We start from the raw sequence: 72089 nt of genomic DNA, 5'->3' as shown, positions 1-72089 counted from the left end.
AAGCTGACGTTTCGAGCGTTAGCCCTTCGTCGGAGCGAAAAGAGGAATTGTGGGTAGTGTGTACTTTTAAAGGTAGAAAATGGAGCTACGTTATTGGTGGGAACATGGCAACGAGAAAAACATGAATAAATTAGTGGAATGAAAAGCGTTCGTTGATCCCTGTGGGATTTAGACTGCCGGTTTGAAAGATGAGCTTTTGTTCAAGATTTTTACGGCTTTCCGTGCTACCCAAGTGTAAGGAAAGACCGCAGATTGCCATATGTTGCTTAGAATGATTAGGTAAATTAAAATGTCTAGCGACTGGTTTCGATGCGTCCTTGTCATTCTTCTCCACGTCTCGAAGGTGTTCTCGGAATCGGTCACCTAGTCTTCTGCCTGTTTCGCCGATGTATATCTTTTTGCAATAAGTGGAAGTTATGCAATAGATTACATTGGCGGAGGTGCACGTGAAGTGATCGGTGATCTTAATGGATCGTTTAGGTCCCGATATTTTATCAGTGTTGTGAATGAAAGGACACGTTTTGCATCGTGCACGAGCGCATTTAAAAGTGCCTGGTTGGTCATTAGTCTGAAAAGAACTTCTGACCAAAAAATTGCATATGTTTTTGTCGCGTTTGAATGAAACGAGCGGAGGCTGCGAAAAGATAGTGCTTGTCTCTGGATCGTTTTAAGGTAATTTAAAGTTTTTAAGAATGATGGATTTAATTGAGTGGTTGTGAGGATGAAACGTGAGAGTGAATGGAATGCGGTCGGAATCTTCCTTATGCGACGTTTGTAGTGCTGAATGTCGATCAATAAGTTGGGCGCGGTGGTAACCCGCTTGAACGACAGAAACAGGGTAACTCTTGAACAAAAGCTCATCTTTCAAACCGGCAGTCTAAATCCCACAGGGATCAACGAACGCTTTTCATTCCACTAATTTATTTGTGTTTTTCTCGTTGCCATGTTCCCACCAATAACGTAGCTCCATTTTCTGCATTTAAAAGCACACACAACCCACAATTCCTCTATTCGCTCCGACGAAGGGCTAACGCTCGAAACGTCAGCTTTTGTAATCGTTACGGTGGCCAATTTACCATTTCAACTTTGTTGATATATCCAATATATTTTATCTGAGGTTGCTTTCAAGCTACTTAAAAATTTCAATTAATTGTTGTTTACCATGGTTAATATTGTACCCAATACGGTTGCTGACATAGAGTGAAGACAGGAACTCATAAAGTGGTTTCATAATATTGTTTGAAAGTAGAGCATTCCAATTTTATTACAATTGCTTAAAAAAAAATAGGTTTTTCCCTGTATCATGGTGTCTTCACTCTGTTTATTTACTATATTTAAAGCAGGATATTTATCAAACATGTCATAGAAGTATATTATATCATTGCAGTAAATGGTTTGAACCCGGGGGTAACATGTGAAGGTGTAGTCTGATCGTCCGGGTGAGTGTAGGGGAACGATTTATAAGATCAATTGTTCCGACTGCCAAGCCTCCTACATCGGTGAGACTGGCAGAAACCTCACAACAAGACTGACTGAACACAGACGGGCGACGAGGAAAGGTGATGTCAGCAATCACATTGCTGAACACCATCGACTTACCAACCACAACATTGACTGGGACTCTGCGCAATGCCTAACCTACAGCACTGACTATTTTCAACGACTGACTCTGGAAAGCTGGTTTACTAACTTAGAACAGACTCCCCTAAACAGATGTCAACAACTACCCGCCCCATACAAACGACTCATTCACGACATAAACATCACAAACGACCGAAAAAGAACAACCTAGCTTTACCGACAGACCGAAACAGACCAATCACGAACGACTTACGTCACTTGAGTCTTACAGCCAATAACATCACGGCAAAACCAACCGATCATTTCACACGAACTGGAATAAGAACATTCTACTGACAACAATCACTCACTTGACTCTGATGATGACTTCCGCACAGGTTGTCGAAACGTCAGTCACTGCCACCGACAACAGTCCTTCTCAGGACTACACTCACCCGGACGATCAGACTACACCTTCACATATTATACCATTGTTTGTATCTGTCTATGGGGAATATACTCTGTGTATTTGTGGGGATTAAGTGCTCCCATGCTGGTCACACTTTCACCCATAGACTCATGGCAGCTATTTATTTTGGGCATCTGTACCACTAGCCACTACATGTTGCCATGGGAACTTGGGGGATCCCGGAGGATTATATTAGGAAGCTTAAGCAGGTGGACTTTTGAAGACGACGCCGCCGTCAATGAGCAGTTGAGACTGGGACTAGGTCCATTGCGCATGACATACCCCCGACAAACGATGTCCTCCTTCCGGCGACGACGTGAGTTTTAGGTATTTGACGGCGTCGTGAAATGTGAGTGATTTATGAGATTTCATGGCTTTTGTACTTTTTTTCTACTTTTCTATGTGGTTCACACGATTTCAATCGATGTTCAATTATATTTTTAGTTTAGTTTAAGAGCAGTTTGTGCCTTTTTTAGACAGTTTTCGGAAGATAGAAATGGCCACGGAGAAGGATGCAACGAACACCAAACCTCCCACCAAATCGTAAGTAAGCTTATTAGGAAATTATTTATCTGCGAAAGTTAAAATGACGGTGGAATCCTAAGAACTTGAGCCAGGGTTGGAAGATCCCTTTTCCTCACTCTAAATTCGGCTATGCATTCGTCGTCGTTCATGTGATCCAAGTCAAAGCGATCGTACGAATCATAAGCAAAGTCTGGATTTCGTGAGGAAAACGAGTCGTACAAGATTATAAAATCCTCATCACTAATTAGATCAGCATCGTAGTAGAGAAGAAGGGTCTGACGAAACTCTTTAAAACTGGCCATAACCGAAGCAGAAACAAAAGATGGCCGCAGAAACAGAGGATGGCCGCGTCCTGACAAAGCAGCATCCGTGCTGCTTTTAACATTTGGCGGGAGAGCGACGACGTCAAACTCAGGCCGTCGAGAATCTGACGGCGGCGTCGTCCCCGAGGTCTCTCCTGCTTAAGCTGCCTATTATCACCTCCAAGAGGAGATTACTACCACTCTGGTGGCCAAGGGATTATCACCCTTGATAGAGAATTATCATCTCTTTTGTCGCACAATTAACTAGCTTCCGACCAGCATGTTATGTCAGCTATTTTGTGACTGGAGGGCTTAATCCCCTACCCCTTTACCCCACAAATGTGTTCTTATTCTTGTCTCTAGCTAGTAGGTTGAGAGCATTATCCTTTTGAAAACCACTATGCGTAAAATGCTACAGAATTAAAATCCTATCATATGTCAGATTACAATAATATGAAATAGCTACATTAAAAAGAAGATCTGAACTATTATAAATTCTAAGAACTGAATGAAAATGTTTGCATCATTATAGAAAAAAGCGCGCTTAGTGCATTCTAAGTTAACTTTTTCTAAAATAAGGTCATTATTTCTTGTTTTGTGGCGGTGAATGTCACGGCTTCTTATATTAAAATAATTAGAAGGTATCTGGGAACTCTAGTTTTCCCTATGAACATGACACGAAATTGCTGAATGAAGCATTAAGGTTGTAAAATTACTAGAGAGGATGATTAGTGCCATGGGAAGTGTACTGACAACATAATTTGAATATATCAACAGAGTTGAAATGGTAAATTGGCCACCGTAACGATTACAAAAGCTGACGTTTCGAGCGTTAGCCCTCCGTCGGAGAAGGGCCAACGCTCGAAACGTCAGCTTTTGTAATCGTTACATTGGCCAATTTACCATTTCAACTTTGTTGATATATCCAAATTATTTCGTTACCCCCACCGACGCAGCCCCAAACAGTTTCTTTCGAAACTATCAGCCTTTATTCGTTTGTACTGACAACAGTTTAGAGACTGGTTCTTGACATGTTCTCTTCGAACAAAGCCGTACGAAAATCATGTAAGTAAGGAGTTCTAACCATTGTTAAATTTACCTGTCTAGATTCGAAGAAAATCAATATTATCTTTAATCAACAAGCTTTCCTCGACAATCCTCTCATGTTGAAAATATTGTTTTCCCATCTATCAAAAATCATTGATTGAAAATCTGTCCAGAAAGACCTATGCTGATTTATTTAGACTACAGTGTTTTGCCGTAGCGTGCCAATTTTTACGGGAATAAAATCAGTACTTGCAAATATTTGAGTTGACAAAAATTTCTGCCAAGATCTATATTTGATCACCTTTTGGCTGGCATGACATAAACAGAAAAGAAGTGATATTCCCATCAGTTCGCATTGAATTTATTAGCTTAAATTTCAGGGCAACCGAAAACATCATAATTGAAAGCTATATTCATATGTGTTTGTGTGAAAAAGCTCGGAAAATGCAACGCTCTTGTCCTTACGAAAACTACAAAAAGCTACAGGAAAACAATGCAACCCGTTCACAAGTGTTTCCATAGAGCAGGAAAACAAGAGACGAACAACACATCTTTATTGCTTAATCACGACATTAGTAATTCTGTGAGAACAGCATCGCTCGCGTGCTCGGGAAAATTAGAGAAAAACTTTCGGTTGAACAAGCTATACACTAGCGTTTCCATTGAGCAGGAAAAAATCGACGAAGATCACGTTTTAATGCTGTTAGTAATTCTCTGGGAATATGCTTGGAAAATGTAGCAATCGCGCGCTCGGGAAAACTATAGAAAAACGTTAAGGAAAACAAGCTACCACTCGCGTTTTCGTGGAGTAGGAAAAAATCGACGAACTTCTTGTTTTTATGGCATTTACAGTTCGCAATTCTGCAGGAAACCGCACGACAAATGCAGCGTTCGCTAGACACCAGCGTTTTCGCGGAGCAGGAAAACAATTGATAAACATCATTTATGTTTTTCCCCTTTGTCCAGTCTACATATATAAATAAACCAGTGCTACATATCCTGAAGCTCGTTCGCTGGGCCCCAACACAAATGAAAACAATTTGGATATATCAACAAAGTTGAAATGGTAAATTGGCCACCGCAACGATTACAAAAGCTGACGTTTCGAGCGTTAGCCCTTCGTCGGAGCGAATAGAGGAATTGTGGGTAGTGTGTGCTTTTAAAGGCAGAAAATGGAGCTACGTTATTGGTGGGAGCATGGCAACGAGAAAAAACATGAATAAATTAGTGGAATGAAAAGCGTTCGTTGATCCCTGTGGGATTTAGACTGCCGGTTTGGACTGATCATCTTCATCTGCCGGTTAGACTGCTCATCTTTCTTTCCGTTGGTCATTCTGCGGGAAAACGCTTAGAAAATGCAGCGATCGCGCGCTCAGGAAAACTATAGTAAAATGTTCAGGAAAACAAGCTAAACAATAGCGTTTTCGTGGAGCAGGAAAACCGGCAATCGACAAGCATCATGTTTTTATGGCATTCACCGTTGGTTATTGTGTAGGAAAACGCTTGGAAAATGCTGCGTTCGCGCGCACGGGAGAACTGTAGAAAAACGTTTGGGAGAACAGGCTATTCATTGGTATTTTCCTGGTGTTGGATAACTTGCGATGAACTTCATGTTTTTCTTGAATTTACTGAGGGTAAGCAGTGAATTTGCCGTACATTTTCAGATATCGGAAAACGTTAGTTTAATGTTGAATTTCTCAGTCATTCACCATTTCTGAAAATTAACAGTGGGTCTACAGCTAATGAGATTGTTCTCACCAATGTGTTCAAACGCCTGAAAGCACATGCTAAGAAGTTCAGTACTTGGTTGTTTGCTGTAAACATCATGCTAAATATAACTAATTAAACGTTTTGTTGTGTAGTATAGCTGAGTATTTTTAAGAGTTGTACCGTATTTTGACGAGCCCGTAGGGTTCAGCGATACTACACATCAAAACGTTTAATGAGAGATTTATTATCCAACACGCCAAATTTTTATTTCAGTGCGGGCAAATTTAAACCGGTTCTTTGGAGTACAAATACCGCAGGATATTTGTAAACATTATGGGCGTTATTTGTACTCTAGGAAGCACAGTTGGATAATAAACCATTTTATTACACGACTCGGCCAGTCAGAGGGCCAATAACTAAAATCAACCAATCAAAATGCTCTATTGCCGGTCAATATTCTCTCAGTATTGGACCGGGCACTGTCCCGAATGGTCCCGAATGATACCGCACTTGTGTCCCTTTGAACTTCAGTCGTATAATAAATCTCTTATTAACCAAGCTTGCTCGGGACCGTACTAAAAGAATATCGGCCCTCGGTCTTTTTTGTACGGACCTCGCTGCGCTCGGTCCGTACTGTCAAGGCCTCGGGCCGATATACTCCCAGTGCGGCCCTCGCGCTTGGTTAATAAGAGATATCTATTCCCAGTTTAGTTACAGCATATACTATGTTAATGTAATCTTAAGAAATTGAATAAGTCAAATAAGTAAAATCTTAATAAATCTTGGAGGGTAATTAAAGTTACCAAGGACTTTGGAGTACTGACGTAATAAAAAAGTCAAATAAAAAGCAAACCCATGCGACTTCCTATTTCCTGGGAGTTTTTCTTGAACTTAACGGAGACGACTTTTCTACCGGAAGTTGTTTTCACAGATATAGGACAATTTGTAAACGTTGAAACCAGCAAAATTTTCATTTTACATGGTAAGCAGTAAATTCTTGTGTTTCAGTCAACGCTTAACGAGCATACCACCGACTCATGCAGCCGTTGTTTTTGTGTTTCATTTCAACATTGCGAAGAGAAGAAATTTCCTAGAAGAGAAGGAAGTCGGTCCTCGCGCTTACCTTTTGCGGTTTCAAATGTGTAAAAACTTGCATTTAGGGATCACTGATATTCTGGAATTATGACATTGGGAAAGGAAACCGAAAAGCCAAACGTAACGTTTGGAGTACAGTTGTCCTTTCAAATTCATTGCTTTTTAAGTTTTACTGGTTGCATATCCATCGCGGGGAAATATGAAATTCCCAAATATTGTCGTCTTTGTGTTAGTTGCTCTATTATGGTCGGTAATTCTCGGTTTTCAGCTGATGTCATTAGATTATGCAAATTAGGTTTCCGCCAAGTTGGTGCCCATGCGAGGTGTGAAATTGTAGATAAATCTATGCCATTTCTAAGCGCTCCCGTTCAAAGTCTTCAATAATTAATTGTTCTAATGGATATTTCCGAAGAAAGTGACCCAAAATCACACGATGAGGTACCAGTACTTTCATCCTACGCAGAAAACCTCGAAAGCCACGTTCGAGAGCGCTATTTGAAGTAAACTTCTGTGGTTGGCGTAGATTCAGCGGCCCTACCGAGCGAGCAGTTCAGCTCGGAATGTTTCCCTCGGAATGTTTGCTAACCGCCTTCCGGTTAGCTCAATTGGTTGAGCGCCGGACTGTTGTGCGGGAGGTTTAGGGTTCAAGCCCCTGCCGGACCAACACTCAAGGTCTTAAAATAACTGAGGAGAATGTGCTACCTTTCTATAACATCAAGAAATGGATAGACAGTCTAGTCTTCTCGGATAAGGACGAATAAACCGTAGGTCCCGTCTCCTGCATCTATTAGTTAATTTGGTTAGGCAGGGGACGTTAAAGAACCCACTCACGAGATTACTGTGATTTTGTCAGGCCTGTTTACTGGGAATTAGGGGGAGGGGGCATCTGTTAGATTCGCCTTTCATTGATTGTAAACTGCTTAGCAGTCTGGTAAAGTCCCCCGCACAGTGTTGTAAAGTGCCATGAGCTCAGGATATGAGCGCTATATAAATAAAAGTTATTATTATTATTATTATTATTATTATTATTATTATCATTATTATTATTATTATTATTATTAGAAGTCTCGGACTTGCTTTCCTATTTAGTTTTAGAGACAAGCTACTACACAAACAAGCAGTTTAAGGCCTTCAAAAGTTTGGAAGCGTACTACCAGATGGTTTCTGGTTTCGTTGCGTCCGTTCAAGGGTAGGAAATCGCGGGCAAGATTGTTGTTGTGGCCAATGTGAGACAATCACAGCGAATGAACGATCCTCTTGTGAACATTTGGGTCATTGCAGAAAAGGACGGTACCATTATATCTGCGCATTGCTTTAGGCTGCAAGGCAGGACTGATTCCTGTTCCCATGATGATCTCCTCCCGGTTAACTCACTGCTTGGAGCGCCAGATTGTGTTGTGCGGGAGGTCGAGGGTTCGAGCCCCGGCCGGACCGATACTCATGGTCTTAAAATAAGTGAGGAAAATTTGCTACCTTTCTATAATCAAAAAATGGATAAATATTTTAGTCTTCTCGGATAAGGACGAGATTACTGTGTAGTGGATGCCCTCCCCTGGGGTGGGTGGGATGGGTGGGAATTGGCCCTGAAAATACCCCATGTAGCGAGCGTAATGTTTTAGATCAAAGCTGTGACACAGATTCAAGGAAAGCTCGCCTGTACTCAAGCGAAATGCACATGGATTTTACCAACGTATGTCAACGAAGTACCATATACAAAGGTAGGGGACATAGACTTTTCATCAGCAAAAAAACTCAAAGGCGCGCTGGAACAGAAAATCCAGACTTTGCATGAAAATACTGGGGAAGGAAGTAAAACCTTAGAAGAACGGTGTGATCAAACATTTGCATCTAATGCGATTACATCAGATGGGGAAATGCAGGAGCTCTATGCCAAGCTAAACGCTTGCAAAATCAAGGCTGTAGCACTTAGCCTATTTGATACCTATGCCAACCAATTTCCGTAGCGCGAAATTTTCTCGTGTACAGGCGAGTAGAAAATATTGAGCGGCGAAGGGGCTCCAAACTAGGGAAGTCTTGGGGAATTCTCCCCCAGAAAAAAATGTAAATTTAGGGTCTTGGAAATGCCATTTCCTTTGTTTTGTGCGGGGAATTTTAAGTAAAGTTTACGAAAGAAAATGCATTAATAAGTTCCCACCGTCTTCTTCCACCGTATACCAAATCTGAAACTCATTAGCATTTTTGATGAAAAACGAAGACCAAATGGTGAAAAACAGAAAAACCGCAAACTGCAATGAACACCAAAACCGAGAAACCGAAGATCCCAATGCCCTACTCATCACAGTGCTCACTTCGATCACTAGCTTTGAAAATCGATCAGGAAAAGGAAATTTGAAATCATTTAGAGGAAATAGGATATTTTAGAGCCTGAATTGTGTTTACAGAATGGTGCGCTACCTTTGCCTACATCAGAATAACGGTGGCTTTCCTTACGCTTTGTTAAGAAACAACTTCGCCTCACGCCAACACTTTTGTACATTCATAAACCAACTTATCTCGATTTCTTACCTTTTTTTTAGAAACTCTGTAACTAAGGAAGCAAGGAGAACAGAGATAAATCCATAAAGAACTTTAAGGCTTCTTCCTTGTAACGAGAGAGATGTCTTAATTGAGCAGTAGCATTAAAAATTGGACGACAAGGCAAGTCATGATGCGTATTAAGTATATGTAATAATTATAGAATGATGTCACTTTTGCGTGTGACACTTGTGGCGTGTTTGGTGATATAACGGAAAACTAATTAACATGTCTGACAAAACACGAAACTTGACCAAAGTATCCTATGTAATGTTTTTGAGTTACCTTTCACTCGCGGTGAGACAAATTCAGAGATACATTTCTCTTAAATTTCATCTTGAAATCCCATGTTTTTTATGCACATTTTGAAACATTGTCACTGAGTTTTTATCTTAAGTAGAGCGTGACGAATTTATCATAGAGGGCACAGTGCTTCTCCTTTTACAAATCCTTTCTCCTCGCCTGATGAATGACACGAATAAAAATTCAAGCATTCGAAGGTCTTTGTCTCTTTGTAATGCGTCTAGACGTGAAGGGTCGATTCCCTATTGAACCTTTCGTACACTTTTGTGTGCAAGAATAGAATTTCTGAGTCTATTATTTCAGCTGGAGTATAATCTCTAGACATAATGTAGCTGTTTGCCCGTCTTACAAATTCTTCTATTTTGTGTTTGGTTCTGTTCCACAAACAGAAGACGTCATCAATATACCTCTTCTAAGGTAGCGATTTAGTTGTACACTAGGTAATAATACGCTATTTATGTTTTTGCCATGAAAATATTGGCAGAAGCTACTCCCATTGTGGTATTCTTTGCCTTTTCCGTTCGGTTCGTGAGAAAAGATATCGAATTCCTAAATTATCTTTCTATTTTGTTTTTGGTTCTGTTCCACACTCCTAAAACGTCTTCAATACATCTCCTCCACCATAGCGATTTACTTTTTCTCTGAGTGATAATAAGCTATTTCTATTTTTGCCATGAAAATATTGGCAAAAATTACTGCCGTTGCGGTATTCTTTGCCGTTTCCGTTCAGTTTGTGAGAAAAAGAATCGAGTTTCGGGACAACATCAATTACAATGGCGGGAAAAGCACACCGGTTGAGCGAGGCCCTTTACAGTGGAGCTCTAGTTAATTTACTTTCTAGCCTCCTTTACTTTATTCAACTCCTCAACACTGGCAGACGGAGAGGTTTTTCAACGGAATTTAGGGACTAGTCCAGCAGGGGGGACAAGGAAGGGGTCTGAAGCCTAGGGACGATGTTCTCATAACCTGAAAAGCGATCCACACGCATGCCAGTTAATCCCCACAAATACACAGAGTATATTCCCCATAGACAGATACAAACAATGGTATAATATACTTCTATGACATGTTTGATAAATATCCTGCTTTAAATACAGTAAATAAACAGAGTGAAGACACAATGATACAAGGAAAAACCTATTTTTTTTTAAGCAATTGTAATAAAATTGGAATGCTCTACTTTCAAACAATATTATGAAACCACTTTATGAGTTCCTGTCTTCACTCTATGTCAGCAACCGTATTGGGTACAATATTAACCATGGTAAACAAAAACTAATTGAAATTTTTAAATAGCTTGAAAGCAACCTCAGATAAAATATATTGGATATATCAACAAAGTTGAAATGGTAAATTGGCCACCGTAACGATTACAAAAGCTGACGTTTCGAGCGTTAGCCCTTCGTCGAGCGAATAGAGGAATTGTGGGTTGTGTGTGCTTTTAAATGCAGAAAATGGAGCTACGTTATTGGTGGGAACATGGCAACGAGAAAAACACGAATAAATTAGTGGAATGAAAAGCGTTCGTTGATCCCTGTGGGATTTAGACTGCCGGTTTGAAAGATGAGCTTTTGTTCAAGAGTTACCCTGTTTCTGTCGTTCAAGCGGGTTACCGCCACGCCCAACTTATTGATCGACATTCAGCACTACAAACGTCGCATAAGGAAGATTCCGACCGCATTCCATTCACTCTCAGTTAAATCCATCATTCTTAAAAACTTTAAATTACTTTAAAACGATCCAGAGACAAGCACTATCTTTTCGCAGCCTCCGCTCGTTTCATTCAAACGCGACAAAAACATAGGCAATTTTTTGGTCAGAAGTTCTTTTCAGACTAATGACCAACCAAGCACTTTTAAATGCGCTCGTGCACGATGCAAAACGTGTCCTTTCATTCACAATACTGATAAAATATCGGGACCTAAACGATCCATTAAGATCACCGATCACTTCACGTGCACCTCCGCCAATGTAATCTATTGCATAACTTGCACTTATTGCAAAAAGATATACATCGGCGAAACAGGCAGAAGACTAGGTGACCGATTCCGAGAACACCTTCGAGACGTGGAGAAGAATGACAAGGACGCATCGAAACCAGTCGCTAGACATTTTAATTTACCTAATCATTCTAAGCAACATATGGCAATCTGCGGTCTTTCCTTACACTTAGGTAGCACGGAAAGCCGTAAAAATCTTGAACAAAAGCTCATCTTTCAAACCGGCATTCTAAATCCCACAGGGATCAACGAACGCTTTTCATTCCACTAATTTATTCATGTTTTTCTCGTTGCCATGTTCCCACCAATAACTTAGCTCCATTTTCTGCCTTTAAAAGCACACACAACCCACAATTCCTCTATTCACTCCGACGAAGGGCTAACGCTCGAAACGTCAGCTTTTGTAATCGTTGCGGTGGCCAATTTACCATTTCAACTTTGTTGATATATCCATTTCGTCTCCCAGACGAAAAAAATTCATCAATTAAATTCGTGTCATTAAATGCGACGTATAAACCAGGCCTAATTTATAACATTCAAGCATTTATTATTACCAATGAAGCTCACAAACTGGAAATGATAAAGAAAGTCGGTCTTTTCTTTTATGTCGCCAACTTCGCCGAAGAGCCAAATTTCTATGAATTTAAAGCCCTCGTATGCATAGCAGCACCAAAACCCCAGAAAAAACTCTACAAACGGTACTTTTATCATTCAAACTTCTCATATTTCAGATATTAAGCGTTTATTTCTCTTAGCACATATACAAAGTGTTAAACTCAGTTGTTTACTTATTGCGTACTAAGTTTTATCAGATGAAATTAACTGTGACGCTACGTTTTATTGCTAAATTCCCATAAGTAGTAACAAGTTAAAAAATATATGAATTTTTATCTGAACACAAAACCTTTAACAAGTACAATCGCCTCCCGGTTAGCTCAATTGGTTAGAGCGCTGGACTGTTGTGCAGGGAGGTCGAAGTCGATGGTTCGAGCTCCGGCCGGACCAACACTCAAGGTCTTAAAATAACTGAGGAGAATGATATCTAGTCTTCTCGGATAAGGACGAATAAACCGTAAGTCCCGTCTCCTGCATAAATTAATTAGTTAGTTTGGTTAAGCAGGGGGCGTTAAAGAATCCACTCACAAGATTACCGTGATGTGGTCTGGCCTGTTTACTGGGAATTGAGGGGGAGGGGGCATCTTCAAATAAGTTTCCTTCGATTGTTTGTAAACTGCTGATGCAGTCCGGCCAAAGTCCCCCGTAAATTGTTGTGATGCGCATTTGTTCATATCCACATGTTAATTTGCGTAATATAAATATCAAATTATTATTATTATTAAAAACAATTTTTTGAAGCTACCCTACTTTTCACACAGCTCTTAAGTAAATAGATAGAAAGATCCGTATTTGATTTCAAATTTGACGACTCTACTTTTTTCTTGAAAACACAGGGGAGATGATTATTCCAAGAGTCTGTAGAACAAGTAAGTTTTTCACTGCTTTTACAAGTATAAACGAGGCCTTCAAAAATGGGCTAAATTCGACCTTCGATTGATGCTAATTATGCCTAAATGTAGTTTTCTAAATGTTCTCGAAAGCAAAATAGTTTTTCAGCAATCTATACATGTCTTGGTTTGTTTTACCAATAGGCCTACCTAATACTAGAATGAGCGAATTCGATTTTTTGACTGTTGCCGGTGATTTGTGAATTTGTGCGATTTTTAGTGACATTTTTTCTCAAATGTGTCCCAATATGCCAAGAAAAACAGACACCCCAGCTAGGTTACGAAATGTGATATTGTAAAAAATTTCGCCACGGGAAATGGAGGAGAATTTGAGACGAAAGCAGGGATAAAATCCAATCTGTCGTCGTTTGCTATGCAAAGCTAGCTTATTGTATTGATTTCCTGATCGAACATGGTGCTAACTGCCAATGCAAAATGTGCTTGAATTCCAGAGTTAACCACAGAGTGCCTAATTAGGTCGTGACGTAAACGCCGATGTTGCGATTTTCACAAAGGTCATCCTAGTTTTTCCGTGTGGAAATGAAAAGCCCCAAACTAATTTTGATATCCTTGAAAACACTATTTCCATTAATCATGAGCTTAACCTGAACCGATTCTGAGTTATACCGCATGGGAAAATTGATAATTGAAAATTTGCTACGAAATACGATATTTGGATTTTGAAATATTGGTGATTTTTAAAAGCGTTTCGCGAGCTTCAGATTAAGTGAAATAGTCCCGTTTTAGACTTAAACTATACCGAATCCTTCCTATACAAATTTATAAAATTGATAGGGGCTTGCTTTCTCTTGCGCTTTTCATGAGCAAAGTCCATTTGCCAGTTCAGGGCACTGATTCCCGCCATTTTACGGCTACCGACGCTAGTTCAGTTTTCGTGAATTTTCTAGGATAAAGAAGCAAGTTTGGGGAAAAAAAACCTTTACCGCATTTCTATGTTCACTATAAGGTGTCTTTGGGAAAAATATGAAGGTTTTAAATTTTTCGACCATGTGCCACATTTTACGATTTTCACTCGGTCAATTCACAAAGTCGCTCTTGACATGTTTTCTTTGACATGTTTTTCTTGACATGTTTTCGTTGAACAGGAACAGGAAATTTTCCTGTCCAGATTCCAAGAAAATCTAAATCATCTTTAATTAACAAGCTTCCAATAATAATTCTCTCATGTCGAAAATGTTTGTTTTCCATCTTTCAAAAATCATTGACTGAAAATCTGTCTAGAAAGACTTGTGCTGAAACATATTGATTTAGATTTAAATCTTAGAGGGTAATACTAAGGGCTGTAAAGTATAACGTAACAAAAAGATTAAAATAAAAAGCATACCACACGCCTTCCTACTTTCTATGAGTTTTTTTCTTGAAGTCAGTTTGAACGGATTTCACTACGAGAGTTCACTTTTGGACCGGAAGTTGTTTTCACAGATATAGAACAATTTGTAAACATTGAAACCAGCAGAATGTTTATTCTACAAGGTAATCAATAATTTCTTATGTTTTAGTCGATGCTTAACGATAATACCAGTGAGTCATCCAGCCGTTGTTTCCGTGTTTCATTTCAACATGACCAAGACAAAAAATTTTCTAGAAGGAAGTTGGTTCTCGCGCTCACGTTTGGTCGTGATTGGTGATTGAGCTGTTGATGAGTTAACGCTTATGTCTGTGTCACTGATGAAGAAAAACCAATTGAGTAGACAAGCTGTCCATACCCGGCTATCTCACGAATTGAAATTGAATGTGCGAAACAAAATTTTAAATCGTATAGAGGAAATCAGATATTTGTTTACAGAATGGTGTGCTGACTTTGTTTACACCAGAATAACGGTGGGTTTCCGTACCCTTTGTCAGAAAACAATTTTGACTCACACTTTTGTACAATTGTAAACCGCCTTATCTTGATCACTTACCATTAGTTAGAAATTTGTCACAACGGAAGCACCACACAGAGAAAATGGAAATAAATCAGCAACGAACTCAGAAGCTTCTTCCTTGTGACAAGAGCGATGTCTTAAGCAGTAGTATTAAAATTTCCACGACAAGTCGAGACATGATGCATATTATGTCAACAATGTACCAGATTCGATTTACTTCGTTGCCTTGTTGAAATATTAAACGCAGACAGAGCTCTCAGAAAGATCCACCAAAATGATTGGTCTTGTACGGCTTGATACTGATCGACTTACATGATATGTGTTGGTGTTCTTGCAGTTGCTAGTTTTGCGTGGTATTATCGCTTACATATCAAAGATTTGTAACTTTTTTTTCTAACTTTGGGCCTTGTTCTTTTCAAATTTCAGGGTGTGATAAGAGTTCGGAAGCGAGTCACCCTGATGGTGGTGATTATTAGTGGAATATTTAGAACCTGTTGGGGCACCATCCAAGTGTTGTACAGCTTACTTTACTTTACGTCCTACAAAATAAGCCCTGTCGTTGTGGCTATTTCTAACGCGATGGTTTTGTTCAAATCCGCCGTCACTACATCTGAAGAAGGCTGGTTTGGCCAGCCGAAATATAGTGCTCCGTCTTAAAACTTATCTACGTTGTATTGGTCTTGCCTCTATATTTATATTCCTTTTTTTTTACGCTCCATCCAGCCAAAACGTCAGGGAGAAAGTGAAGGGAATGATATCTACATGTAAAACCGTGGTTCATCCAACAAGGGAGGGTGAAAACATCGATCCTAACACGACCTCACAGTCGGTGTTCAATACCGTCAATGTCGACACCGTGCTTTAAAATCAGTTATTTCTTTAAGTCAAGCTGAAGTCTGTTTATTTGGCAAGTTACAAATTGCGACTTTATCTCACCTTTAAAAATACCTGAATCGGATAGTCATGGAGAACGTAAGCATGCTTCGTAGGACAATTCTCATAACATTCATTCTATAACTCCTCTTTATACCAGGCAATAAGATGGGACACAAATCAAGTATCAATAGCAGCAGTTTAAAGGGTATACCAAAAAAAAAAACAAACAAAAGCAAAAAAAATAACAAACAAAAGCCAAAACAAAAAAATTAAAAAAAAACAAACAAACAAACAAAAAAACCAAACAAACTATGAGCATTTAATCCGAAAACAAAAGCATATGCAGTGAATATTGCATTTATCACTGATGTTTAGTTCAAAGTCAGGCTAGTTCACAAGCCCCTTGTCGACGTACTATATGTCGAGTATTCTTTTTTGCAGATATTTATGAAAATTTGTATTAAAACAGTTACCCAATTCGGTTTTCGCATGATATCGTGAATTATCAAGCCTCGTGTCTGTGCTATCTGCCTCCTTATCCCTGCCATGAAACACTTATCATCAAGCAAGTGTTTTACCTGTTTTAATGGTTTAACGTCATCCCGAAACCAAAACATAGGCCAGTTTTTGTGAGAAGTTCATTACAAGTACCAGCACCAGTAGCGTAGCTTCATTTTCTGCAGAGAAACACACACACAACCCAGAATTCCTCCACTCGCTCTGACGAGCTGGTGATAGCTAATCACCTCCGAGAATTTTGTCATAGTTTTGATCAATCTAAAAAGAGCAGAAAGTTGAAATCGTGCTCGGGTACTAAAACATTGGTGTCCTTATAAAAAACTATATTCTGTACCGTCGGTGTTAGGAAAGAACTGGGCAGAACCTCTTTTCAAGTTTTCTCCTATAAAATAAAATAATTTCACCACCTTTCGTTCTCGTTAGGTTCTAGAACATTGCGTGGGTGTCACGCACATTATCTGCACATCACAACATGGCAAATTCCGCTGATCCCTTCTGCACGAGGTGGAGTCGCGTTCATTGAAAGTTTAGGGTGAAAGTCTCTGCTCTTCTTCTTGAATTTTTGCTGTTTTTTTACAAAGTCAACAAACTTACTGTTAACAATTGTTATATATATATATAAAACAAATCAAATCATGATGATCCTAATGAGAGAAACTATAATTTGTTACAGAAGCTGCTTCGGTTTTCGTCGAGAAAGTTATCAACTTTTTTGTTGTGATAATCTTGTGCCCCGAGTTTCAAATGATACAATTGGGAGAGTAGGGAAACGTTTGCCTTTAACATCAGCATGTGAACAAAGTTGTGATGTTAAAATCTAAAGCTGTGCGGACGCTAAGTATTTATGTGAAATAATAATAGAACGTTACCAGTCTGATATTATACAATTGTTTGTTTTAGAACACCTGTATTAACCAGAGATAACAGAGAGGCTATGATTTTGTGCAAATCTATCATCCGTGTGAACGTTTCTTTCGCTCTTTTTCTCTACAAAGCACTCATCAAACCATTCTAGCCCAGTAAACTCGGCGACCACTAACAAAATCTCTTCGCACGTCTTAGCGACAATTCAGTAACGCGGCTGGGGCAAGGCTTTTGACTTTCTTATGGCATTTTTGAGGCGAAAGACTGGAACTCTTAAATAAACATTTACTGAAAACTATTCTTGAAGTAAAACCACCTTATACGAGATGCTGTTCCATAGTCTAATAAGCCTTGTTATCTGGAAGGAATACTTTACATCTCAACTTCGTTCATAAGTCCTTCCAAGAGGCCACACCTCGTTTACCTGTTAAAATCATCAGTTTCCTCATTGAGCCTTCTGATATGCAGTTTAAGTTTTCTGTTTCAGTACTGCCCTATAAGGAAGTGACACCTGTGATAATATTCTTGCGCGGAATTTGTTTTGTCTCCTCTTCCGATTTTTTAAGAAAATCACCGTTATTCTGATGAGGTCAGACCCACACCATCCTGTTTTCAAATTCAGGCTTAAAAAATATTCAATTTCCCCAAAACTATTTCAAGTTTTTTTCATGATTTTCAAAGCCAAAAAGCCGCGGTCTCACTGGATATCTTTGTCCAAGCGATAGAAAAAAATTCGGCGTTGTTGGTGTAAAAATATATTATGGCAAATTTTTTTTTCAAAAAAGTACCTTTCTATAACATCAATGAAATGGATAGACATTCTAGTCTTCTCGGATAAGGACGAATAAATGGAGGTCCCGTCTCCTGCATGGTTAGGGGTAGGAGACGTTAATTTCCCACGCACGAGATTACTGTGTGATGGATATCCTCCCCTGGGTGAGATGTGTGGGGGGAAAAGGTGAGGTAGTTGCATGGACTAAAGCGGTTGCCAGAGGCGCCTGATAATGCTGACATCCGATCTCAACCTTAGTAACACTGTAGACTTTAGCAATTCAGCCTATGCTGCTATTAAGGTATCGAATCATTCACTTTCAGAAGTGAAAACGTTTTATTTGCAACTATACTTAGTGGCGTAGGTGTACACACGCAAGATTTTTTCTTATACTCCATTCACAGCAATTAAAGCTTAGAAATGTGCTAAACCTGCTTTGATAAACATGGTTCAATTTGTTCTCTTGATATAAGCTACTTAAAGAGGGGGGCTTTGGGATTTTCGCTTTTGACTGTTTTTTGGATCGGGTTTTCGGTTTTTGGGCCAAAAAGGTTCGGTTTTGATGTTCAGAGCAGTTTGCGGATTTTACGTGTTTTTGCATTCGGTTTTCACAAAAACTCTGATGTGGTTTTCGGTTTTTCCTTTTTGACCCCTTTAAAGGTGAAAATGTAGCGGTTTTGTCAGGTTTGCATGTGGTTTTAGGTTTTACTGCCTTTTTTCGTCAGTTTTTTCTCCGGTTTTGCGGTTTCCCAGAGGCCCCAATGCCCCCCTCCTTAAACTGAACTTTGTTGACTTCAAATCTAACGCCCTGAAAGGAAAAGTTAGTGATTTCTTGAATCTTATGAAATGTCTAGTTTTCTAGTTCTTCGTTTCTGATTTTCATTTAGTTAAACTTGGTTTTAACTAAACATGTGCTTCTGATGAAAATCGGGTCCTACTCTGCAGACGACGAAGCATTACATAAAAAAGACGATTTAATTCTCAATCATCAAAGCTACGTTTTCATTTTTTTTTTTACCTAAAAGACTTTTTAGGATAGTAACATCCTTCGAAAACTAACTGTTTGAGTATTGAACAACAACAAACATATGAAACATATGAGTGAACTGCGGTTATGAGACGTATATAAGAACGATCCTTCGCAGTAAAGCACTATTTGAGCAATAGTGGAAATCAGACCTGAAAAAAATTTCAGGCCTGTACGGGATTCGAACCACTGACCTCTGCGATACTAGTGCAGCGCTCTACCAATTGAGCTAACAAGCCAACTGGGAGCAGGCCATCAAATTAATTCGATATAAACCCGTAGATGATAAATCGAACAACAACAAACATATGACACTATTATATACGACACAAACACTATTGCTCAAATAGTGCTTTACTGCGAAGGATCGTTCTTATATACGTCTCATAACCGCAGTTCACTCATATGTTTCATATGTTTGTTGTTGTTCGATTTATCATCTACGGGTTTATATCGAATTAATTTGATGGCCTGCTCCCAGTTGGCTTGTTAGCTCAATTGGTAGAGCGCTGCACTAGTATCGCAGAGGTCAGTGGTTCGAATCCCGTACAGGCCTGAAATTTTTTTCAGGTCTGATTTCCACTATTGCTCAAATAGTGCTTTACTGCGAAGGATCGTTCTTATATATGTTTGAGTATTCTTTTGAATAATTTGCCATCATACTATTCTAAATGCTTTTATCTACTGCCATATCTTATTAAAAATATTTTTTGACTGGGATCAACACCAATTTTTTTCTTTTAACCACTTTGTGCAAAATTTTGCGAGTCTTCACTTTAAATGCCTACAAATGTACTTCGCTCGTTGCATTCGTGCAATGCACTGTTCCATTTTCGAGTTAAAAAGGGAAAGGAAAAAAAAATCAGTCAGGCTCTAGGGATGGGAGCGTGCTCCTCGTAAGAGTCCACAGGGCTGTAAACAACATCTTGATAACCAAACGCCACGGGGCCGCCAACTTCCAATCCCTGCGGGGTGGTCCACAATGAAGAGCAGGGCATGGCGACTACAGCCACACGGAGACCATAACGAACCTCCTCTGTTGTGATTGGCTGGCCTGTATCTTCATCAACTAAGGTGATCAGATCAGGAACTGTGGCCAGAATACTCTTAGTTCCGTCAGGTTTGGCGACGAACGCCACGTAGTTTTCATTCTGAAATTCTATGCTGAGGCTTTGATCGATAAATTTCCCTGAGCCCTCGATGTTTAACTTTCCTTTGTTAAAGGCGCCTTCAGTTACGCGGCTAACATCAGCTATCTATATACAAGAAAAAAAACCCCAAATGTCAAATTATCATTACTGCACAGGTTTTGAGAGGCTTTCAGGGGTTGTTTTACCCAACAAGTCGGTGGACAAAACAACATTATCAGTACAAAAGTCATAGAATCTGACCGAAAGCCTAACAAACACCAGACGGATCAAATTTAAGGGTGCACCTGTTCCTATTGTTAGGCATTACACTTCTTGACTGCTATGAGAAAATACTTGTCGATTCTAAGCAGTTAGCTTTGTATCCTTGTTTTCTTGACCTGAGGGAGGAGGAGGTGGGTGGGGGGGGGGGGGGGAGCGTGGAATGGCGAAAGGAAAGACACCTGAAATGCCAGCCTTCCATTCGCTTTGATCAACCTTACTGTTACTATCGAATTACTAATAAACGACGCTTCGAAAAAATAACAAAGAAACAAACAAAAACAAAGAACAAAAACGAAGGCAGGGGGAAAGATCGCACCTTGCCAACAATTAAGAGTTTCCCATTTTCGTGCTGAAGAATACTATCCACGGGGGACGCCTTATTGTGTCTTGCACGAAGCACAGTGTTCCCCAGGCGCCATGTTCTACTCAAGGTATGCAAAGCACATTTTTCTTGCACATCTTTCCAATCGAGGACAAATGTAAAGCCAACCATACAGCTGAGGAGTAAATGATGATAAAAATAATAACACTAGTAAGAATAATTATAAACATCATTTATAAAAAGCACAATTTATTTACAAAGAAAAGAGACAATGTTGTTGCGACGTAGATAGGAAGTAAAAGGTAGTAGTGCCCATCACACCTGTAATGACAACAGATTTAATTCTCTCTCTTATCATGCCTTTAACATCAGCAGGTGTTAAAGATGCTAATTTCACATTTTTGGGTATTCTTTCTAATTGTAAAGAGATCAACTGTCCTCTACAAGTTTCACAAAAAGCAATTTATCGTTTGGCCCAAGACACAAGATCACAACAGTCAAACGCCAGCGTATATGCGAACTTTGTAATGACTTGGTAGCGTGCTTTCTCAGAACCAAGAACGAATTACAAACAACCACTTAAGCCAAAAAGTCAAGTCGAGGTGTTTCAAAATCCTAAACTTTTTTGGTGAAGCTCAAAACAGATTGGTAAATCAAAGGTATCTCCGTATTTTAATGAGTTTTGTGTTCGAAAAGCTTCCAGTTTTCCAGTTTCCTTTAACAAATTTCTATTACCTGTGAGACAGCAGTTTTTCCTGTCTTCTTTTTAAGTATTTCGCGGTAAATTGGCGCGCAACCGGCCAAAAATGGATCCCCTAGCGCATGTCCGACGTTTCACCGCTGTGTTACGAGAAACTGATAATTCAAATCAGACAATGAACATTTAGCTTCCTAGCATGCTCCAGCCGCACAAAATACGCTGCACAAATCACGCGTGACTTTTTGAAGCTCATGTTAAACTACGGAATGAAGGAAAAGGAGTAAAGGAAAGCAGCACAGTAGCCTCTGAATTTCTACTATTAGCAAAACGGAAGTTCTTTATTTACCCCATCTCTACTGTTTTAATCCTTAGAAAGCCTTCCAAGTGCTTTGGCGTTTCTTCCTATCTCGGCACACACGACTGCGACGACTTTACTTTTCGATTCAAGCTGTTTGAAAGCAAATAAAAAATGAAAAAAGTGAACTGAAGACATGACTTTGCTGTAAAAAGTTGTGAAATAAAATACCAATACCTCTTAAAAAGAGTGCAAGGTGAAAGGTGAAGTTTATTAGTATTCCCCGAAAAGACCCGAAAATATTTGCAGATGTCAATCCGAAGGTAGCAAATTCTACTAATTCATTCAGAATTCAAGCGTTGGTCTAGTCTAATGATCATATCTTACCCTCGCACAAGACAGTTTTCACCTATAACACCTGAGCCAACAGGGCAGCAGGTAAGCTGTTCTTCAAGAGTACACCAACTGCACAATTTGTAAAAGGATCGTTTATTAGAGTTTGCATGGCGAACTGCTAAACTATCCAGGAAAAGTCTATGGCAGAAAGCTTTCTCCAGCCTGTACCTCACTTTTAGAAGACATCCAGTCTTGAACATCTTTCGCTTCCCTGATTCCATCCCCATTGTCATGTTCATTAATAGCACCACCAGCCCTTAAAATTGCTGAAGCTACCTCCACAGCTGAGATACTTTCTCGTCCACTAAAAAGCTTCTCAATCAAGATAACAGGGGCACCCATGAAGGCTGGAGTTATTACGTTACCCGTCAATTCAGGAGTTGATCCCAGTCTGAAACAAAGGAAGTGAAAAGAAATAAGACTTTCAAATCAGAACATAAACAATGGTTGCCAACATTTAATTTTCCTGCTCTTCCCTCGCCTCCCCCTTTCCCAAACTTACATTCCCCATGAAGTTATTAAGTAAACATTCACATTTTCTTCACCATCAACGCCAGCCTTATTCCTGTAATCATCATCCTCAACTCACCTGTTCGGATGCACTACACGAATCTCCTTCTTATTCTTAATGAGTTCCAGCGCTCTCAGTCTCCCAAGATAAGGACTGCCTCCTCCACCACATCCCATGATACCTGCTCCGATGGCGATACACTCGATATCAAATTTGTTCAGAATCCAGTCACCTGTTGCCGGGTCTACATACGGATCACTAAACACAATGGCGTCCTCGTCTTGTGCGCTCGACTGCTGTGCCTCTTCAGAGACTTCTTTGAAAGGTAAAAGTTTTTCACTCGATAAGATGCTAGATATCTTTAATCCTAAGAAAAGGGAAAAAATTAGTAATTAGAATAATAAATATATTAACTGCTCTCTGGCTACCATTAAAGACACTGATTGGTGATCCCAAGAAACGACGTCATCGCAGATGCCTTTTTGTGAGGCTAATTTTGTTTACTTACTCGGAATTATTTTTATTTTTATCTCACGACAAAAGCAGAAAAATCAAAGAATCGAAGGCTTTTATAAAAATTAAAATCGGGGAGTTCGCCCCATGTGGTGCCATTTGACAGGACGAGAAGTTTCAGGTTTCTATGGGTATGCAAGTACAAATGCAATAGATTTTTTACCAATCATAGCACTCGTTGTATCTAAGTTTTGTTATAATTATATATATTCTACTTTACAAGAAAGTTTTCTATATTTTTTTAGCAGACATATAGTGTGATGATTACCCATCTCCGATAATTCATCAATGCTGTTTGCTTTGCACTCAGCCAAATCTCCAACCACTTTCAGGTAAAATCGTACTACATTTCCTGACAGATAAGCCAGCGGAACCTCCTCTTTGTCGATAACTTCCAAGGTTTGTTCGTCAGCTCCAGCCTCCACTGCTCTTTTACGCGCCCCTCGCTCGGCCTCCTCCCATGCATTTTCACGGGTTGTGTTTTTCAAAGTGACTACATGATCAAATGTACCACTGACTTTACTTAAGGCAGCGCCAACGGCATTTGCAACCTATAGCATTAATGGTACACAAATGATCGCTCCTAACACACAAGATAGCAAACAGTGTGGGGAGAAAAGAGCTATGATAAGTAACTCAGTCGACATTTTTCATTGTGGATTCAAGATATGACTTTTTCATCATGAATGACATTTCTGCGTCTTTTGTTCATCCGTTTAGTGACGAAGGGCAAAGGCTCGAAACGTCAGCTTTTTAACTCTTTACGGTGGCCAATTTACAAATTCAACTTAGCTGATATTACCAAATAGGTAGAAAAGGGTTAAGTAACCCAGTTGACATTTTTCATTGTGGATTCAACATATATGCCTTTTTCATCGTGAATGAAGTTTCTGAGTCTTTTTTTCATTAATTCAGTGACTCATTCTCACATTCAAGCTCACAAGATAGCAAACAGCGTGGGGAGAAAAGAGCTATGATAAGTAACCCAGTTGACATTTTTCATTGTGGATTCAAGATATGACTTTTTCATCATGAATGACTTTAGAAGACGTGACCCAAGTCCAGGGAAAGGATGTAGAAGAGAGAGCGAATGATATGCCTGTTCTTATCAACGAAAACTGACTTTTACCTGATAGTTTGGAGGACAAAATACTTTTTTCATCGTGAATGACGTTTCTGAGTCTTTTTTTCATTAATTCAGTGACTCATTCTCACATTGATCCTCCGGTCATGATAGAACCCTTCCAGATGATTACCCATTCAGGCTCTCTTTAGAAGACGTGACCCAAGTCCAGGGAAAGGATGTAGAAGAGACAGCGAATTATATGCCTGTTCTTATCAACGAAAACTGTCTTTTACCTGATAGTTTGGAGGACAAAATACTTTTGATGCTCCTTTCAATGTCTGTGACAAATCCACAAGAACGCTCCCTCCACCAACAAGGATAACAGGCTGGTCCTCACCGCTGAACTGTTTACGAATACAGGATCGGCATTAATACTCTCATTACTAACCCAGTACTTACGGTCCTGCACGCTGTAAACTTTCATCCGATCAAGCATTGTCGGAAGTGAAAATTCAGATTTCCAACTAATCTTACCTCATTACTTTCTTGACGGCCAATAATAATTTCAATCTTATGGATAAATCAATTTAACCTGGTTGTGTTCGAAAAATAGATTTGAGTTTGACAGCATTTTCTTTGCTTTCAACCATAAAATTTAACTTCTGTTACCAGCCTACTTAGTAACATCAGAGGCTCCAGCGGTCTACCATCACCTGTAAAACCTCTCATCGCCGTCTGCTGAGCCTGCGAGCAGGCTCTCGTGTTTGGATTTGTACACAGCCGCCAACTACACCATCGGCAGCCAAAATTATTCATTTTGATTGGCCGAGAGAAATGCATTCAGTTTCTCTTAAAATAATATGCAGAAGAGAGGTCATACTGAGCAGAAATAGGAATTCAGTGGAAAAATCGTAATAAGCCTTTAAGCCAGGCTACAAACTTTATTGCTGCTAACAAAGTTATAAAAAATATAAAATGATTGTATAATTTATATGTATTTTAAATGACATTTATAAGATACCTTGACCAAGTCAATTGCGGCTTCAATCTTTCTCTTGATCTCCGCCATTGCTCCATCCTTAACAACCTCTGGAATGTCCTTAGTTCTTTCCTTATCTCCAATCTCACAGAGGCCAAAAGCAACAGCTATGTCAGTAGATGTTATTATCTTCCCTCCAAAAACCAAAGCTTCAGTCATCAACTTGTATGCAACGCTTGATGGGCCAACTGTGATTACCTCCTGAGGGAATAAAAAATTATGTTGTAACATTCCTTTAATTATTTGTGGGAAAATATCTTGAGTTTGCTGTGATCGTGGGTAAAGCTTTGGCAAGGCTACACATTTATCAGCACATACCTATGCATATAATGAACATTAAATTATCACGTTTTATGATTTAAAACTGCTCACCGTACAATGACAGTATTTTTTTTTTTTAAATATACTTTTAACAATAGAGCCTCCCTCCTTCTTGCGGAACCTTTTTTTAACAATGTTAACGACAAACCTGCGTCTGTTCTATGACTGATCCTCCTCCAAGTCCCACACTTAGCACATCAGGCATTTGGAAGTTGGTGTTAACTCCTCCAATCTAGATTTATTTACAAGTAAATGATGCACATGGAGTTAAAATATAATAAAGCCTAGTCTAAAATATCCGTAATAGCTGAAGGCTGATAATCTAACCAGTGAACCGATTTTTACTCAGACATAGAAAACAGCCAACCCTATCGTTTAGCGGGGCTGCAAGTCTGAACGAATAGTAGGTTGAGTATTAACTATCAACCATTTCAGGTCACAGTTCAACTAACCTATTGTTTCCAATTTGATTTTAATTTGTTAGGTTCATAATCCACTGTAAGTCTAACGTTGGTTATTTTGTAAAATCGAGACGTTGGCGCGCGAGGCGGTGCTATCGTAAATACAAAGCCGTCATCGCGTGAGAGCAAATTGCAACAAATGTTCGCTTCTGCGTCGATGTTTACATGAAAAGTCGCTTTCGAGGATTCAAAGTCTTAAGAGTGTTAACGTGCCTTTACTTCGATTAGATAAAAGTTTGAAAAGATAGATCTAATTTGCGACCTAATCAACGCAAAGGAAGTTTGAAGTCCAAAGAAGGTTTACGTTATTTGCCGGATGGCGCGGATGCAGAGAAGAGGCCCAGCGTTAGCAACCATCCTAAAGGTCAAATGAAAGGTAAGGTAATTTTCATCACAATTGGTTCTTTTTAGTTACGTGGAGATAAAATGAAATGGCTTGAGAGCAGTGATCAGCTTTTAGTTCACGGAATAAATCAATTGAATGGATCGAGTTTGGAATACGCCGCAGTATCACAGAGCGGCGGAAAAGCAGTTTGCCAAAATATAACCTCTAGTTTTTTCTTTACAAGATACATAACTGCTTTGCTCGAAATAGAAGGGCGAGCAAATTCCATATGGGGCAGACGAAGCGATATCGTAACCTAAAGTCTCGTAAAAGATTGATCTGTCAAGGAAACTTCTCCGGTTTGACGAGGACATGCAACCAAGTGAAATCTCTCCAAGCATACGTCTTCTTTTCAGATAAGATACAGTGATACAGTGCATTAGTTGAATTGTTGTGTATTAAGACAGTGAGATTTGTTCATCAATAAACTATTTTGTCGTTATTTATGCGTGTTTTATGAGTTGTACGGCCGAAGTATAAGGCGGTATTTTTTAGTAAAGAAAGACAGACAGCTTACAAATTTAAAATCAATTTTTCTGTAATATTAAAAAAACATTACTGTACCACCAATTAGAATGTTCGAGAACTTGTTCCAAAGTGTTACAGTAGAAATATGCTCCAATTTTAAAACTGCACGGCTGAGCTCAGTTTCTTAAGAATTAATCTCCAGAAAAATGGCCCTATCTAAATTAGCTAATCTCCCCGTAACGAGTCACAATCTTAATACTTAATAATTGATCATTAACTTTAACTTAAGATTATCTAAAAAAAAAAAAAAAAATCAATAATTGATCTACATTATTGAGAGACCTGTCACAAGGATGGCAGTCTTTATTACATAACTTTTCCATATTAGCTAGGTTACCGGCCTTGGCAAATTCAAGCATAACTGAACTAAACTCCCAAGGTGTATTGTTATAATTAATGATTACTACTCTCAAGTTTTTCCTGAATTTAATCACAACATACTGTAAATATGACATTTAATGTTTACAGTCTTCGAAATTTTACTCAACCTTAACTCTGGCAGAAGCTTGTCTCGGAAATCCCCCTTTAAGCACTCCTACATCAGTAGTGGTTCCCCCAATGTCAATAACAATCGCATCTTGCACACCTGACAGGAATGCTGCTCCTCGCATGCTGTTTGTTGGGCCTGATGCAAATGTTAACACAGGAAGGTGTAGAGCTTGCTCTGCACTATAAAAGTAAATACAGAGACATAAGTTATTTCCATGTATACTGCCTCGTATACATGGAAATAACTCATACAACACAAAGTCTATAAAATCCACAGTAAATTTGAGGAACTTTCTAACTTTGCAAGCTTCCAGCTTGTCTCACACATGTTACTTACATAAATGTAACCAATAAACTTTAGATATTTGGAGCAGTTGAAACAAAAAGCCCTGAGACTTCAAAAGAGTCTTAAGAATCACTGTAATTGCACTGGTTAATATTAATACATGTTATCCCCCATGAATATCAATACATGTAAGAGTTGGCATTTTGAGCAAAGAAAGGACAAAGACAAAAATAAATCTTTGAGGAGATTTGTTAAACATAGTGATTGTAAAATTATAATTATTACTTACTGACAGCTGATAAAACTAATGGTCTTAGGAAAATCTAGAAGATTATGCTCATTATTTTCAATAAAATTATAAGAATGCAGATTACCCCACATGTATTATTAAAAAAAATACAATGTTCCTCCTGAATGCCTCCTGGATGGCTAAATATTAATTAACAATTTCTCTCAATATCTGAACAACCTCTTCTATCATAGTTCAACATATGTAAGTGTGAATTAGCTGGTCTTCATGTTTTCACATTTTAGTTTCCACTGTATGCACAATCATGAAGAAACCTGCAGTAATGCATAAAGCCAAAACAGGATTAAAATACCAATTAATAGTTACATAACCGTCTATGAGTGTACCTAAAACTGAGGATCCAAAATACTTATAAGAATATCTCCCTATACACTGAAATTGTGTACATGTACTTTCAAAAGATATCATGTGACTAAATAAAGACCACCAGTGACTAAATAACAAGATGACTCTCAGTCAAAGTTAATGGTACAATAAAGCAACGTACCTTATTATGGTGCCATCATTCTGCGTGAGATAAAAGGGACATTTCAAGCCAAGGGTTGTCAAAGCGTCACAAAATGCCGCCACAGTCTTTTTGCAAAGTGGCTTTAGACTCTCATTAAGAACAGCTGCATTCTCCCGCTCTAGCAAGCCTATCAAGCCCACTTCATGAGAGAGTGTCAGACTCATATCTGGATGGGCAGATCTGATAATGTCAGCTACTTTAACTTCTTGTTCTTTTGAGGCAGGAGAGAAAACTCCAACAATGACAGCATTTCTTATTCCTTAAGAACACAATAAGATACATCAGGTAAACCACTTGAATGTTGAAATAAACATAACAATAATAGAAAGAGGATTTCAGTATAGCCCCATGTCCATGTGAGCTCATCCACTCCACAATTTAGCAGGCATGCATCCTTCTTCCAACAGTGAAATTAATGATGCTCAGAGAAGGAGAAATCAAGTAGTAATTATTACTGAAGGCAAGGTAATTCAAGTGAACTGTAGACCACAGACCTGCTAAGTGTACTTCATTAGCAATCCTCTTCACTTCTTCCTCATCAACATCAGTTATACATGAACAGTCATACTGAAATCCTCCATTGAGGAAAAAGTGCATTCCACCAACAACATTCCTCAGATCAGCAGGGAAATCACACAAAGGTGGGATGGCTCTAGTTGCTGGTCCACACAACCTTAGCACAGCCACTTTGGTGAGGAACTTCCTCTGGACCACAGCATTCACAAAATGAGTGGTGCCAATGTTTACCCTAGCCACATGTTGAGTTGGATTGGGTTGATATTCCTCTGGAAGCTGGCTCAATGCTGATTGGATGGCTTCAGAGATACCAGAAGTCACATCCTCAGTGGTTGGAACTTTAGCTGAGCAAAGCACCTCCTTCATTCTAAGGACCACAGCATCAGTGTTTGTGCCACCAACATCAACACCAATATAAAGCCACTGCATGGTGGACATGTTAATTAAGGGTTTTATGTATAGACCTCACTGAAAGAAACAACATTATTGTCTTAATTGTCTTTGTTTGCTCATTGGTTGAGCAGATAAGGCCAGCAACTATTTAGCAGAACTAAATTTTAGCAATTTGAGTATAGCATGTTTTCAGAATCAATGCATCACTGCTACCCAACTTTGAAGCACTTATATGACCATGCAATTGTGACTAATACTGAGAGGTTACCAATCCTACAGACCAGGAAACCTGTATGGATGGATTAGTCCAACTGCGGATCTAGGGGAGGGAGCTGGGGGGCCCGGCTCCCCCTAAATTTGGATAAAAAAATAATGCAGAGGAGAAAAAAGCTGATAGGTGTACCCATACACACAAAAAAGCACCCCCCTTTTAGCTCAAGGTCTGGATCCACCATTGTAGTTAGTCCCTATCTGTCATCTACACCTGATTATGGTTAAACGAGACATTACAGTAGAATAGTAAGACAGTATAATTAATTAGGTAATGTCATTATTCAATAAGGATTACACATAAATGTTAAAAAATAATATGCCAGGGGCCCTCAAAGAACAAAATACATACATGTACAAAAAAGAGATAAACTATGGATATAAGAATAAAACATATGGGCCTGTTTATATGAAGGTGGGGGACCCCAGGCAGGTGCAGTAACCCACCTAGCTGTAGTAAAAAATAACTCGCCTTTACTTACAATACCACTATCCCAGGGTCCCAGGGTGAGGTTGTTGGCATGCTTGTTTGTGTAACATGAACATGACCCCAGCTAGGTGGGTTACCCCACCTTGGGATGGCAAATTTGACATGGGTTACTCTGCTTGGAACACCAGGCAACCCACCAAGTGGATTACCCCACCTATCATGCAATTGTGATCAAGATAAAACAGTAGATTATATTCTTAGACAGGTAGGTTTAACTTAGTAACACCACCTATTGTTAGCATTCTGTGTATACAGTTATAAATTCAATGTGTGCTTTGCGTACATTAGAACTGAGAATGACAGAAGAACTGCAGAAACATATTTTTTTAAAAAAAGGTCATGTATTTTCTTAAAATCTCAACATATGTCTGCAGCTAAGATTTGTGCTGTATAAAGGTCAAATTGTCCAAAAAATTAATATAGTGACAGCATTTTGAGGAGGCAGCCATGCATCTGTTCTAATGTGGACTAACGATTTGTGTCACTTGAGGGCACAGCAGCACGAAGGCAAAGATGAAAGTGAAAATAAGCTTTATTCTGTTGACCCCTTCCTTATAGGGGCTTCTTCAGTGACAATTAAAGTTAACAACACCATGCATCGAGTACTGTAAAAAAAAAATTGCAATGTAAAGATAAAAAATAGAGTGATTACAAGCTAAAGAGGCCGATTCAGAGCCACCCGACATAAAGCACAGAGGTGCAACTCAGTTGTTTGAGACTACACCATTTAATGACTGCCAGAACTGCTCCTGGAGCTCACTTTAAATCTGTGTTTAAAAGGCATGACTAAGCTGCTTTACGAAGTTAAATGAATCATCTCACTAGTTCCATATATACAAGGAAACAATTCAATCTAAAATTATATGTTCTCTGTCCAGAAACGGTTTTAAAAAGTGGAAATTGTTTGGAGCCACAAGGTGTGCTATGAGTTATCTCCCCTCTTCTTATAAACTGAGCAGACAGTCGTGTATTTTGAAGCTAAAATGGAGTCTTGGTATAATTGAGATTGAACTAAGGGGATCCAATGATGATATGATGATGAAAAAAAAAAAAACAATATCTGTATCGTCAAAAATGTAAGCGAAGATTGAATTTTAAATTTAATTCTTAAAGGAATGTTTACGCAACTTAAATTGTTTTTCTAATATTATGCAGCCTTTGCCTGACTTTCTGACACTCACCTCTCAAAAGACCAGATTTCTGTCACACCTGCAATTTGGATCAGAGTAAAACTAAACTTCTGAACTCAACTACTACGTGAAAACCCCTCCAATAAAACCTTCACTTGTTGTTCCACAGGTGACCCAGGATCACTATTTGTGTGACATGCATATGGTTAAAATAGAGAGAACATATGGGGTGAAGTTTAGGTCTGGGAATTTGCTTGAAAATGGAAATAAAAATCAGTGAAACTTACCACGTGGAGATTTGTTGTTGGCCGGCCGTCTACCCATCCTCGGAGACCCAGGGGCTGAGTCGATTTCAAGTTAGGGTATGAAGAGCCCCTGGGGACATTGCCTTGAAAGACTATTTCCAAACGGTCGCAGTCGTTCTGCCATCTGATTGGTGCCAGAAAATCTTTGTGTTTTTCTGCCCAATCAGAGTGAGGTGTGCTGTAGAGTCCTTTCGTGTGTTTTAACACGGACATATACTAGTAGCCTAGTTGCTCGCTACGTTTGTTTGGACCGTGCGACAGAGATTTGCTTGAAGTGAAAAGTTTCAGTCTCGGCACACAACGTAAGAGAAATCGATCAGATTGTCCGCGAAAATCTTACCGGAAATTATACTGAATACTTTCGCAGGTATCACTAGAGAACGTGTTGCGAGGCTTGTATACCACACGATGGTTGCAGTCAATTGATATGTCGCTTTAAACGTTAAACTAGATTTAAGCTTAAATCTTTCTAGATTTTTTGCATAATTTGCTGTGAACTTTGCCTATCCCGTGAAGTTATTTCGTCGCACGGGCCACGCAGGTATGTCGAGCAACTGGCTCTTTCGCCTACGTAGCTTTCTGCTTTCTCTACCCGCCAAAATCTAATCTGAGTAGTAAAGTCGTTCACAATACGGCCAAGGTTACAGAGAACGTTAAGTTCGTGGACGACTTCCAGCAACTACTAAGAGAAAGCTTAGCTGTGTTTCCGGTTAGCTAATTAAAATCTGAACAAAAACTTATTAACAAGAACATCGTGGGAAGGAGAGATGTTTTCGGGCAGTTACCGAAGGGGTTTGGAAAGAGCTTAATCTTTCGACTGCTATCTAGTGTTGAAATTCTTGAGCTAGGTAGGCCACGGATTCTCCTCTATTCCCTTGGTCATTGTCATTTCACCTCAGTCTGTCGAATTTTGAAGACCAAGTTAAATACCTTTGATCATTGGGAATCGATCCGATGCTGTTTTCAGTGGGAAAAACAAAACCAAAGACCAAGAAATATTGGATGGAAAGGGCGGGTTTGCTTTATTGCAAATGTCAGCTTAGTAGTACAGGGTCATCTACCCACATCTAATAAGCAAATGTTTCCACGCTTAGCTTTTCTTTTTTATCGAGCGAAGATGAGATTAGATTTTGACATGCACAGAAAGTTGCGCAAGTACCAGTTGCTCGACATACCTGCGTGGCCCGTGCGACGAAATAACTTCACGGGATTGGCAAAGTTTCAGTCAAAGCAAATTATGCAAAAAATCTAGAAAGATTTAAGCTTAAATCTCGTTTATCGTTTAAAGCGAAATATCAATGACTGCAACCATCGTGTGGTATACAAACCTCGCAAACTTTAAAACACGTTCTCTGGTGATACCTGCGAAAGTATTCAGTATAATTTCCGGTAAGATTTTCGCGGACAATCTGATCGATTTCTCTTACGTTGTGTGCCGAGACTGAAACTTTTCACTTCAAGCAAATCTCTGTCGCACGGTCCAAACAAACGTAGCGAGCAACTGGGCTACTAGTATATGTCCGTGTTAAAACACACGAAAGGACTCTAAAGCACACTTCACTCTGATTGGGCAGAAAAACACAAAGATTTTCTGGCACCAATCAGATGGCAGAACGACTGCGACCGTTTGGAACTAGTCTTGTAAGGCAATGTCCCCAGGGGCTCTTCATGCCCTAACTTGAAATCGACTCAGCCCCTGGGTCTCCGAGGATGGGTAGACGGCTGGCCAACAACAAATCTCCACGTGGTAAGTTTCACTGATTTTTATTTCCATTTTCAAGCAAATTCCCAGACCTAAACTTCACCCCATATTGTTACGTGCACGAATGACCAAGAAATGTCCGCTAACAAAGCATATATGAAAATAGACTCCCGAGTACGATATATGGCACGCAACAAAAATGTAACAACAAGCAGTTACCCATTTTAACTATTTAATTAGTTTTACATCGTCTAATTTACTTAGGTTAGAGATTAAGTTAAGCAGTTCATAAAGCAGGCTTACAATCCTTCATGCCGTGTAGGTGTTCATCGTCTTGTTCAACTTCCAATTCCAACATCCGCCGACTGAAGACCACAGCGCTTGGCTTTCTTGATTTATCGCATCCTTTCCTTGTACACAAACTCTTCCGGAGGACTCCATAGTAAACTCTATATTCTCTATCTTCTTCCTCTCTCGACTATCGTCTTTTTCATCTCTTTCTTCTCTTCGGATATCGCAAGGTCAAAGGGTCATAGCCTTGTCATATCATAGCTTCCACAAGTTCAGTCAGCAAGCCACGAGGGTAAGCCCTCGGGCAAATCTTTTTTGTACTTCTCACAAGCCAGCTTTTATACATTTACTTTAGTTCTCTAGAATGTTCTATTACTATTTATAGCGTATTACAAGTTGTACTATTTTTGGAAACTGCTAAGTCACATGAAAGAAGTTTCTGGAATATTACAGACTATAAATAATTCTAGAAAAGTCTGGGATTGCGTGACAGATTCAGTAAAAATAATTCGATCCTCGTAACAATATGTTCTCTCTATTTTAACCATGTGCATGTGACACAAATAGTGATCCTGGGTCACCTGTGGAACAACAAGTGAAGGTTTTATTGGAGGGGTTTTCACGTAGTAGTTGAGTTCAGAAGTTTAGTTTTACTCTGATCCAAATTGCAGGTGTGACAGAAATCTGGTCTTTTGAGAGGTGAGTGTCAGAAAGTCAGGCGAAGGCTGCATAATATTAGAAAAACAATTTAAGTTGCGTAAACATTCCTTTAAGAATTAAATTTAAAATTCAATCTTCGCTTACATTTTTGACGATACAGATATTGTTTTTTTTTTTCATCATCATATCATCATTGGATCCCCTTAGTTCAATCTCAATTATACCAAGACTCCATTTTAGCTTCGAAATACACGACTGTCTGCTCAGTTTATAAGAAGAGGGGAGATAACTCATAGCACACCTTGTGGCTCCAAACAATTTCCACTTTTTAAAACTGTTTCTGGACAGAGAACATATAATTTTAGATTGAATTGTTTCCTTGTATATATGGAACTAGTGAGATGATTCATTTAACTTCGTAAAGCAGCTTAGTCATGCCTTTTAAACACAGATTTAAAGTGAGCTCCAGGAGCAGTTCTGGCAGTCATTAAATGGTGTAGTCCCAAACAACTGAGTTGCACCTCTGTGCTTTATGTCGGGTGGCTCTGAATCGGCCTCTTTAGCTTGTAATCACTCTATTTTTTATATTTACATTGCAATTTTTTTTTTTTACAGTACTCGATGCATGGTGTTGTTAACTTTAATTGTCACTGAAGAAGCCCCTATAAGGAAGGGGTCAACAGAATAAAGCTTATTTTCACTTTCATCTTTGCCTTCGTGCTGCTGTGCCCTCAAGTGACACAAATCGTTAGTCCACATTAGAACAGATGCATGGCTGCCTCCTCAAAATGCTGTCACTATATTAATTTTTTGGACAATTTGACCTTTATACAGCACAAATCTTAGCTGCAGACATATGTTGAGATTTTAAGAAAATACATGACCTTTTTTTTAAAAAATATGTTTCTGCAGTTCTTCTGTCATTCTCAGTTCTAATGTACGCAAAGCACACAATGAATTTATAACTGTATACACAGAATGCTAACAATAGGTGGTGTTACTAAGTTAAACCTACCTGTCTAAGAATATAATCTACTGTTTTATCTTGATCACAATTGCATGATAGGTGGGGTAATCCACTTGGTGGGTTGCCTGGTGTTCCAAGCAGAGTAACCCATGTCAAATTTGCCATCCCAAGGTGGGGTAACCCACCTAGCTGGGGTCATGTTCATGTTACACAAACAAGCATGCCAACAACCTCACCCTGGGACCCTGGGATAGTGGTATTGTAAGTAAAGGCGAGTTATTTTTTACTACAGCTAGGTGGGTTACTGCACCTGCCTGGGGTCCCCCACCTTCATATAAACAGGCCCATATGTTTTATTCTTATATCCATAGTTTATCTCTTTTTTTGTACATGTAATATGCCCCTGGCATATTATTTTTTAACATTTATGTGTAATCCTTATTGAATAATGACATTACCTAATTAATTATACTGTCTTACTATTCTACTGTAATGTCTCGTTTAACCATAATCAGGTGTAGATGACAGATAGGGACTAACTACAATGGTGGATCCAGACCTTGAGCTAAAAGGGGGGTGCTTTTTTGTGTGTATGGGTACACCTATCAGCTTTTTTCTCCTCTGCATTATTTTTTTATCCAAATTTAGGGGGAGCCGGGCCCCCCAGCTCCCTCCCCTAGATCCGCAGTTGGACTAATCCATCCATACAGGTTTCCTGGTCTGTAGGATTGGTAACCTCTCAGTATTAGTCACAATTGCATGGTCATATAAGTGCTTCAAAGTTGGGTAGCAGTGATGCATTGATTCTGAAAACATGCTATACTCAAATTGCTAAAATTTAGTTCTGCTAATAGTTGCTGGCCTTATCTGCTCAACCAATGAGCAAACAAAGACAATTAAGACAATAATGTTGTTTCTTTCAGTGAGGTCTATACATAAAACCCTTAATTAACATGTCCACCATGCAGTGGCTTTATATTGGTGTTGATGTTGGTGGCACAAACACTGATGCTGTGGTCCTTAGAATGAAGGAGGTGCTTTGCTCAGCTAAAGTTCCAACCACTGAGGATGTGACTTCTGGTATCTCTGAAGCCATCCAATCAGCATTGAGCCAGCTTCCAGAGGAATATCAACCCAATCCAACTCAACATGTGGCTAGGGTAAACATTGGCACCACTCATTTTGTGAATGCTGTGGTCCAGAGGAAGTTCCTCACCAAAGTGGCTGTGCTAAGGTTGTGTGGACCAGCAACTAGAGCCATCCCACCTTTGTGTGATTTCCCTGCTGATCTGAGGAATGTTGTTGGTGGAATGCACTTTTTCCTCAATGGAGGATTTCAGTATGACTGTTCATGTATAACTGATGTTGATGAGGAAGAAGTGAAGAGGATTGCTAATGAAGTACACTTAGCAGGTCTGTGGTCTACAGTTCACTTGAATTACCTTGCCTTCAGTAATAATTACTACTTGATTTCTCCTTCTCTGAGCATCATTAATTTCACTGTTGGAAGAAGGATGCATGCCTGCTAAATTGTGGAGTGGATGAGCTCACATGGACATGGGGCTATACTGAAATCCTCTTTCTATTATTGTTATGTTTATTTCAACATTCAAGTGGTTTACCTGATGTATCTTATTGTGTTCTTAAGGAATAAGAAATGCTGTCATTGTTGGAGTTTTCTCTCCTGCCTCAAAAGAACAAGAAGTTAAAGTAGCTGACATTATCAGATCTGCCCATCCAGATATGAGTCTGACACTCTCTCATGAAGTGGGCTTGATAGGCTTGCTAGAGCGGGAGAATGCAGCTGTTCTTAATGAGAGTCTAAAGCCACTTTGCAAAAAGACTGTGGCGGCATTTTGTGACGCTTTGACAACCCTTGGCTTGAAATGTCCCTTTTATCTCACGCAGAATGATGGCACCATAATAAGGTACGTTGCTTTATTGTACCATTAACTTTGACTGAGAGTCATCTTGTTATTTAGTCACTGGTGGTCTTTATTTAGTCACATGATATCTTTTGAAAGTACATGTACACAATTTCAGTGTATAGGGAGATATTCTTATAAGTATTTTGGATCCTCAGTTTTAGGTACACTCATAGACGGTTATGTAACTATTAATTGGTATTTTAATCCTGTTTTGGCTTTATGCATTACTGCAGGTTTCTTCATGATTGTGCATACAGTGGAAACTAAAATGTGAAAACATGAAGACCAGCTAATTCACACTTACATATGTTGAACTATGATAGAAGAGGTTGTTCAGATATTGAGAGAAATTGTTAATTAATATTTAGCCATCCAGGAGGCATTCAGGAGGAACATTGTATTTTTTTTAATAATACATGTGGGGTAATCTGCATTCTTATAATTTTATTGAAAATAATGAGCATAATCTTCTAGATTTTCCTAAGACCATTAGTTTTATCAGCTGTCAGTAAGTAATAATTATAATTTTACAATCACTATGTTTAACAAATCTCCTCAAAGATTTATTTTTGTCTTTGTCCTTTCTTTGCTCAAAATGCCAACTCTTACATGTATTGATATTCATGGGGGATAACATGTATTAATATTAACCAGTGCAATTACAGTGATTCTTAAGACTCTTTTGAAGTCTCAGGGCTTTTTGTTTCAACTGCTCCAAATATCTAAAGTTTATTGGTTACATTTATGTAAGTAACATGTGTGAGACAAGCTGGAAGCTTGCAAAGTTAGAAAGTTCCTCAAATTTACTGTGGATTTTATAGACTTTGTGTTGTATGAGTTATTTCCATGTATACGAGGCAGTATACATGGAAATAACTTATGTCTCTGTATTTACTTTTATAGTGCAGAGCAAGCTCTACACCTTCCTGTGTTAACATTTGCATCAGGCCCAACAAACAGCATGCGAGGAGCAGCATTCCTGTCAGGTGTGCAAGATGCGATTGTTATTGACATTGGGGGAACCACTACTGATGTAGGAGTGCTTAAAGGGGGATTTCCGAGACAAGCTTCTGCCAGAGTTAAGGTTGAGTAAAATTTCGAAGACTGTAAACATTAAATGTCATATTTACAGTATGTTGTGATTAAATTCAGGAAAAACTTGAGAGTAGTAATCATTAATTATAACAATACACCTTGGGAGTTTAGTTCAGTTATGCTTGAATTTGCCAAGGCCGGTAACCTAGCTAATATGGAAAAGTTATGTAATAAAGACTGCCATCCTTGTGACAGGTCTCTCAATAATGTAGATCAATTATTGATTTTTTTTTTTTTTTTTTTTAGATAATCTTAAGTTAAAGTTAATGATCAACTATTAAGTATTAAGATTGTGACTCGTTACGGGGAGATTAGCTAATTTAGATAGGGCCATTTTTCTGGAGATTAATTCTTAAGAAACTGAGCTCAGCCGTGCAGTTTTAAAATTGGAGCATATTTCTACTGTAACACTTTGGAACAAGTTCTCGAACATTCTAATTGGTGGTACAGTAATGTTTTTTTAATATTACAGAAAAATTGATTTTAAATTTGTAAGCTGTCTGTCTTTCTTTACTAAAAAATACCGCCTTCTACTTCGGCCGTACAACTCATAAAACACGCATAAATAACGACAAAATAGTTTATTGATGAACAAATCTCACTGTCTTAATACACAACAATTCGACTAATGCACTGTATCACTGTATCTTATCTGAAAAGAAGACGTATGCTTGGAGAGATTTCACTTGGTTGCGTGTCCTCGTCAAACCGGAGAAGTTTCCTTGACAGATCAATCTTTTACGAGACGTTAGGTTACGATATCGCTTCGTCTGCCCCATATGGAATTTGCTCGCCCTTCTATTTCGAGCAAAGCAGTTATGTATCTTGTAAAGAAAAAACTAGAGGTTATATTTTGGCAAACTGCTTTTCCGCCGCTCTGTGATACTGCGGCGTATTCCAAACTCGATCCATTCAATTGATTTATTCCGTGAACTAAAAGCTGATCACTGCTCTCAAGCCATTTCATTTTATCTCCACGTAACTAAAAAGAACCAATTGTGATGAAAATTACCTTACCTTTCATTTGACCTTTAGGATGGTTGCTAACGCTGGGCCTCTTCTCTGCATCCGCGCCATCCGGCAAATAACGTAAACCTTCTTTGGACTTCAAACTTCCTTTGCGTTGATTAGGTCGCAAATTAGATCTATCTTTTCAAACTTTTATCTAATCGAAGTAAAGGCACGTTAACACTCTTAAGACTTTGAATCCTCGAAAGCGACTTTTCATGTAAACATCGACGCAGAAGCGAACATTTGTAGCAATTTGCTCTCACGCGATGACGGCTTTGTATTTACGATAGCACCGCCTCGCGCGCCAACGTCTCGATTTTACAAAATAACCAACGTTAGACTTACAGTGGATTATGAACCTAACAAATTAAAATCAAATTGGAAACAATAGGTTAGTTGAACTGTGACCTGAAATGGTTGATAGTTAATACTCAACCTACTATTCGTTCAGACTTGCAGCCACGCTAAGCGATAGGGTTGGCTGTTTTCTATGTCTGAGTAAAAATCGGTTCACTGGTTAGATTATCAGCCTTCAGCTATTACGGATATTTTAGACTAGGCTTTATTATATTTTAACTCCATGTGCATCATTTACTTGTAAATAAATCTAGATTGGAGGAGTTAACACCAACTTCCAAATGCCTGATGTGCTAAGTGTGGGACTTGGAGGAGGATCAGTCATAGAACAGACGCAGGTTTGTCGTTAACATTGTTAAAAAAAGGTTCCGCAAGAAGGAGGGAGGCTCTATTGTTAAAAGTATATTTAAAAAAAAAAAATACTGTCATTGTACGGTGAGCAGTTTTAAATCATAAAACGTGATAATTTAATGTTCATTATATGCATAGGTATGTGCTGATAAATGTGTAGCCTTGCCAAAGCTTTACCCACGATCACAGCAAACTCAAGATATTTTCCCACAAATAATTAAAGGAATGTTACAACATAATTTTTTATTCCCTCAGGAGGTAATCACAGTTGGCCCATCAAGCGTTGCATACAAGTTGATGACTGAAGCTTTGGTTTTTGGAGGGAAGATAATAACATCTACTGACATAGCTGTTGCTTTTGGCCTCTGTGAGATTGGAGATAAGGAAAGAACTAAGGACATTCCAGAGGTTGTTAAGGATGGAGCAATGGCGGAGATCAAGAGAAAGATTGAAGCCGCAATTGACTTGGTCAAGGTATCTTATAAATGTCATTTAAAATACATATAAATTATACAATCATTTTATATTTTTTATAACTTTGTTAGCAGCAATAAAGTTTGTAGCCTGGCTTAAAGGCTTATTACGATTTTTCCACTGAATTCCTATTTCTGCTCAGTATGACCTCTCTTCTGCATATTATTTTAAGAGAAACTGAATGCATTTCTCTCGGCCAATCAAAATGAATAATTTTGGCTGCCGATGGTGTAGTTGGCGGCTGTGTACAAATCCAAACACGAGAGCCTGCTCGCAGGCTCAGCAGACGGCGATGAGAGGTTTTACAGGTGATGGTAGACCGCTGGAGCCTCTGATGTTACTAAGTAGGCTGGTAACAGAAGTTAGATTTTATGGTTGAAAGCAAAGAAAATGCTGTCAAACTCAAATCTATTTTTCGAACACAACCAGGTTAAATTGATTTATCCATAAGATTGAAATTATTATTGGCCGTCAAGAAAGTAATGAGGTAAGATTAGTTGGAAATCTGAATTTTCACTTCCGACAATGCTTGATCGGATGAAAGTTTACAGCGTGCAGGACCGTAAGTACTGGGTTAGTAATGAGAATATTAATGCCGATCCTGTATTCGTAAACAGTTCAGCGGTGAGGACCAGCCTGTTATCCTTGTTGGTGGAGGGAGCGTTCTTGTGGATTTGTCACAGACATTGAAAGGAGCATCAAAAGTATTTTGTCCTCCAAACTATCAGGTAAAAGACAGTTTTCGTTGATAAGAACAGGCATATAATTCGCTGTCTCTTCTACATCCTTTCCCTGGACTTGGGTCACGTCTTCTAAAGAGAGCCTGAATGGGTAATCATCTGGAAGGGTTCTATCATGACCGGAGGATGAATATGAGAATGAGTCACTGAATTAATGAAAAAAAGACTCAGAAACGTCATTCACGATGAAAAAAGTATTTTGTCCTCCAAACTATCAGGTAAAAGTCAGTTTGCGTTGATAAGAACAGGCATATCATTCGCTCTCTCTTCTACATCCTTTCCCTGGACTTGGGTCACGTCTTCTAAAGTCATTCATGATGAAAAAGTCATATCTTGAATCCACAATGAAAAATGTCAACTGGGTTACTTATCATAGCTCTTTTCTCCCCACGCTGTTTGCTATCTTGTGAGCTTGAATGTGAGAATGAGTCACTGAATTAATGAAAAAAAGACTCAGAAACTTCATTCACGATGAAAAAGGCATATATGTTGAATCCACAATGAAAAATGTCAACTGGGTTACTTAACCCTTTTCTACCTATTTGGTAATATCAACTAAGTTGAATTTGTAAATTGGCCACCGTAAAGAGTTAAAAAGCTGACGTTTCGAGCCTTAGCCCTTCGTCACTAAACGGATGAACAAAAGACGCAGAAATGTCATTTATGATGAAAAAGTCATATCTTGGATCCACAATGAAAAATGTCGACTGAGTTACTTATCATAGCTCTTTTCTCCCCACACTGTTTGCTATCTTGTGTGTTAGGAGCGATCATTTGTGTACCATTAATGCTATAGGTTGCAAATGCCGTTGGCGCTGCCTTAAGTAAAGTCAGTGGTACATTTGATCATGTAGTCACTTTGAAAAACACAACCCGTGAAAATGCATGGGAGGAGGCCGAGCGAGGGGCGCGTAAAAGAGCAGTGGAGGCTGGAGCTGACGAACAAACCTTGGAAGTTATCGACAAAGAGGAGGTTCCGCTGGCTTATCTGCCTGGAAATGTAGTACGATTTTACCTGAAAGTGGTTGGAGATTTGGCTGAGTGCAAAGCAAACAGCATTGATGAATTATCGGAGATGGGTAATCATCACACTACATGTCTGCTACAAAAATATAGAAAACTTTCTTGTAAAGTAGAATATATATAATTATAACAAAACTTAGATACAACGAGTGCTATGATTGGTAAAAAATCTATTGCATTTGTACTTGCATACCCATAGAAACCTGAAACTTCTCGTCCTGTCAAATGGCACCACATGGGGCGAACTCCCCGATTTTAATTTTTATAAAAGCCTTCGATTCTTTGATTTTTCTGCTTTTGTCGTGAGATAAAAATAAAAATAATTCCGAGTAAGTTTCTTGGGATCACCAATCAGTATCTTTAATGGTAGCCAGAGAGCAGTTAATATATTTATTATTCTAATTACTAATTTTTTCCCTTTTCTTAGGATTAAAGATATCTAGCATCTTATCGAGTGAAAAACTTTCACCTTTCAAAGAAGTCTCTGAAGAGGCACAGCAGTCGAGCGCACAAGACGAGGACGCCATTGTGTTTAGTGATCCGTATGTAGACCCGGCAACAGGTGACTGGATTCTGAACAAATTTGATATCGAGTGTATCGCCATCGGAGCAGGTATCATGGGATGTGGTGGAGGAGGCAGTCCTTATCTTGGGAGACTGAGAGCGCTGGAACTCATTAAGAATAAGAAGGAGATTCGTGTAGTGCATCCGAACAGGTGAGTTGAGGATGATGATTACAGGAATAAGGCTGGCGTTGATGGTGAAGAAAATGTGAATGTTTACTTAATAACTTCATGGGGAATGTAAGTTTGGGAAAGGGGGAGGCGAGGGAAGAGCAGGAAAATTAAATGTTGGCAACCATTGTTTATGTTCTGATTTGAAAGTCTTATTTCTTTTCACTTCCTTTGTTTCAGACTGGGATCAACTCCTGAATTGACGGGTAACGTAATAACTCCAGCCTTCATGGGTGCCCCTGTTATCTTGATTGAGAAGCTTTTTAGTGGACGAGAAAGTATCTCAGCTGTGGAGGCAGCTTCAGCAATTTTAAGGGCTGGTGGTGCTATTAATGAACATGACAATGGGGATGGAATCAGGGAAGCGAAAGATGTTCAAGACTGGATGTCTTCTAAAAGTGAGGTACAGGCTGGAGAAAGCTTTCTGCCATAGACTTTTCCTGGATAGTTTAGCAGTTCGCCATGCAAACTCTAATAAACGATCCTTTTACAAATTGTGCAATTGGTGTACTCTTGAAGAACAGCTTACCTGCTGCCCTGTTGGCTCAGGTGTTATAGGTGAAAACTGTCTTGTGCGAGGGTAAGATATGATCATTAGACTAGACCAACGCTTGAATTCTGAATGAATTAGTAGAATTTGCTACCTTCGGATTGACATCTGCAAATATTTTCGGGTCTTTTCGGGGAATACTAATAAACTTCACCTTTCACCTTGCACTCTTTTTAAGAGGTATTGGTATTTTATTTCACAACTTTTTACAGCAAAGTCATGTCTTAAGTTCACTTTTTTCATTTTTTATTTGCTTTCAAACAGCTTGAATCGAAAAGTAAAGTCGTCGCAGTCGTCGCAGTCGTGTGTGCCGAGATAGGAGGTGCCAACTCTATCGAGCCCTTAGTGGCTGGTGCAGAACTGGGACTCCCCATTGTGGACGCAGATGGCATGGGGCGAGCTTTTCCTGAGTTGCAGATGTTTTTGCCGTTTGTTTATGGCAGCCTCCCATACCCTGCAGCTGTGGGGGATGAGAAAGGAAATGTAGTTGCGTTGACCTTTGCAGAAACGCCAAAGCACTTGGAAGGCTTTCTAAGGATTAAAACAGTAGAGATGGGGTAAATAAAGAACTTCCGTTTTGCTAATAGTAGAAATTCAGAGGCTACTGTGCTGCTTTCCTTTACTCCTTTTCTTTCATTCCGTAGTTTAACATGAGCTTCAAAAAGTCACGCGTGATTTGTGCAGCGTATTTTGTGCGGCTGGAGCATGCTAGGAAGCTAAATGTTCATTGTCTGATTTGAATTATCAGTTTCTCGTAACACAGCGGTGAAACGTCGGACATGCGCTAGGGGATCCATTTTTGGCCGGTTGCGCGCCAATTTACCGCGAAATACTTAAAAAGAAGACAGGAAAAACTGCTGTCTCACAGGTAATAGAAATTTGTTAAAGGAAACTGGAAAACTGGAAGCTTTTCGAACACAAAACTCATTAAAATACGGAGATACCTTTGATTTACCAATCTGTTTTGAGCTTCAGCAAAAAAGTTTAGGATTTTCAAACACCTCGACTTGACTTTTTGGCTTAAGTGGTTGTTTGTAATTCGCTCTTGGTTCTGAGAAAGCACGCTACCAAGTCATTACAAAGTTCGCATATACGCTGGCGTTTGACTGTTGTGATCTTGTGTCTTGGGCCAAACGATAAATTGCTTTTTGTGAAACTTGTAGAGGACAGTTGATCTCTTTACAATTAGAAAGAATACCCAAAAATGTGAAATTAGCATCTTTAACACCTGCTGATGTTAAAGGCATGATAAGAGAGAGAATTAAATCTGTTGTCATTACAGGTGTGATGGGCACTACTACCTTTTACTTCCTATCTACGTCGCAACAACATTGTCTCTTTTCTTTGTAAATAAATTGTGCTTTTTATAAATGATGTTTATAATTATTCTTACTAGTGTTATTATTTTTGTCATCATTTACTCCTCAGCTGTATGGTTGGCTTTACATTTGTCCTCGATTGGAAAGATGTGCAAGAAAAATGTGCTTTGCATACCTTGAGTAGAACATGGCGCCTGGGGAACACTGTGCTTCGTGCAAGACACAATAAGGCGTCCCCCGTGGATAGTATTCTTCAGCACGAAAATGGGAAACTCTTAATTGTTGGCAAGGTGCGATCTTTCCCCCTGCCTTCGTTTTTGTTCTTTGTTTTTGTTTGTTTCTTTGTTATTTTTTCGAAGCGTCGTTTATTAGTAATTCGATAGTAACAGTAAGGTTGATCAAAGCGAATGGAAGGCTGGCATTTCAGGTGTCTTTCCTTTCGCCATTCCACGCTCCCCCTCCCCCACCTCCTCCTCCCTCAGCTCAAGAAAACAAGGATACAAAGCTAACTGCTTAGAATCGACAAGCATTTTCTTATAGCAGTCAAGAAGTGTAATGCCTAACAATAGGAACAGGTGCACCCTTAAATTTGATCCGTCTGGTGTTTGTTAGGCTTTCGGTCAGATTCTATGACTTTTGTACTGATAATGTTGTTTTGTCCACCGACTTGTTGGGTAAAACAACCCCTGAAAGCCTCTCAAAACCTGTGCAGTAATGATAATTTGACATTTGGGGGTTTTTTTCTTGTATATAGATAGCTGATGTTAGCCGCGTAACTGAAGGCGCCTTTAACAAAGGAAAGTTAAACATCGAGGGCTCAGGGAAATTTATCGATCAAAGCCTCAGCATAGAATTTCAGAATGAAAACTACGTGGCGTTCGTCGCCAAACCTGACGGAACTAAGAGTATTCTGGCCACAGTTCCTGATCTGATCACCTTAGTTGATGAAGATACAGGCCAGCCAATCACAACAGAGGAGGTTCGTTATGGTCTCCGTGTGGCTGTAGTCGCCATGCCCTGCTCTTCATTGTGGACCACCCCGCAGGGATTGGAAGTTGGCGGCCCCGTGGCGTTTGGTTATCAAGATGTTGTTTACAGCCCTGTGGACTCTTACGAGGAGCACGCTCCCATCCCTAGAGCCTGACTGATTTTTTTTTCCTTTCGCTTTTTAACTCGAAAATGGAACAGTGCATTGCACGAATGCAACGAGCGAAGTACATTTGTAGGCATTTAAAGTGAAGACTCGCAAAATTTTGCACAAAGTGGTTAAAAGAAAAAAATTGGTGTTGATCCCAGTCAAAAAATATTTTTAATAAGATATGGCAGTAGATAAAAGCATTTAGAATAGTATGATGGCAAATTATTCAAAAGAATACTCAAACAGTTAGTTTTCGAAGGATGTTACTATCCTAAAAAGTCTTTTAGGTAAAAAAAATAATGAAAACGTAGCTTTGATGATTGAGAATTAAATCGTCTTTTTTATGTAATGCTTCAGCGTCTGCAGAGTAGGACCCGATTTTCATCAGCAGCACATGTTTAGTTAAAACCAAGTTTAACTAAATGAAAATCAGAAACGAAGAACTAGAAAACTAGACATTTCATAAGATTCAAGAAATCACTAACTTTTCCTTTCAGGGCGTTAGATTTGAAGTCAACAAAGTTCAGTTTAAGGAGGGGGGCATTGGGGCCTCTGGGAAACCGCAAAACCGGAGAAGAAACTGACGAAAAAAAGGCAGTAAAACCTAAAACCGCATGCAAACCTGACAAAACCGCTACATTTTCACCTTTAAAGGGGTCAAAAAGGAAAAACCGAAAACCACATCAGAGTTTTTGTGAAAACCGAATGCAAAAACACGTAAAATCCGCAAACTGCTCTGAGCATCAAAACCGAAAAACCGAACCTTTTTGGCCCAAAAACCGAAAACCCTATCCAAAAAACAGTCAAAAGCGAAAATCCCAAAGCCCCCCTCTTTAAGTAGCTTATATCAAGAGAACAAATTGAACCATGTTTATCAAAGCAGGTTTAGCACATTTCTAAGCTTTAATTGCTGTGAATGGAGTATAAGAAAAAATCTTGCGTGTGTACACCTACGCCACTAAGTAGCCATAGTTGCAAATAAAACGTTTTCACTTCTGAAAGTGAATGATTCGATACCTTAATAGCAGCATAGGCTGAATTGCTAAGGTCTACAGTGTTACTAAGGTTGAGATCGGATGTCAGCATTATCAGGCGCCTCTGGCAGCCGCTTTAGTCTATGCAACTACCTCACCTTTTCCCCCCACACATCTCACCCCAGGGGAGGATATCCATCACACAGTAATCTCGTGCGTGGGAAATTAACGTCTCCTACCCCTAACCCTGCAGGAGACGGGACCTCCATTTATTCGTCCTTATCCGAGAAGACTAGAATGTCTATCCATTTCATTGATGTTATAGAAAGGTACTTTTTTTAAAAAAAATTTGCCATAATGTATTTTTACACCAACAACGCCGAATTTTTTTCTGTCGCTTGGACAAAGATATTCAGTGAGACCGCGGCTTTTTGGCTTTGAAAATCATGAAAAAAAGTTGAAATAGTTTTGGGGAAATTGAATATTTTTTAAGCCTGAATTTGAAAACAGGATGGTGTGGGTCTGACCTCATCAGAATAACGGTGATTTTCTTAAAAAATCGGAAGAGGGGACAAAACAAATTCCGCGCAAGAATATTATCACAGGTGTCACTTCCTTATAGGGCAGTACTGAAACAAAACTTAAACTGCATATCAGAAGGCTCAATGAGGAAACTGATGATTTTAACAGGTAAACTAGGTGTGGCCTCTTGGAAGGACTTATGAACGAAGTTGAGATGTAAAGTATTCCTTTCAGATAACAAGGCTTATTAGACTATGGAACAGCATCTCGTATAAGCTGGTTTTACTTCAAGAATAGTTTTCAGTAAATGTTTATTTAAGAGTTCCAGTCTTTCGCCTCAAAAATGCCATAAGAAAGTCAAAAGCCTTGCCCCAGCCGCGTTACTGAATTGTCGCTAAGACGTGCGAAGAGATTGTGTTAGTGGTCGCCGAGTTTACTGGGCTAGAATGGTTTGATGAGTGCTTTGTAGAGAAAAAGAGCGAAAGAAACGTTCACACGGATGATAGATTTGCACAAAATCATAGCCTCTCTGTTATCTCTGGTTAATACAGGTGTTCTAAAACAAACAATTGTATAATATCAGACTGGTAACGTTCTATTATTATTTCACATAAATACTTAGCGTCCGCAAAGCTTTAGATTTTAACATCACAACTTTGTTCACATGCTGATGTTAAAGGCAAACGTTTCCCTACTCTCCCAATTGTATCATTTGAAACTCGGGGCACAAGATTATCACAACAAAAAAGTTGATAACTTTCTCGACGAAAACCGAAGCAGCTTCTGTAACAAATTATAGTTTCTCTCATTAGGATCATCATGATTTGATTTGTTTTATATATATATATATATATATATATATATATTTAACAATTGTTAACAGTAAGTTTGTTGACTTTGTAAAAAAGCAGCAAAAGTTCAAGAAGAAGAGCAGAGACTTTCACCCTAAACTTTCAATGAACGCGACTCCACCTCGTGCAGAAGGGATCAGCGGAATTTGCCATGTTGTGATGTGCAGATAATGTGCGTGACACCCACGCAATGTTCTAGAACCTAACGAGAACGAAAGGTGGTGAAATTATTTTATTTTATAGGAGAAAACTTGAAAAGAGGTTCTGCCCAGTTCTTTCCTAACACCGACGGTACAGAATATAGTTTTTTATAAGGACACCAATGTTTTAGTACCCGAGCACGATTTCAACTTTCTGCTCTTTTTAGATTGATCAAAACTATGACAAAATTCTCGGAGGTGATTAGCTATCGCCAGCTCGTCAGAGCGAGTGGAGGAATTCTGGGTTGTGTGTGTGTTTCTCTGCAGAAAATGAAGCTACGCTACTGGTGCTGGTACTTGTAATGAACTTCTCACAAAAACTGGCCTATGTTTTGGTTTCGGGATGACGTTAAACCATTAAAACAGGTAAAACACTTGCTTGATGATAAGTGTTTCATGGCAGGGATAAGGAGGCAGATAGCACAGACACGAGGCTTGATAATTCACGATATCATGCGAAAACCGAATTGGGTAACTGTTTTAATACAAATTTTCATAAATATCTGCAAAAAAGAATACTCGACATATAGTACGTCGACAAGGGGCTTGTGAACTAGCCTGACTTTGAACTAAACATCAGTGATAAATGCAATATTCACTGCATATGCTTTTGTTTTCGGATTAAATGCTCATAGTTTGTTTGGTTTTTTTGTTTGTTTGTTTGTTTGCTTGTTTTTAATTTTTTTGTTTTGGCTTTTGTTTGTTATTTTTTTTGCTTTTGTTTGTTTTTTTTTTGGTATACCCTTTAAACTGCTGCTATTGATACTTGATTTGTGTCCCATCTTATTGCCTGGTATAAAGAGGAGTTATAGAATGAATGTTATGAGAATTGTCCTACGAAGCATGCTTACGTTATCCATGACTATCCGATTCAGGTATTTTTAAAGGTGAGATAAAGTCGCAATTTGTACCTTGCCAAATAAATCAGACTTCAGCTTGACTTAAAGAATTGATAACTGATTTTAAAGCACGGTGTCGACATTGACGGTATTGAACACCGACTGTGAGGTCGTGTTAGGATCGATGTTTTCACCCTCCCTTGTTGGATGAACCACGGTTTCACATGTAGATATCATTCCCTTCACTTTCTCCCTGACGTTTTGGCTGGATGGAGCGTAAAAAAAAAGGAATATAAATATAGAGGCAAGACCAATACAACGTAGATAAGTTTTAAGACGGAGCACTATATTTCGGCTGGCCAAACCAGCCTTCTTCAGATGTAGTGACGGCGGATTTGAAAAAAACCATCGCGTTAGAAATAGCCACAACCACAGGGCTTCTTTTGTAGGACGTAAAGTAAAGTAAGCTGTACAACACTTGGATGGTGCCCCAACAGGTTCTAAATATTCCACTAATAATCACCACCATCAGGGTGACTCGCTTCCGAACTCTTATCACACCCTGAAATTTGAAAAGAACAAGGCCCAAAGTTAGAAAAAAAAATTACAAATCTTTTATATGTAAGCGATAATACCACGCACAACTAGCAACTGCAAGAACACCAACACATATCATGTAAGTCGATCAGTATCAAGCCGTACAAGACCAATCATTTTGGTGGATCTTTCTGAGAGCTCTGTCTGCGTTTAATATTTCAACAAGGCAACGAAGTAAATCGAATCTGGTACATTGTTGACATAATATGCATCATGTCTCGACTTGTCGTGGAAATTTTAATACTACTGCTTAAGACATCGCTCTTGTCACAAGGAAGAAGCTTCTGAGTTCGCTCCTGATTTATTTCCATTTTCTCTGTGTGGTGCTTCCGTTGTGACAAATTTCTAACTAATGGTAAGTGATCAAGATAAGGCGGTTTACAATTGAACAAAAGTGTGAGTCAAAATTGTTTTCTGACAAAGGGTACGGAAACCCACCGTTATTCTGGTGTAAACAAAGTCAGCACACCATTCTGTAAACAAATATCTGATTTCCTCTATACGATTTAAAATTTTGTTTCGCACATTCAATTTCAATTCGTGAGATAGCCGGGTATGGACAGCTTGTCTACTCAATTGGTTTTTCTTCATCAGTGACACAGACATAAGCGTTAACTCATCAACAGCTCAATCACCAATCACGACCAAACGTGAGCGCGAGAACCAACTTCCTTCTAGGAAATTTTTTGTCTTGGTCATGTTGAAATGAAACACGGAAACAACTGCTGGATGACTCACTGGTATTATCGTTAAGCATCGACTAAAACATAAGAAATTATTGATTACCTTGTAGAATAAACATTGTGCTGGTTTCAATGTTTACAAATTGTTCTATATCTGTGAAAACAACTTCCGGTCCAAAAGTGAACTCTCGTAGTGAAATCCGTTGAAACTGACTTCAAGAAAAAAACTCATAGAAAGTAGGAAGGCGTGTGGTATGCTTTTTATTTTAATCTTTTTGTTACGTTATACTTTACAGCCCTCAGTATTACCCTCTAAGATTTAAATCTAAATCAATATGTTTCAGCACAAGTCTTTCTAGACATATTTTCAGTCAATGATTTTTGAAAGATGGAAAACAAACATTTTCGACATGAGAGAATTATTATTGGAAGCTTGTTAATTAAAGATGATTTAGATTTTCTTGGAATCTGGACAGGAAAATTTCCTGTTCCTGTTCAAAGAAAACATGTCAGGAAAAACATGTCAAAGAAAACATGTCAAGAGCGACTTTGTGAATTGACCGAGTGAAAATCGTAAAATGTGGCACATGGTCGAAAAATTTAAAACCTTCATATTTTTCCCAAAGACACCTTATAGTGAACATAGAAATGCGGTAAAGTTTTTTTTTCCCCAAACTTGCTTCTTTATCCTAGCAAATTCACGAAAACTGAAACGAGCGTCGGTAGCCGTAAAATGGCGGGAATCAGTGCCCTGAACTGGCAAATGGACTTTGCTCATGAAAAGCGCAAGAGAAAGCAAGCCCCTATCAATTTTATAAATTTGTATAGGAAGGATTCGGTATAGTTTAAGTCTAAAACGGGACTATTTCACTTAATCTGGAGCTCGCGAAACGCTTTTAAAAATCACCAATATTTCAAAAGCCAAATATCGTATTTCGTAGCAAATTTTCAATTATCAATTTTCCCATGCGGTGTAACTCAGAATCGGTTCAGGTTAAGCTCATGATTAATGGAAATAGTGTTTTCAAGGATATCAAAATTAGTTTGGGGCTTTTCATTTCCACACGGAAAAACCAGGATGACCTTTGTGAAAATCGCAACATCGGCGTTTACGTCACGACCTAATTAGGCACTCTGTGATTAACTCTGGAATTCAAGCACATTTTGCATTGGCAGTTAGCACCATGTTCGATCAGGAAATCAATACAATAAGCTAGCTTTGCATAGCAAACGACGACAGATTGGATTTTATCCCTGCTTTCGTCTCAAATTCTCCTCCATTTCCCGTGGCGAAGTTTTTTACAATATCACATTTCGTAACCTAGCTGGGGTGTCTGTTTTTCTTGGCATATCGGGACACATTTGAGAAATAATGTCACTAAAAATCACACAAATTCACAAATCACCGGCAACAGTCAAAAAATCGAATTCGCTCATTCTAGTATTAGGTAGGCCTATAGGTAAAACAAACCAAGACATGTATAGATTGCTGAAAAACTATTTTGCTTTCGAGAACATTTAGAAAACTACATTTAGGCATAATTAGCATCAATCGAAGGTCGAATTTAGCCCATTTTTGAAGGCCTCGTTTATACTTGTAAAAGCAGTGAAAAACTTACCTGTTCTACAGACTCTTGGAATAATCATCTCCCCTGTGTTTTCAAGAAAAAAGTAGAGTCGTCAAATTTGAAATCAAATACGGATCTTTCTATCTATTTACTTAAGAGCTGTGTGAAAAGTAGGGTAGCTTCAAAAAATTGTTTTTAATAATAATAATAATTTGATATTTATATTACGCAAATTAACATGTGGATATGAACAAATGCGCATCACAACAATTTACGGGGGACTTTGGCCGGACTGCATCAGCAGTTTACAAACAATCGAAGGAAACTTATTTGAAGATGCCCCCTCCCCCTCAATTCCCAGTAAACAGGCCAGACCACATCACGGTAAGCTTGTGAGTGGATTCTTTAACGCCCCCTGCTTAACCAAACTAACTAATTAATTTATGCAGGAGACGGGACTTACGGTTTATTCGTCCTTATCCGAGAAGACTAGATATCATTCTCCTCAGTTATTTTAAGACCTTGAGTGTTGGTCCGGCCGGGGCTCGAACCATCGACTTCGACCTCCCTGCACAACAGTCCAGCGCTCTAACCAATTGAGCTAACCGGGAGGCGGTTGTACTTGTTAAAGGTTTTGTGTTCAGATAAAAATTCATATTTTTTTTAACTTGTTACTACTTATGGGAATTTAGCAATAAAACGTAGCGTCACAGTTAATTTCATCTGATAAAACTTAGTACGCAATAAGTAAACAACTGAGTTTAACACTTTGTATATGTGCTAAGAGAAATAAACGCTTAATATCTGAAATATGAGAAGTTTGAATGATAAAAGTACCGTTTGCAGAGTTTTTTCTGGGGTTTTGGTGCTGCTATGCATACGAGGGCTTTAAATTCATAGAACTTTTTGGCTCTTCGGCGAAGTTGGCGACATAAAAGAAAAGACCGACTTTCTTTATCATTTCCAGTTTCTGAGCTTCATTGGTAATAATAAATGCTTGAATGTTATAAATTAGGCCTGGTTTATACGTCGCATTTAATGACACGAATTTAATTGATGAATTTTTTTCGTCTGGGAGACGAAATGGATATATCAACAAAGTTGAAATGGTAAATTGGCCACCGTAACGATTACAAAAGCTGACGTTTCGAGCGTTAGCCCTTCGTCGGAGCGAATAGAGGAATTGTGGGTTGTGTGTGCTTTTAAAGGCAGAAAATGGAGCTACGTTATTGGTGGGAACATGGCAACGAGAAAAACATGAATAAATTAGTGGAATGAAAAGCGTTCGTTGATCCCTGTGGGATTTAGACTGCCGGTTTGAAAGATGAGCTTTTGTTCAAGATTTTTACGGCTTTCCGTGCTACCTAAGTGTAAGGAAAGACCGCAGATTGCCATATGTTGCTTAGAATGATTAGGTAAATTAAAATGTCTCGCGACTGGTTTCGATGTGTCCTTGTCATTCTTCTCCACGTCTCGAAGGTGTTCTCGGAATCGGTCACCTAGTCTTCTGCCTGTTTCGCCGATGTATATCTTTTTGCAATAAGTGCAAGTTATGCAGTAGATTACATTGGCGGAGGTGCACGTGAAGTGATCGGTGATCTTAATGGATCGTTTAGGTCCCCATATTTTATCAGTGTTGTGAATGAAAGGACACGTTTTGCATCGTGCACGAGCGCATTTAAAAGTGCTTGGTTGGTCATTAGTCTGAAAAGAACTTCTGACCAAAAAATTGCCTATGTTTTTGTCGCGTTTGAATGAAACGAGCGGAGGCTGCGAAAAGATAGTGCTTGTCTCTGGATCGTTTTAAAGTAATTTAAAGTTTTTAAGAATGATGGATTTAACTGAGAGTGAATGGAATGCGGTCGGAATCTTCCTTATGCGACGTTTGTAGTGCTGAATGTCGATCAATAAGTTGGGCGTGGCGGTAACCAGCTTGAACGACAGAAACAGGGTAACTCTTGAACAAAAGCTCATCTTTCAAACCGGCAGTCTAAATCCCACAGGGATCAACGAACGCTTTTCATTCCACTAATTTATTCGTGTTTTTCTCGTTGCCATGTTCCCACCAATTACGTAGCTCCATTTTCTGCATTTAAAAGCACACACAACCCACAATTCCTCTATTCGCTCCGACGAAGGGCTAACGCTCGAAACGTCAGCTTTTGTAATCGTTACGGTGGCCAATTTACCATTTCAACTTTGTTGATATATCCAATATATTTTATCTGAGGTTGCTTTCAAGCTATTTAAAAATTTCAATTAGTTTTTGTTTACCATGGTTAATATTGTACCCAATACGGTTGCTGACATAGAGTGAAGACAGGAACTCATAAAGTGGTTTCATAATATTGTTTGAAAGTAGAGCATTCCAATTTTATTACAATTGCTTAAAAGGAGTAAATGATGATAAAAATAATAACACCAGTAAGAATAATTATAAACATCATTTATAAAAAGCACAATTTATTTACAAAGAAAAGAGACAATGTTGTTGCGACGTAGATAGGAAGTAAAAGGTAGTAGTGCCCATCACACCTGTAATGACAACAGATTTAATTCTCTCTCTTATCATGCCTTTAACATCAGCAGGTGTTAAAGATGCTAATTTCACATTTTTTGGTATTCTTTCTAATTGTAAAGAGATCAACTGTCCTCTACAAGTTTCACAAAAAGCAATTTATCGTTTGGCCCAAGACACAAGATCACAACAGTCAAACGCCAGCGTATATGCGAACTTTGTAATGACTTGGTAGCGTGCTCTCTCAGAACCAAGAACAAATTACAAACAACCGCTTAAGCCAAAAAGTCAAGTCGAGGTGTTTCAAAATCCTAAACATTTTTGGTGAAGCTCAAAACAGATTGGTAAATCAAAGGTATCTCCGTATTTTAATGAGCTTTGTGTTCGAAAAGCTTCCAGTTTTCCAGTTTCCTTTAATAGATTTCTATTACCTGTGAGACAGCAGTTTTTCCTGTCTTCTTTTTAAGTATTTCGAGGTAAATTGGCGCGCAACCGGCCAAAATGGATCCCCTCGCGCATGTCCGACGTTTCACCGCTGTGTTACGAGAAACTGATAATTCAAATCAGACAATGAACATTTAGCTTCCTAGCATGCTCCAGCCGCACAAAATACGCTGAACAAATCACGCGTGACTTTTTGAAGCTCATGTTAAACTACGGAATGAAGGATAAGGAGTAAAGGAAAGCAGCACAGTAGCCTCTGAATTTCTACTATTAGCAAAACGGAAGTTCTTTATTTACCCCATCTCTACAGTTTTAATCCTTAGAAAGCCTTCCAAGTGCTTTGGCGTTTCTGCGAAGGTCAACGCAACTACATTTCCTTTCTCATCCCCCACAGCTGCAGGGTATGGCAGGCTGCCATAAACAAACGGCAAAAACATCTGCAACTCAGGAAAAGCTCGCCCCATGCCATCTGCGTCCACAATGGGGAGTCCCAGTTCTGCACCAGCCACTAAGGGCTCGATAGAGTTGGCACCTCCTATCTCGGCACACACGACTGCGACGACTTTACTTTTTGATTCAAGCTGTTTGAAAGCAAATAAAAAATGAAAAAAGTGAACTGAAGACATGACTTTGCTGTAAAAAGTTGCGAAATAAAATACCAATACCTCTTAAAAAGAGTGCAAGGTGAAAGGTGAAGTTTATTAGTATTCCCCGAAAAGACCCGAAAATATTTGCAGATGTCAATCCGAAGGTAGCAAATTCTCCTAATTCATTCAGAATTCAAGCGTTGGTCTGGTCTAATGATCATATCTTACCCTCGCACAAGACAGTTTTCACCTATAACACCTGAGCCAACAGGGCAGCAGGTAAGCTGTTCTTCAAGAGTACACCAATTGCACAATTTGTAAAAGGATCGTTTATTAGAGTTTGCATGGCGAACTGCTAAACTATCCAGGAAAAGTCTATGGCAGAAAGCTTTCTCCAGCCTGTACCTCACTTTTAGAAGACATCCAGTCTTGAACATCTTTCGCTTCCCTGATTCCATCCCCATTGTCATGTTCATTAATAGCACCACCAGTCCTTAATTATTGCTTATATAACTTCACTCTCCTAGGGCATGACAAACCAGTTCTCAGCTGATCAAAAATTGCTTGCAGTAGTTGAGATGTTTGTAAGAAAGTGAGTTATCAGTCAGGCCACCTTTCTCAGTTGACAAAGACTTCGTTCCCAGAAAAAAAAAAAAAAAAGAAAAGAAAAAAAAAAAAAGAAAAGACATTTCAGCTTTCCCGAGAAAGCTTTGATTATGTTGTATTGTTTACTTAATGGTTTGTTTTTCTTTAGTGTACAATACCTCTGGGGAGGTCGAAGTATATTACGAAATAAAAGCGTGTACAAGTACAGCGAAGTTCACTTAAATAGACTTTAGCGTCTTTCCTTTCTTTGGCAAACCCTTTGTTTTAATGAATTAACAAATGTGGCCGTCAGAGGCCGGGAGCATCGCTGACATGCAACTTATCATTCTAATCACAGTGGGCCTATACAATCTGTTTGTGTAGCCGACTGTTGTTTTCAAACGATCTTGATGTCAGCAGGCAAGTCAGAAATTTAAAGAAAACGACAAAACTTTTGAGTTTAAAAGACATGTTTCGACAGAAACCTCTGTCATCTTCAGTTGATTAACAAAGCATTACAAGTTGAATTTATAAGTACATGCTAATTAAGCTAGTAACAACAGAAAACGTGACAATGTGAAAATTATAAGGATAGCTTTAGATTTACATGGTGTAATTGTTGATTCAAAGAAGGTTGTTCTCTTTGAATGTGAATAGCTTCTTTTATCTTGAGTTGGAAACTCGTAAAGGCGTGATCTAAGATATGGAAACAATCTACTGAACACAAGGCGCGACAATGTTCAGAACTCTGTAGATGTGAAAAGATTAACAACAACTGGTTGGGGCTACAGGAAGACATTACTAAGCTTATGGAAATCCTAAAAAAGAATCTTTTCCCTGCTCATTTAATTGAAAAAGTTGTAAACCGCTACATTACTGGGACCCTAAGTGATCATTGTCCCCGGGGTTCCCTTCCCACTTCACACATATTTTACTTTAAACTACCCTACATTGGCCGTTTTTCTGTCGTCACTCAGAAAAAGATTCGTCACCTTATCAAGCGCTATTGCAATGATTTGGATATCAAAGTAGTCTTTTCCTCCTTTAAGATAGGCAACATCTTTGGTGTGAAGGACCCTGTCCGTAGCGGGCTTCGTTCGCGTGTGGTTTACAAGTTTGCATGTGCGGGCTGTAATGCCTGTTATGTCGCCGAAACGGCCCGGCATTTTTCCGCACGCGTGCGTGAGCACTTTGTCAGTGATAGGGCCTCTCATGTTTTCAAACATCTACAGAATTCTGAACATTGTCGTGCCTTGTGTTCTGTAGATTGTTTCCATATCTTAGATCACACCTCTACGAGTTTCCAACTCAAGATAAAAGAAGCTATTCACATTCAAAGAGAACAACCTTCTTTGAATCAACAGTTACATCATGTAAATCTAAAGCTATCTTTATAATTTTCACATTGTCACGTTTTCTGTTGTTACTAGCTTAATTAGCATGTACTTATAAATTCAACTTGTAACGCTTTGTTAATCAACTGTTGTTTTATTGTGAATGTACCAGATTTACCGTTTGCCTCACCTATAGTGACATATTGCTGACTATGTACGTAAATCATTGATAAATAAACGTTGGATTACTTTACCTGTTGTGTAAAGTCGTCCTTTTGCCTCAAAAAATTTGTGAGCGATTTTGAATAAAGTCTGAGTTCGTCGTTAATAATAATAATAATAATAATATTAATAATAATGATAATAATAATAAAAGTAGTTTATTAAACTCTCTTGCAGTAACTTACTGAATTGACGAGTTATGATGCAATGAAAACTTAATAAGATCGACTATGTACATTTCTGTATACATTAAGTACAAGTTACATATACCACATGGAACATAGATCACATTTGTTAAAAATACTTAAAAGTTAAAAAGTATTCGGGGCGCTTCGTTCTACAGGTTGTAACGTTTCTCATTTGGTCAAATCATTATTTCTTATCTTACTTTAGTAACCATGTTCCACTCACCTAATCCAAACCAATGTTTTTTAAGCTCGGAGACACTTCAAATGTCTGGTAAAAGTTATTCAATGCAACGCGGCTGTGTCTTGGCGACGCCAATTGACCAAGTAACGAGACCTCGACAGTTCCTTGGTGTGAGGCACTCGTTCCATCCTTTGCTTGTTCGCCTTTCCGAAACCATGTTTTGCAGCGAACTTATGACAGTACCATACTGCTCCTTTAAATAATCGATAATAACTCTATTTTCATACCCTTGATGAAAGTAATCTTCTATAATCCTACGCAGATCGCTTTCGTCCATAACCAAAAGCGAGTTCCACTTCATGCTGTTTTGGCGGGAAACTAAGAACTATTACCCAGTCTTCCTTGGCGTTGCATTCCAATTTTTTTTGTTTGCGTTTTCTTTTTCGGTTGTTTGCGTTGCATATTTTATTTGCTGCAGTATTTTTTGTTTGCGTTCCGTTTTTTATTTGCTGCGATACTTTTTTTCTTTGCGTTTTGATTTTTTTTATTTGCTGCAGTATATTTTTTATTTGCTGCAGTATATTTTTTATCTGCTGCAGTAGATTTTTTATTTGCAGCAGTATATTTTTTATTTGCTGCAGTATATTTTTTATTTGCTGCAGTATATTTTTTATTTGCTGCAGTATATTTTTTGTTTGCGTTGAGCCTTCTGGGCCACCGTAATTTTAGGATATAAAGTAGATTATTATTATTTCTGTATCATCCCATCTAATTCTTTGTCCTGACATCTTCCAGCTATTGCTTATACAACTTCTCTCTCCCGAGGCATCACAAACCAATTCTTGGCTCATCAAAACTTTCTTGCGATATTTATGAGATGTCTGTTAGAAAGTGGGTCATCAGCTAGGCCACCTTTCTCACTTGACAAAGATTTCATTCCCAGAAAAAAAAATCATCTATTATGTAAGCTTTATTGAGAAAGAGTTCATTATGTTGTGTTGTTAATGTGGGTTTGTTATTCTGTGGTGTACAATAATACCTCTGGGGAGGCCGAAGTATATTGCGAAATTAAAAGCGTGTGAAAATAGAGCGAAATTTATTTGAACAGACTTAGGCGATCCTACATACGAACATAGTTACAATGTGTATAAGAACGATCCTTCGCAGTAAAGCACTATTTGAGCAATAGTGGAAATCAGACCTGAAAAAAATTTCAGGCCTGTACGGGATTCGAACCACTGACCTCTGCGATACTAGTGCAGCGCTCTACCAATTGAGCTAACAAGCCAACTGGGAGCAGGCCATCAAATTAATTCGATATAAACCCGTAGATGATAAATCGAACAACAACAAACATATGAAACATATGAGTGAACTGCGGTTATGAGACGTGTATAAGAACGATCCTTCGCAGTGGATTTACTGCGAAGGATTACAGTGCTTTACTGCGAAGGATCGTTCTTATACACGTCTCATAACCGCAGTTCACTCATATGTTTCATATGTTTGTTATAGTTACAATGTTTATCTGTTTGCCTACATTTCTATTGATGTTTTAATCGGACCTTTCAGCGTCACCACACGTATATAAAAGGCGAGTTTATAATTAGCGTCCCTGTAATCAGTTCTTCGTAAGTTTTTGAGTAGAATAGGTAAACTTTCGTCTTTTCGTTTCTTCATACCATTGGCACAAGCAAAACCGATATATGAGTACCTCTGTAACTTTGCTTTCTTTAGTCTAGTTTTTCAGTATTGGGCGAAAGCATACAAACAGATATCCTGTTGTATTGCCGTATTCTCAATTGATTAAAGATTTAAAGGCCAAAATTGTATCAGATGCTAGTGACCGCCCGCCATTTAGATAAGAACAATGGGCTGTTAACTAGCCACCGAAATTCTTGTAATTTTGTACCGAAACTTTTTATACTGATTTACTTGTATTGTTCATTGTCATTTTAATCTCGTCATCGGCGTTAAAGCCCAGTTTTTATACGCGATTTTTTTATTATATATTTCGCGTCATTTAATTAGGTTGATAGAACTTCGTTGTATCATTGTTTCAGTTTACGACTGATTGATCGATTGCGATTTGCTTTCAAAAAATAAAGATTCATGCAAACAATCAACTTTGGTTTGTTACTCTCCAATCTCGATTCGTAAAATAGTCCCCAAAAATCTCGTTAACCGCGTCTTGGAGCGACACCACTTGGAATCTTAGAATTTAGATTTGTTTTGGTCGCTGCAAGCGCTACACCTTAAGTTAATATGGCATCAAAGTTTTAATGTTTGCAATGCAGCAAGTGAGAGCGTGTTCTTTTAAAATTCCAGATGTGCTGTGACAACAAGTGATAATTTTTTTCAATGAGACGATTGATTGTGAGATCACGCCAACGAGTTCAGACCAAAATGCACTTCACCCAGTTCAATTACCATTATTTAACACTATTATGATTGGTTGAGCGGTATCAGTAAGTCCCTTTATTTTCAAATCATTCTCCTGATCCTCAAGTGGAACAGGGTACTCATAAATACGTGTGATGCGGCAGGTTGCTATTTTGCGTGTGAATATGAATCTGTGATCTGCATGACTTCCTTCTAACGTCGTTGTGACCTCAATTTGTTATTGTTTAAAGCTATAAAAATTGTACTATATCAAATGTATTTCTAACATTGGATCGCTTATAAAATATTCATAGGGGCCTTACACGATGCGAATAGAATGTAGATTACTTAAATAGCTTCATCCGACCACACAAACACGGAGATATCGAAAGGAAGTAAAACTTACCAATCGGTCAAATCATTATTTTTTGTTCTACTTTAAAAGTAGCTATGTTCCACCCACCTAATCCAAACCAATGTTTTTCAAGCTCAGAGACACCACAGATGTCTACTAAAAGTTATTTTCTCAGATAGGAGTTAATATCACTCAAGTGCTTCTTCTATTCCCAAAACTTGAGATCTTACCAGGCTGCCGTTACGCTGTTATTTTCATACCGAAATGTTCAATCAGCCTAGCTGCTAGTTGTCCTTACGTACGGGCTGTATGTTTACAGCTCTGCCGCTAAGATCAAATTGCTTCCGACTTACATTTTATTTAAAACATGTAATTGATATCTAGATGATAACGAGAACATTACCCATTTAGTGTGGATTCGAATACAAAGTTTTCCTCTCGTGTTTGATATTCCATAGTTTTACGACTCTATCACTCTATACTACAGAGAGATTGTTTACCCTAGAAGTTGAATAATATATCCATGCACAAACAAGTTATATCCTATATTACTTCAAAACCAATTTCCATGTTCACGAAGGTTATTTTGATTTCTACCGGCCCTGTTCTTAAAATTTACTTGATTGACTCCAAAAGAGTTTAGGGATTTCTCTCCCGTATTTCTCCCTCGTATTTTGATCTTTTTGATAGGTGCATGTCTATTCACTATATCCCAAAATAATTCGTTAAACGCAAACAGTTTATCGTTGACATCATCAAAAATATCTAAGACTGACCAAGGAGCTTGTTCGATATCCGCGTAAAATGCCTTGGGTTGATAATGTTGAAAGCACCTGGTAGTGATGTACACAGGCTTGGGTCGCTGTTTCTTTAGCCGGAGTATGGCATACACTAAATCGTGGTCGCTCACTGAACTCTCAATGATTTTAACTTCGCGAATTTGATTTACGTTGGAAGTGATAATAACATCCAGTAAAGTTGCAGTAGAATCAGTAACACGAGTTGGAGAGCTAACCATCAGAGTTAAGCTGAACATACGACAGAAGTTCATAAGACCAACTGATTCTGGAATGTTAGGTTTCAAAAGGTTACAATTCAGGTCCCCAATAATATTTATCGGTTTGTTCAATAACGAAGTGGTGACTAAGTTTGGTGAAAGGTCAGCGTCAAAGCAATCAATTAAGACATCAGGAGGCCGATAAGCGGCACAAACTAGAACTGACTTCATGTTTTTCACTTGGACTTTGAGCCATAGTTGTTGAAAACCATTTGTTGACAAGTTAGAAGTATCGGGGAGTATTTCAGTTTTGTAAGAATGTGACACATAAATGCAAACTGTTGAACGTTGGCTAGTACAGACATTTCAGCGAAAGTTGAGGTTTTCCAGGTTTGACCCTTATAAAAATTCTTTTAAGTAAACAAATATTCAAACACTACACTTATCTCTGTTGCACATCTGCAGTGATGCAAGATGCGTTATGCCCTTTGCAGATCTTTCGCTCTTTTTTGTCCTAAAGTAGGCTTCATCCATCCAAGTATCATGAAACATTAAATTATGATACATTGGATCATGATTGGAGTTAGATAATTGTTTGCTCCTGTTTCGTACACACGACGTTAGTTCTTGTAGCCACGTGCTTCACAGTCCAATGTTTTATTTTTGCGCTTTATTTCAGTAGACCTAATTTTGAATTAACTAGCGTTATTCCGCATACGTGAAACATGTTTCTGAACTAGTTACATTCCGTTTACATTTGGTTCACGGTTCGGTTGTGAAGTATTTCAACGAAATGGAAATAGAGAAACCCCGTGATACACCTTGTAAACAACTTGAGAATATGAGCCGAATCGATTTTTTGGCTGTTGCCACCAAATGTTTGAGCGTTGGTAACATTCGCTCTTAAATTCGACCTGCCGAACTATTTCAAGTTTCTGAACTATTGCAGATTGAGAACATGACAGAACTAATCAGATTACTTGAGCAATTCTAACAAGGATTCTGATTGGCTTATAGTAGCCTGCGTTATGAGAGTACAGACCATGCGACGACACTATTGTTCGCTCTGGAAATAAAGTTCGTTTTGACAACTGAAAGTAATGCGCGGGGAATTAAACGCATTCTTTATTATAAAACAAATAAAAAAGCCTTGACAGTGCCTTGTTCTGTTGTAAAGCACTTAGGAAGCGACTAGAGCAATCAAGAAGTCAGAAGAAACAGACAACTACGTCACGTGTTTCTCCCTACACTTCCATGTACTTTTCAAGTCTATAACAAGGTTTGGTGGGAATTTAGATGTGAATCATCAAGTGCTTTACAACTGACTTCCTTTTGCGTCCTATCAAATAAGTACTGTGGTTGTGGCCATTTCTAACACGATGGTTTTGTTCAACTCCGCTGCCAACCCTCTTGCTCACGCTCTGTCCAGCCCATTTTTTTCTAACCTATCCCTTGGGCCTTACTCTAACCTAACCTGAGAACGGCAAAGGCACAGCGCTAAATTATTTCTCATTAGATTCCATAGCAAGACCTCTCTCTGGGTTGGTCTTTGATATAGAAACAACTAATAAGTAGTTGATTAAGAAGAGGTGTTTTTCAAGGCGTAAGAAGAACACTGCGTCGTTGGCGTAGATGAATATTATAGCAAAACATATTTAAAAATGTGACAAAAGTTACATTAAAAACTTTAAAGAAGTCAAAATGTTTCAACTGAAACTACATGGCGAGTAACCGAGATGTACCAATAAGCGTACATTTCTGCGTGTGAGATCAAGCGACGTTGATATAATTAAGTTTCTACTTCTTAAGTTACTGCGTGGACGTCAAAGCAATCCATCAAACAGAAATGATCTAGTTTTCAATCATCTTAAAAAGCTACGGTTTCAATATTCTTTTGATGTGAAAAAAGGTGCCTTCAGTTACGCGGCTGACGTCGGCCATTTGAAAAGAAGAAAAGCACGTTGGTTGAATGTCAAATTATCGCTTTTTCCATGAACACTATTGGTCTTAAAGCGGCAAAGGAGTTGACGAAAAAGAAAGCTGGATCATCAACCAGTCGGTGGGTAAAACAACATTAGTAGCAGTAGTCTTAGGGTCTGACCGAAAGCCTTATAAACACAAAACGGATCAAACCTAATTATTGGCGCGACTGTTGTTGTGCTGATTGTTACACTTCTTGGCTACTATATTTGTCACAGCGAGAGAGAAAGGTAACTCAAAAACCTTACATGGATACTTTGGTCAAGTTTCGTGTTTTACCAATGTCTTAATTAGTTTTCCGTTATATCACCTGACACGCTACAGGTGTTACGCAAAAGAGACATCATTCTGTAATCATTACAGATATTTAATACGTATCATAACTTGCCTTGTGGTCCCACTTTTAATCCTACCGCTTAAGACATCTCTCTTGTTACTAGGAAGAAGTAAAGTTGATTTATGTCTGTTCTCCTTGCTTCCTTAGTTACAGAATTTCTAACAAAAGGTAAGAAATCGAGATAAGTTGTTTTATGAATGTACTTAAGTGTTAGAGTGAGTCGAAGTTGTTTCTTGACAAAGCATAAGGAAATCCATTGTTATTCTGGTGTAAGCAAAGCCAGCACATCATTCTGTAAACACAACTCAGGCTCTGAAATATCCGATTTCTTCTTAATGATTTCAAATTTCCTTTTCCTGATTTTCAAACCCAGTGATCGAAGTGTGCACTGTTATGAGTAGGGCATTGGGATCTTCAGTTTCTCGGTTTCGGTGTTCATTGCGGTTTGCAGTTTTTCTGTTATTCACCATTTAGTTTTCAGTTTTCGTCAAAAATGCTAATGAGTTTCAGATTTGGTATACGGTGGAAGGAGACAGTTGGGCAGGAATTTATTAATGCATATTCTTTCGTAATACTTTACTGAAAATCCCCTGCGGAAAAAAAAAAAGGAAATGGCATTTCCAAGACCCTAAATTTACCATTTTTTCTGGGGGGGGGGGCATTCCTCAGACCTCCCTGGTTTGGAGCCCTTTAATATTTTCTACTCCATGATTTTAAAGAGAATTTTAACTTCTCGATGAAATCTGAATTATTAAACAATGTGATAACCAGCCGAACAATAATATACATTAAATAATTGCTCCACTAGCGCTTAAAATACTCAAGGTTTGACAATTCGTCGTCGGCGTTATAACGGCGTAATTCGTTCGTCTACACATACAAACATTTCGTGTTGGGGGAAGCCACTAAGTTTGACGGATGTGATATACTATTACTGAACAAATCAAAATGATGACGAGATTTGGGAGTTTCATATTTCCCCGCGAGTATGCAACAAGTAAAACTTAAAGCAGTGAATTGGGAAGGACTACTGCACTCCAAACTTTACCTTTGGCTTTTCGGTTTCCTTTCTCAATGTCATAATTCCAGAATATCAGTGATCCCCAAATGCAAGTTTTTATACACTTGAAACTGCAAAAGGTAAGCAGGAGGATCAACTTCCTTCTTTTGTAGGGTTGTGATTACAGAATGATGTCACTTTTTTGTGTGACAGTTGTGGCGGGTCAGGCGATATAACGGAAAATTAATTAAGACGTCTGACAAAACACGAAATTTGATCAGAGTATCTTATGTAAGGTTTTTTAGTTACCTTTCGCTCGCGCTGAGACAAGTACACATCATAACTTGCCTTGTCATCGTATTTTTAATCCTACCGCTTAAGAACGTGTCCACGTGAGATCCAAGCAATATCAAAAGTTGAGTCCACATGGTACCCTCCAGAATTTGATGCTACTTTTTGTACATACTGGTATTAGTCCTAGTTAAATGCCTGCCAAATATTTTTCCCAAAGTCCGCACAGTTCACGAGATACAGTGGTTCGACTGAAATGACACACAAATTAAGCAAAATCATGGTAAATTCGTCCATGAAGTTTACAACTTGCTCAGAGACTATTGGGTGTAGATAAAATAAAGAATCTTTGCCAATTTCAAATGAATAGTATACTTATTCGAGTCAACTAAATTTGAAGAGGGTGTGGTGACTATGTTCGAAAATATTAATGTTTCAAGAAAACCTTCAAAATTGGAGATTTTTCACGATTCCAATTTCTAGTGAAAATCGCTTAAAATATCTCAGATGCGGCCATGTTTCTGCTCAGAATTACTCCATTTCCATAAAGCTTATTTGTTTAGGAGTATATAGAAGTGATAAAATCTGTGTGAAGTTACGTACGTATAGCCATGCGAAACAGATATTTTGTATCGGCATTTCGCTCACGACGAAGGGCGAATGACAAATGGGTACTATGACCGTGATCTGTTGACATCTGGTTAAACATGCCACTGATTCTGGTGAAGACATTCTGGGCTAATATTATTTTCGAATACACAATATCAGGTTTATAAAATGTACCTGATGAAATAAATACAATTTAGAGTGCTAGTAAAAGTACGCTTGCCAAGCCTGGTGAAACTACCGGCTGTTCGCTGACTTTATACACCCAACCGTATGCAGCATTTTAGAATGACGGCTGCGACTGGAAACTACTCAGAGATTCTTCACTACTCACGCTGGCCACTTGTTTGGATGATCAGTCGATTGAATAGATAAAATAAAATGCTTTACAGGGGGTCTTTACACATCGAAAACGATCTGTTTATAGTACCACAGGGCACCCAAGGTATCAGGATATTATCATCAGAGGATTACCCCTCCCCCTCGGTGTTTCTGAACCAGAAATGCTGATTAGATTTGATTGTTTTTGTTTAGGTTGGTGAATATTATATCTATTTCTTTGCATGGGACTGGCTGTTAGACTATACCAAAAACTTTGAAAAAAAATGAATTGTCGAATTTTTCACGACTTCTAAATGCGAGCGCCGGAATCACCTTTTAAGAGCTACAAGTCACAGGGAAATTGGTCAAAATTTGAGAGCAATCGAACAATTTCGCTTTGACTTGTAGCTCTTAAAAGGTGATCCGGGCGCTCGCATTTAGAAGTCGTGAAAAATTCTACAATTCAACTTTTTTCAAAATTTTTGGTGTTGTCTGATAGCCAGTCCTATAAGCTTTCATTTGATATGGGGTTTAGATATCTACAGTTTAAACCGGACGCGCTACATCGCTTGCACGCGAGACACCCCTGAAGGTGTACGGTAACCTTAATGAGTTAAGATTGGATGAGATGTAAACTGTTTTTGTAGGTATCAAAACACTTGCGGTGCTCTTTGAAATAAAATTGACTTAATAATAATTCAGCAAAATGAGAAGTAAAAGGAGTACGATTAAAAGGTTTTTCCTTATCATATCACTGCTTTGATCTTGTAATTAGCCTTGTAATTTGATGTTTTATTTGGGATATACAGTAGATTATCATTTCTTCATTATCCCATTTAATCCTTTGTCTTAACATCTTCAAGCTATTGCTTATATAACTTCTCTCTCCCAAGGCATGACAAACCAGTTCTCAGCTGATCAAAAACTGCTTGCAATAGTTATGAGATGTTTGTAAGAAAGTGAGTTATCAGTTGGGCCACCTTTCTTAGTTGACTAAGACTTCGTTCCCAGGAAAAAAAAAATATATTTAAGTTTTCTTGAGAAAGCTTTAATTATGTTGTATTGTTAATGGGTTTGTTATTCTTTGGTATTCAATTCCTCTGGGGAGGTCGAAGTATACTGTGAAATAAAAGCGTGTACAAATACAGCGAAGTTCACTCAAACAGACTTTGACGTCTTTTCTTTTCTTTGGTAAACACTTTGTTTTAATGAATCAACGAATGCAGCCGTCATAGGGAACATCGCTGAGGAACTTCTAGAGGAAGCCAAGTCGCTTTCTACAGTTTTTCCGTGTTTTCAAGCACTCTTAATTTCGCATCATAAAAACTAGAAGATAAATAAACCTCAAGAACCAACCTTTCGTGGGTTATAAGCTTCATTAGAATTGATTGCAAATCATATTCATAAGAACGAAACTCGTGTTAAAGCTCATGTCGACATTCTTTGTGCTTGAAACAAATTGTTTACCAAACAAAGAAAGGAAGTCAAAGTCTGTTTCAGTAAACTCCGCTACATTTCTACGCGCTTTTAATTTCGCAATGTACTTCGACTTCTTAGCATTTATATGATGTAAGTTTCATACGATTTCATTTCTGTCGGCGGAAATCACTTACATCACTCGGCGAATATCACTCTGGTTTCGCTGTTCGCGAACTGATCTTAATTTTTGTGATATCAACATGTTTTATTTCGTTTAACGTTCCATTATTGAGACGCTCCATCTAACATCTGAGTCCCTCTCCCTTTTCGCAGTCTACTACTACCTCTTAGCATGTATTTCATTTAAATATCATAGAGAGGCTACACATAACGTTTAAGTCAAATCGCCACCGATGTTGATTTCACTTTGATTGGTGGCGAGTTTTGTGGTGGCGAGTTTGTTGTGGTGGTGAATTGACCGGATATCCACGCAAACACAGTTTTGTCCAAAAACCCTCTCAGAAGGCGTCCACTGACATTCCTCAGAAAGTAGCAGCTGGAAAACAACGGTAAAGGTTTAGTTTTTAGCTACTTTGCCGTCATTCGTGAGGCTCCATAAAAACGAAGAATGACCAGCTAAATGTTATCGGTTATTTTTTGTCGCTGGGTAGTTTCAAAATATCTACCCTGTTCCTCAGGACTCATACTGGTGATCATGGACTAATCTAACCGTGGGCCGCTTCGTAATGAATTTAATTTACGTTTCAGCAATTGCATCGAGTCTATCTCAGACTTGTTCGGCAGATTATTCTCTGTAACCAATATTTACGGAACCCGTACATTCGTGAATAAAAGCAGTGAATCGTCGACCTAATAGAAATAGGTTTTATAACTTGCATGTTGTGGAAGATAAAATACACCGCAATCGGTCAAATCATTCTTTCCATTCATACTTTAGTAACCATGTTCGACCCACCTAATCCAGACCAATATATTTCAAGTTCGGAGACACTACAAATGTCTGATAAAAGTTATTCAATGCAATGCGGCTGTGTCTTGGCGACGCCAATTGACCACTTAACGAGGGCTCGACCGTTCCTTGGTGTGAGGCATTAAGAAAGCATTGCTAGGAGTATAGCCAGACCTGTGGGAAAACCGGTAAATAAAAATACAACTAAAATGATCTCGTTTTCATTTTTAAACTGAGGGCACTTAAGCTCTCGGGAAAATCCTGAAGACGATATTCACTTTTAAAATCCATTGCTGATCAGGCTTAACAGTATAGAGAAAAAAATGAACATCTCATCATCTCTTTACAATTCCTTTCTTTGTGGATAAAAATCGAACTTTTTCTCACAGCAAAAGCTAACCGGTGCGATTGCCACATTTGAAAAAAACATCTTGTCCCAAAGTTTAAAAAGAGCGGAGCATTTTATAATTTGAATAAAAAAAAATTATGCCTTCCATATCCACTACATTTGCAAAGTGAGCAGGGTAAAAATATCATATCTTGAGGTAACAAGTCATCAAGGTTTTAATGTTTGCAAAGCAGCGAGGGAAAGTGTGTTCTTTTAGAATTCCGGATGTGCTTTTACAGCAAGTGATCAATATTTCAAATCAAACTCGCGTTACGCACTCGATTGATTTTGAAATCACGCGAACGATTTCATTCAGACCAAAGTACACTTCACCCAGTTCGACTACCATTAGTTAACACTACAATGATTATTGGTTGAGTATCAGTAAGTCCCTTTATTTTCAAATCATCCTCCTGAGCATCAAGTGGAACAGGGTACTCATAAATACGTGTGATGCGGCATGTTCCTATTTTGCGTGTGAATATGTATCAGTGATCTTTAGGACTTCCTTCTAACGTCCTTATGACCTCAGTCTGTTATTGTTTAAAGCTACAAAATTTTACTATATCAGTTGTACTTCTAACATTGGATCGCATAGAAAATATTCACAGGAGTCCTAAAGGATGCAAATCGAATGTAGATTACCTAAATAGCTTCATCCGATCCCACAAACACGGCTATTTGGAACTAAAGCGAAAAAAAAAAGGTTGAAATTGCCTAGCATGAGCGACTGCGTGAGCAGCTTGGAATTCAAAACAATTCTGAAGCATTCTCAAACATGATCTAAAACCACTAAAAACGTGCTCCGAACAAAACGAGAGCAATAATTGGTTCTTAAAAATACACTTTGACAAGAACCGAGTTACGAAACTGACATTTCTTCATATCATGATTGTATTCAATTTGCGATGAACTAAGAAAGCTTAATGTGGAAATAATTCCAAAATAATTTAGCAAAATGAGAACTAAAAGGAGTTCGATTAAGGGTTTTTGCTTGTTTTCTCACTACTTTGATTTTGCAATTTGATGGTTTATTTGAGATATGCAGTAGATCATTATTTCTGTATCATTCCGTTTAATCTTTTGTCTTGACATCTTCAAGAATTTGCATGTGTAACTTCTCTCTCCCTAGGCATTACAAACTAGTTCTCAGCTGATCAAAAACTGCTTGCAATAGTTATGAGATGTTTATAAGAAAGTGGGTTATCAGCTAGGCCACCTTTCTCAGTTGACAAAGATTTCGTTCCCAGAAAAAAAAATCATCTATTATGTAAGCTTTATTGAGAAACCTTTCATCATGTTGTATAGTTAATGGGTTTGTTTTTCTGTGGTGTACAATACCTCTGGGGAGGTCGAAGTATATTGCGAAATTAAAAGCGTCTAAAAATAGAGTGAGGTTTATTTGAACAGATTTTGGCGATCCTAGATGCGAACATAGTTACAATGCTTAGCTGTTTGCCTACATTTCTGTTGGTTTTTTAAATGGACCTTTCAGTGTCACCACGCGCATACAAAAGGCGAGTTCAGCTTCCCTGTAATCAGTTCTTCGTAAGTTTTTGAGTTGACTTGGTGAACTTTCGTCCTTTCGAAAATAAAAACCTGTGACACGAGCAAGGCCGACAAGTGAGTACCTTTGTAACTTTGTTTTCCTTAGTCTAGTTTTTCAGTTCTGGGGGAAAGCAGACAAACAGATATTCCCTTGCATTGCCGTATTCTCAATTGATTTAAGATTTAAAAGCCAAAATTGTATCAGACGCAAGTGAACGCCCACCATTTAGATAAGAACAATGGGTTGTTAAACAGCCACTAAAATTCTTGTAATTTTGTACCGAAACTTTTATACTGGTTTATTTGTATCGTTCATTGCCATTTTAATCTTGTTATTGGCGTTAAAGCCCAGTTTTTATACATGATTTTTTGATTATGTATTTCGCGACATTTTACTAGATTGATGGAACGTCGTTGTTTTATTGTTTCGGTTTATGATTGATTGATCGATTGCGATTTGCTTTCAAAACTAAATATTCGTGCAAACAGTCATTTTACCTTTTTCTGTTTTTGTGGTCATACTAAACAGTTCTGCGCCATGTCGCTTTCCATTGGAGTAGATGTGGGTGAAACAAATACTACTGCTGTTATCCTAAAAGAAAAGGAGGTGCTTTGCTCGTCTGAAGTTCCAACCAGGCAAGATGTCACATCTGGCGTCATTGAGGCCATTGAATTAGTGCTGAGGCAGCTTCCAGAAGAACATGCGCACAATCGTGGTGAGAATTTTGAAAAAGTCAGCATCGGCGCCACCCTGTTTGAGAATGCTGTCAAACAAGGAAAAAACCTCTCAAAGGTAGCTCTGTTCAGGCTGTGTTACCCTGCAACTGTCGCAATTCCACCGCCATGCGTACCTGCCTTACATAAGTTCTTTTACCTTAATGGAGGATGTGAGACTGACGGTACTACTATAACACATGTTGATGAAGATCAATTAACGCAGAAAACGAAAGAAGTGTACATTGAAGGTAGGTGATATGCCACATGTAAAAGTAAGAACATTATGTGGGCTTACGGATGTAAGTCGTCGTTATATAAACGTAAGAAACGTTTAAAGTCATCTTATGCAAGTGTTACAAAACAACAAGAACGAGTATTGTAAAGCATTCTTATAAAAACAATCTGAATATTACGTCTGAGTGGTCATAGACTAGTTACTTACTCGTTTTGTTTTTCCAAGTTTTTACTTATGGAGACATCACCCATTCATGCTTTTTCAAG

At 38.6% G+C, this 72089-nt stretch overlaps 3 protein-coding genes, 1 long non-coding RNA gene and 1 pseudogene across 7 annotated transcripts in view; 3 read left to right on the top strand and 2 right to left on the bottom strand.

The window, feature by feature from the left end:
* The first annotated feature begins 2046 nt into the window (after positions 1-2046).
* On the top strand, positions 2047-15898 carry LOC148716633 (uncharacterized). Its single transcript, XR_015995090.1, has 3 exons — positions 2047-2572; positions 12998-13030; positions 15367-15898. It is a non-coding gene; the product is annotated as an uncharacterized LOC148716633 (long non-coding RNA).
* Positions 15899-19701: 3803 nt separating this feature from the next.
* On the bottom strand, positions 19702-31418 carry LOC148716632 (uncharacterized; annotated as a pseudogene). Its single transcript, XR_015995559.1, has 14 exons — positions 31391-31418; positions 30683-30814; positions 29035-29524; positions 28520-28799; positions 27436-27616; positions 25722-25805; positions 25235-25453; positions 24507-24617; positions 23416-23698; positions 22713-23001; positions 22292-22514; positions 21779-21880; positions 20727-20907; positions 19702-20254 (listed from the first exon to the last, which is right to left on the bottom strand). The product of XR_015995559.1 is annotated as an uncharacterized LOC148716632 (transcript).
* A 998-nt stretch (positions 31419-32416) lies between these two features.
* LOC148716631 (uncharacterized) lies at positions 32417-46985 on the top strand. 2 transcript variants are annotated; one of them, XM_088745723.1, is made up of 15 exons: positions 32417-33391; positions 34309-34336; positions 34913-35044; positions 36188-36677; positions 36913-37192; positions 38096-38276; positions 39910-39993; positions 40262-40480; positions 41098-41208; positions 42017-42299; positions 42671-42959; positions 43158-43380; positions 43792-44084; positions 44956-45136; positions 45601-46985. In XM_088745723.1, the coding sequence occupies exons 4-15, from the start codon at positions 36218-36220 to the stop codon at positions 45988-45990; spliced, it is 2994 nt and encodes a 997-aa protein (XP_088601849.1). In that variant the 5' UTR covers positions 32417-33391; positions 34309-34336; positions 34913-35044; positions 36188-36217; the 3' UTR covers positions 45991-46985. The 2 variants fall into 2 exon arrangements, with proteins under 2 accessions (XP_088601849.1, XP_088601848.1); XM_088745722.1 differs by lacking the exon at positions 34913-35044 and having other exon boundaries at positions 32418-33391.
* An 8473-nt stretch (positions 46986-55458) lies between these two features.
* Positions 55459-57518, bottom strand: LOC148716630 (uncharacterized). The gene is made up of 3 exons (XM_088744616.1): positions 57298-57518; positions 56173-56260; positions 55459-55761 (listed from the first exon to the last, which is right to left on the bottom strand). The coding sequence occupies exons 1-3, from the start codon at positions 57516-57518 to the stop codon at positions 55474-55476; spliced, it is 597 nt and encodes a 198-aa protein (XP_088600742.1). The 3' UTR covers positions 55459-55473.
* Positions 57519-71405: 13887 nt separating this feature from the next.
* The window catches only part of LOC111346055 (uncharacterized), a 10753-nt gene continuing 10069 nt past the window's right edge, over positions 71406-72089 (top strand). For both annotated transcript variants that reach the window (XM_022953349.2, XM_022953348.2), the window contains exon 1: positions 71406-71836. In XM_022953349.2, the coding sequence (XP_022809084.1) occupies positions 71410-71836 (427 nt within the window). In that variant the 5' untranslated portion in view covers positions 71406-71409. The remainder of the gene's footprint in view (positions 71837-72089) is intronic.

Source organism: Stylophora pistillata, chromosome 14, assembly GCF_964205215.1.
Source record: "Stylophora pistillata chromosome 14, jaStyPist1.2, whole genome shotgun sequence".
Classification (NCBI taxonomy): domain Eukaryota; kingdom Metazoa; phylum Cnidaria; class Anthozoa; order Scleractinia; family Pocilloporidae; genus Stylophora; species Stylophora pistillata.
The sequence above is the reverse complement of the archived record's forward strand: the minus strand, read 5'-3'. Positions and strand labels throughout refer to the sequence as shown.

Bases quoted from the DNA above. Each gene is read 5' to 3' on its own strand.
- LOC148716631 (XM_088745723.1), top strand. From the start codon at position 36,218: ATGTCCACCATGCAGTGGCTTTATATTGGTGTTGATGTTGGTGGCACA. The intron at 41,209-42,016 runs GTAAAAGACAGT...TTAATGCTATAG, and splicing joins TTTGTCCTCCAAACTATCAG to GTTGCAAATGCCGTTGGCGC. The intron at 43,381-43,791 runs GTACAGGCTGGA...GCTTTCAAACAG, and splicing joins GGATGTCTTCTAAAAGTGAG to CTTGAATCGAAAAGTAAAGT.
- LOC148716630 (XM_088744616.1), bottom strand. From the start codon at position 57,518: ATGCCGGGCCGTTTCGGCGACATAACAGGCATTACAGCCCGCACATGC. The intron at 56,261-57,297 runs GTAGTTTAAAGT...GCAATAATTAAG, and splicing joins AGAAAAACGGCCAATGTAGG to GACTGGTGGTGCTATTAATG. The intron at 55,762-56,172 runs GTACAGGCTGGA...GCTTTCAAACAG, and splicing joins GGATGTCTTCTAAAAGTGAG to CTTGAATCAAAAAGTAAAGT.